This window comes from Vicia villosa, linkage group LG5, assembly GCF_029867415.1.
Source record: "Vicia villosa cultivar HV-30 ecotype Madison, WI linkage group LG5, Vvil1.0, whole genome shotgun sequence".
NCBI lineage: Eukaryota > Viridiplantae > Streptophyta > Magnoliopsida > Fabales > Fabaceae > Vicia > Vicia villosa.
This window is the reverse complement of record NC_081184.1, coordinates 1,002,124-1,074,212: the sequence shown is the minus strand read 5'-3', so window position 1 is coordinate 1,074,212 and position 72,089 is coordinate 1,002,124. Positions and strand designations below refer to the sequence as shown.

General features: G+C 35.0%; 3 protein-coding genes and 2 pseudogenes across 4 annotated transcripts; 4 read left to right on the top strand and 1 right to left on the bottom strand.

Moving 5' to 3' along the window:
• Nucleotides 1-22,284: 22,284 nt before the first annotated feature.
• On the top strand, nucleotides 22,285-32,616 carry LOC131601686 (SCF E3 ubiquitin ligase complex F-box protein grrA-like). The gene is made up of 5 exons (XM_058873554.1): nucleotides 22,285-22,584; nucleotides 30,495-31,952; nucleotides 32,071-32,088; nucleotides 32,194-32,316; nucleotides 32,497-32,616. The coding sequence occupies exons 1-5, from the start codon at nucleotides 22,285-22,287 to the stop codon at nucleotides 32,614-32,616; spliced, it is 2,019 nt and encodes a 672-aa protein (XP_058729537.1).
• Nucleotides 32,617-32,747: 131 nt separating this feature from the next.
• LOC131601681 (uncharacterized) lies at nucleotides 32,748-37,885 on the bottom strand. The gene is made up of 2 exons (XM_058873548.1): nucleotides 36,567-37,885; nucleotides 32,748-33,030 (listed from the first exon to the last, which is right to left on the bottom strand). The coding sequence occupies exons 1-2, from the start codon at nucleotides 37,874-37,876 to the stop codon at nucleotides 32,748-32,750; spliced, it is 1,593 nt and encodes a 530-aa protein (XP_058729531.1). The 5' UTR covers nucleotides 37,877-37,885.
• Nucleotides 37,886-39,599: 1,714 nt separating this feature from the next.
• LOC131601679 (probable plastid-lipid-associated protein 10, chloroplastic) lies at nucleotides 39,600-41,141 on the top strand (annotated as a pseudogene).
• Nucleotides 41,142-56,820: 15,679 nt separating this feature from the next.
• Nucleotides 56,821-57,893, top strand: LOC131606088 (beta-glucuronosyltransferase GlcAT14A-like). Of its 2 annotated transcripts, XM_058878369.1 has the most exons (3): nucleotides 56,821-56,957; nucleotides 57,117-57,232; nucleotides 57,363-57,893. In XM_058878369.1, the coding sequence occupies exons 2-3, from the start codon at nucleotides 57,127-57,129 to the stop codon at nucleotides 57,881-57,883; spliced, it is 627 nt and encodes a 208-aa protein (XP_058734352.1). In that variant the 5' UTR covers nucleotides 56,821-56,957; nucleotides 57,117-57,126; the 3' UTR covers nucleotides 57,884-57,893. The 2 variants fall into 2 exon arrangements, 1 of the variants encoding a protein (XP_058734352.1); XR_009284731.1 differs by lacking the exon at nucleotides 57,363-57,893 and having other exon boundaries at nucleotides 56,821-56,978; nucleotides 57,117-57,235.
• Nucleotides 57,894-70,608: 12,715 nt separating this feature from the next.
• LOC131601661 (uncharacterized) overlaps nucleotides 70,609-72,089 on the top strand; it is a 2,273-nt pseudogene continuing 792 nt past the window's right edge.

The following is a 72,089-nucleotide window of genomic DNA, read 5'->3' as shown; positions in this document are numbered from 1 at the left end:
TTACAACCACAGCATCATAGCAGGTAAATCATTCATTATATAGTGCACAACAATAGCACCCCTCACAATCGCGTACCAAGTACGACAAAGCAACTCATCCACGATAGAGTATTTACCTCATCATTCATCAAAATACATGATAACCATATTTACCATGAACAACATCCATTTGTATAACAAACAGGAGCAATCATATTATAACAACACCATCATTGCACATATTCAATTATGCAAACAACAACCCATTGCACCTCATCATTTATGCAAAACAAGAGTAAACCAGATTTGAAGAAAACGATACTTTTCAAAATAAAATCAAGTTATTGTTGTTATATTTAATTTATATGGTAGAACATTCAATTTAAGGAACAACGTCCAAAACGGCGTCTAAAACGGACTTACGGTTTGAAAGTTACACATTTTTACATTTTTCAAAGAAAATAATTATCGCTACAGCACGCGGCGCCACACACAGTTCGCGGCGCGTAACGAATAGAAAACACGCCTTCGCGGCGCAAACACAGGTTCGCGGCGCGGAACGAGAAAAGTTACGCCTTCGCGGCGCGCACCCACCTTCGCGGCGCGAACTGGCAAAAACTAGAGATCTCACATCGATTGACAGCATTACGGGATTCTTCCCAAAATCCCCAAAACCCAAATTCAGTTATATCATGAACCTCAAATACCACCATATCAGCCACATACATGTTATAACACAAATATAACACACAAAGAGGATCATTCAATCATCATAACAACCATATAATCATACAATTCATCACGTCAAACAATTCCCATCAAAATCATCCCAAAACCCCAACCTAACATATAACCAATTGACACAAACAATGCATCTAAATCAGTCCCATCATCTATAATACGATAAAAGATGTTAACCGGAAGAGTCCCCCCTTACCTTAGCCAAAGATCTTGATTAGCCCTCTTCCTCTTCTGTTCCTCTTTCACGTATCAGCTTTCCAATCTCTCATCTCCTCTGCTCTGTTTTTCACGTTCCTTTTTCCTTTTTCCCAATTTTTCTTTATTTCCTTTATTTTATGAAAACATAAAATAATTAGTAGCGGGCTTACTCACTTAGCACCCCCATACTACTAATCTCACCATTCCAGCCCAATGGCCCTTAATCCATAATTCTCCAATAATTCAACAAAATACCAAATAATTCTAAATAATAATTTAATTTCCGATTAAATTAAAATTAGAAAATATGGGGTGTTACAACTCTCCCCCACTAAAAGAGTTTTCGTCCTCGAAAACATACCTCAAGTAACCAGCTCGTATAAGAGTCCTTTACCTGAGTCTCCAGCTCTCAATTAATATTACCATCAGTCAATCCCCAAAAATCCATCTGACATAATCAACAGGAAACATGTTTCATACATTCAAATCCCAGTTCTTACGTCGCATTTGGCTATCCAAAAATATACCACTCGCTATATCTCCAAAAGGTTAACAACAACAGAACATTGAGGTACAACCTATACAATACGCTCAACAACCGAGTAATGCAATTACACAATGTATAGTATGATCACACTTGATCAACAATACAGTAATGGATCCCTTCTACCGAACATACCAACCTTAGACACGCTTTTCCATCTGAGCGATAAGGTAATACTTACACTTTTCACCAACCGCTTCCTTCAAGAAACCCAATACTCATATTCCTATACCATTGAATTCCAGTTATCCGACTCCTCTTAAGTCACACCAGTAATTATCCAACACGTTACATTCCGTTTTTCCGCACTACTCTGATTACTGATTACAATCATCTATACCAAATAGATTTCTGAGTTTCACCCGATTCCGACTCTCTTTACTCATTCGTCCAAGAATCATCCATTATCATTCATGGTACCATTTTACCACTCAGTAATACTTACTCGCACTCAAAACAAATTCCTGCGTTACTACATCTATTAAACATTCCGTCCATCGGAACGAGTACGCACAAGTAGTTATAATCACACTCATCAACCTCGATATACCATTGCTTACATACTAGTTCAAACCGAATCCCACTCTTCTTTAAGAATTAAATCCACTTCGTCCTTCATAGAGTGTAATTACTCATTATATTTGGAATTTACAATATCACCTTAATAACAACACAAAATTATTACAGCATCATATAGTATCAACTCTTCGTTTTAATTTCGCCGAATACATACTCGTTAACTACATACAACCGTAATAACATTTTCATCATCTCGACAATTATTCAAAAGAGTTATAATCCTTCGACACGACATCCTTACATCCACTGGATTCTAAATCCAACATATAGATCAATACATATTCTCTATGTAGGCTTCCGACATATTAATTCCTTGCTTCCCGCGAGTAGTACTCATAACACTACTCCACATCGCACTTTCGCTGCGCGACTCTGATTACCCGTTTTAAGTCATTTGCCCATCATGTTGCACTCTTCCATATTCACTTCTTCATAATTTCACACACATAGCGAGTGATTATTCTTCACGGCTTAGTATTCATCACATCTTATACCATTAAGGTAACAAAACAAGTTCATCTCATTTATATGATTTCCGTCTACTACCAACAAGAGATTAAGGGTGATCAAGTCCTCAATTTGTCAATAGATAGTCGTCATCCATATTTAAGCATAAACTGTCGTTACTACATAAAAGTGTCCTTTCCGAGTTTGCACCCAACTCATTAACATCGTCGTAGTTCAATAATCCACTACGGTGTCCTTCTTCTAGAATATTCTTCCGAAGCTCAAAAACATCAGGAACACAATCCAATCACTAACCTCATTATATTATTCTCGTCGATTCTGAATTCACCGCCTTTACCTTGGTAATTCAAAGTCAACTTATCGATCAACTCACATCATCTTGCTGACCTTCTCTAATCTCGTCAAGAATGCCATTAGTCATCTTTAGCATACCCAATCTAACACTATTAGGAGTGCCTTCACATACCAACTCAAGTCTCAAAATTGTCCAATCAAATCCAACTCATTCACCATTAGCACCGACATATTTAAAGACTTCCTACTCAAGCAGTAACTCAACATTCATAACTCGTGGTTTTGCTCCAAATTCTATGACATCTTTCATGCCCAAATATCATCCCACTCAACATCTCAACAAGGTCTTCCTTACATTCAATAAGTGTCAGAAATTCTCTAAAATTCTTCTTTTATACTTATCGTTACCTGGCCATCACAAATACGATTCCAATAGTTCTAAAGTTTATCCCATCTTTACTACTAATTCGCTTCTCACTAAAATCCATCGGTACTCAAATCATCTTTATTACCGAATATCTCATCGACTTATTCATCAACAACATGTCTTACTCAACTCCGTTCGAATGATCACGGTAGTAGGCATTCCTATTCAACAAATTTCACGCTTCCTTAACTGAATTCAGAATATCTTCTCATAGGATCACCTCTACTGTATTTATAACTCTCCCATAATGTAGAACATAATCCCTCCTCTTCATAGGTTCAAACGGCACGTTAATCCGACACTCGGAACTCAAGATATGAATTTTCCAATCGTTGTCCGAAAATCCAACACCGACATCATGCCCCGACACTCTCTATACGGTATTCTCAAATCTCTTCAAATGGCATATTCAATTCTTAAAATCACTTCTCAACAACCTTCTAATCGTTCCTTCAATCCGTTCAACACTGACACTGACATCCCGTGCAGTACCAATAACCAAGTCTAGTTATAAGAACAAGAGTAACCGTAACTTCGCCTCCTTCCAACGTCATCCTGTCACAATTAATTATGTTACAGCTGCTGCAACCATTTTTATAACAAAGTTCATCTCGTTAGCTTTCCGACGCTGAAAACGGAACTCAATTCGGATATCCAGAACTCCAGTTATGAATTTTCGAAGTTCCGCAGCTATTCAGCAATTTTCCTGCGTTTTGCTTACGAAAATCTCTCTCCAAAACTCATTCTCTTCAACTCTATCACATTCCAAACAGCCCCTTATCGTATCTCTTCACTTTCAAACATTCTTATGACTTGAGCAACACATCCTATCGCCGAAGTGCGATTTCTGAAACATTACAACATCAATCCTCTTTGCAACTTGCAGCTGACTCTCTTCCGAGGTGTAAGGCTACACAACTGACAACTTCGCAGCACACCAGCAGAGCTGATACATTGCAACTTTCTAATTTTCCTCTCCTACAAATAATCATCAATTGCATATAATCATCCTCCTTCAAGATGCTCCAACTTAATTACCAGCCAAGTCTTAATTCCCAGTCACCTTCGATTCGGAAAACAACAACTCCAACAATGCTTGCATTGTTGCCAACAACAGCCGACTGACTCAATCATCTTACAACTGAAACATAACTGAGAAGTGAAACTTCTCCCCCACTTGTTTCAAACCAACTTCCACAACAAACAACAAAGTACCGACAGTGATTCACTCACATGTCGCGTACCAAGGGATAATATGCCGACAGTATTCAACCGTCGTGCAACTCAACTGACTCGACAATTGGCCGGACGGACCGACCTGCTCTGATACCACTATTGTAACACCCTTCTAAACCCCACGGAAATTAATAAAATAACTCAGAGTAAAACATGAAAACAAGGGTGCCACAATTCCAATTATAACAAATTTATCATAAATTCATTGTCATGCTTTCACTAAGGAACAATTTGTCATAATACATAAACATCTCATGTTTACACAGCGGAAAATTCATCATACGGATAAGCATAACATCATCTATGCAATATCCCACATAATTTAATACAATAACAACACGATAGAGTATCATCATAAACTCTAATCTAACGTTTCCCCAGTGTTACAATATCAGAGCATGACACCGACACTATACTTAAACAAACTGGCCTATGAGCTATCCTCACCAGAGCCAAAAGCCGCTACTCGCCAATCTGAAATCATCAAAGTAAGGGTGAGTCTCATTCACAATTAACAAATGTTATCGAATCATAAACAATAACACATCATAGTCACATTATTCATCCAATTTCATTATATTCAGATCGTCAGGGAGTACTTATCAACACACAACAACAATAGAATACATTACAAAAAGACATCACCATAACAATTACACCATCATCAAATATTATAACATTGGACAATCTTCCATTCATGTTATAATTATACACAACAACCTAATGCAAATGCAACTATATGCATGTGGTACCAAACACGGGATAACCCATCTCACCGATCCACCACCATAAAGATTCGGCTACTTCTCTCACCAATTCCACACAATGGGAATTAGCTACCGCTGTCCCACCACCATAAGGGATACAGCTCACAACATGATTATGAAATGCATGTATCAACCATAACATGCTCATCATCAACATTAATCAACCAGATATCATAATCATCAACCACCACAATAATCAACAGCCACACACAGTTATGTTGTTTCTCAACCATAATAAAATACATATTTTACATCAACAATATATGTATAACAAACACCAATTACAACCACAGCATCATAGCAGGTAAATCATTCATTATATAGTGCACAACAATAGCACCCCTCACAATCGCGTACCAAGTACGACAAAGCAACTCATCCACGATAGAGTATTTACCTCATCATTCATCAAAATACATGATAACCATATTTACCATGAACAACATCCATTTGTATAACAAACAGGAGCAATCATATTATAACAACACCATCATTGCACATATTCAATTATGCAAACAACAACCCATTGCACCTCATCATTTATGCAAAACAAGAGTAAACCAGATTTGAAGAAAACGATACTTTTCAAAATAAAATCAAGTTATTGTTGTTATATTTAATTTATATGGTAGAACATTCAATTTAAGGAACAACGTCCAAAACGGCGTCTAAAACGGACTTACGGTTTGAAAGTTACACATTTTTACATTTTTCAAAGAAAATAATTATCGCTACAGCACGCGGCGCCACACACAGTTCGCGGCGCGTAACGAATAGAAAACACGCCTTCGCGGCGCAAACACAGGTTCGCGGCGCGGAACGAGAAAAGTTACGCCTTCGCGGCGCGCACCCACCTTCGCGGCGCGAACTGGCAAAAACTAGAGATCTCACATCGATTGACAGCATTACGGGATTCTTCCCAAAATCCCCAAAACCCAAATCAAGTTATATCATGAACCTCAAATACCACCATATCAGCCACATACATGTTATAACACAAATATAACACACAAAGAGGATCATTCAATCATCATAACAACCATATAATCATACAATTCATCACGTCAAACAATTCCCATCAAAATCATCCCAAAACCCCAACCTAACATATAACCAATTGACACAAACAATGCATCTAAATCAGTCCCATCATCTATAATACGATAAAAGATGTTAACCGGAAGAGTCCCCCCTTACCTTAGCCAAAGATCTTGATTAGCCCTCTTCCTCTTCTGTTCCTCTTTCACGTATCAGCTTTCCAATCTCTCATCTCCTCTGCTCTGTTTTTCACGTTCCTTTTTCCTTTTTCCCAATTTTTCTTTATTTCCTTTATTTTATGAAAACATAAAATAATTAGTAGCGGGCTTACTCACTTAGCACCCCCATACTACTAATCTCACCATTCCAGCCCAATGGCCCTTAATCCATAATTCTCCAATAATTCAACAAAATACCAAATAATTCTAAATAATAATTTAATTTCCGATTAAATTAAAATTAGAAAATATGGGGTGTTACATAGCACACGAAAACCTTCCAAAAGACCATATTTTGAAAGTTTAACAATCTTTGTGACTTTTAGGTACTATAGCACACGAAAATCTTCCAAAATACCAATGTATGCATGTTTAACGAACTTCGTGACTTTTATGTAGTATAGCACACGAAAATCTTCCAAAATACCAAATTTTGCAAGTTTAACAAACATCGTGACTTTTATGTAGCATAGCACACGAAAATCTCCCAAAATATTAAAATTTGCAAGTTTAACAAAATTCGTGACTTTTATGTAGTATAGCAAACGAAAATCTTCCAAAATATTAAAATTTGCTATTTTAACGAACTTTCTGACTTTTCTGTAGTATAGCACACGAAAATCTTCCAAAATATTAAAATTTGCAATTTTAACAAACTTCATGAGTTTTATGTAGTATAGCACACGAAAATCTTCCAGAAGAACAAATTTTACAAGTTTACAAACTTTGTGACTTTTATGTAGTATAACACACGAAAATCTTCCAAAATATTAAAATTTGCAAGTTTAACGAACTTCGTGACTTTTATGTAGTATAACACACAAAAATCTTCCAAAAGACCAAATTTTGTAAGTTTAGCGAACTTCGTGACTTTTATGTAGTATAGCACACGAAAATCTTCCAAAATATTAAAATTTGCAAGTTTAACGAACTTCGTGACTTTTATGTGGTATAATACACAAAAATCTTCCAAAAGACCAAATTTTGTAAGTTTAGCGAACTTCGTGACTTTTATGTAGTATAGCACACGAAAAACTTCCAAAATATTTAAATTTGCAAGTTTAACGAACTTCGTGACTTTTATGTAATATAGATCACGGAAATCTTCCAAAATATTACAATTTGCAAGTTTAACGAACTTTGTGACTTTTAGGTACTATAGCACACGAAAATCTTCCAAAATACTAGTGTATGCATGTTTAACGAACTTCGTGACTTTTATGTAGTATAGCAAACGAAAATCTTCCAAAATATTAAAATTTGCAAGTTTAACGAACTTTGTGACTTTTATGTAGTATACCACACGAAAATCTTCCAAAATATTAAAATTTGCAAGTTTAACGAACTTCATGACTTTTATGTAGTATAACACACAAAAATCTTCCAAAAGACCAAATTTTGTAAGTTTAGCGAACTTCGTGACTTTTATGTAGTATAGCACACGAAAATCTTCCAAAATATTAAAATTTGCAAGTTTAACGAACTTCGTGACTTTTATGTAGTATAACACAGGAAAATCTTCCAAAAGATCAAATTTTGTAAGTTTAGCGAACTTCGTGACTTTTATGTAAACTTCCAAAATATTTAAATTTGCAAGTTTAACGAACTTCGTGACTTTTATGTAGTATAGATCACGGAAATCTTCCAAAATATTACAATTTGCAAGTTTAACGAACTTCGTGACTTTTATGTAGTATAGCACACGAAAACCTTCCAAAAGACCAGATTTTGAAAGTTTAACAAACTTTGTGACTTTTAGGTACTATAGCACACGAAAATCTTCCAAAATACCAATGTATGCATGTTTAACGAACTTCGTGACTTTTATTTAGTATAGCACACGAAAATCTTCCAAAATACCAAATTTTGCAAGTTTAACAAACTTCGTGACTTTTATGTAGTATAGCACACGAAAATCTCCCAAAATATTAAAATTTGCAAGTTTAACAAAATTCGTGACTTTTATGTAGTGTAGCAAACGAAAATCTTCCAAAATATTAAAATTTGCTATTTTAACGAACTTTGTGACTTTTATGTAGTATAGCACACGAAAATCTTCCAAAATATTAAAATTTGCAAGTTTAACGAACTTCGTGACTTTTATGTAGTATAGCACACGAAAATCTTCCAGAAGAACAAATTTTACAAGTTTACAAACTTTGTGACTTTTATGTAGTATAACACACGAAAATCTTCCAAAATATTAAAATTTGCAAGTTTAACGAACTTCGTGACTTTTATGTAGTATAACACACAAAAATCTTCCAAAAGACCAAATTTTGTAAGTTTAGCGAACTTCGTGACTTTTATGTAGTATAGCACACGAAAATCTTCCAAAATATTAAAATTTGCAAGTTTAACGAACTTCGTGACTTTTATGTGGTATAATACACAAAAATCTTCCAAAAGACCAAATTTTGTAAGTTTAGCGAACTTCGTGACTTTTATGTAGTATAGCACACGAAAAACTTCCAAAATATTTAAATTTGCAAGTTTAACGAACTTCGTGACTTTTATGTAATATAGATCACGGAAATCTTCCAAAATATTACAATTTGCAAGTTTAACGAACTTTGTGACTTTTAGGTACTATAGCACACGAAAATCTTCCAAAATACTAGTGTATGCATGTTTAACGAACTTCGTGACTTTTATGTAGTATAGCAAACGAAAATCTTCCAAAATATTAAAATTTGCAAGTTTAACGAACTTTGTGACTTTTATGTAGTATACCACACGAAAATCTTCCAAAATATTAAAATTTGCAAGTTTAACGAACTTCATGACTTTTATGTAGTATAACACACAAAAATCTTCCAAAAGACCAAATTTTGTAAGTTTAGCGAACTTCGTGACTTTTATGTAGTATAGCACACGAAAATCTTCCAAAATATTAAAATTTGCAAGTTTAACGAACTTCGTGACTTTTATGTAGTATAACACAGGAAAATCTTCCAAAAGATCAAATTTTGTAAGTTTAGCGAACTTCGTGACTTTTATGTAAACTTCCAAAATATTTAAATTTGCAAGTTTAACGAACTTCGTGACTTTTATGTAGTATAGATCACGGAAATCTTCCAAAATATTACAATTTGCAAGTTTAACGAACTTCGTGACTTTTATGTAGTATAGCACACGAAAACCTTCCAAAAGACCAGATTTTGAAAGTTTAACAAACTTTGTGACTTTTAGGTACTATAGCACACGAAAATCTTCCAAAATACCAATGTATGCATGTTTAACGAACTTCGTGACTTTTATTTAGTATAGCACACGAAAATCTTCCAAAATACCAAATTTTGCAAGTTTAACAAACTTCGTGACTTTTATGTAGTATAGCACACGAAAATCTCCCAAAATATTAAAATTTGCAAGTTTAACAAAATTCGTGACTTTTATGTAGTGTAGCAAACGAAAATCTTCCAAAATATTAAAATTTGCTATTTTAACGAACTTTGTGACTTTTATGTAGTATAGCACACGAAAATCTTCCAAAATATTAAAATTTGCAAGTTTAACGAACTTCGTGACTTTTATGTAGTATAGCACACGAAAATCTTCCAAAATATTAAAATTTGCAAGTTTAACGAACTTCGTGACTTTTATGTAGCATAACACACAAAAATCTTCCAAAAGACCAAATTTTGAAAGTTTAGCGAACTTCGTGACTTTTATGTAGTATAGCACACGAAAAACTTCCAAAATATTTAAATTTGCAAGTTTAACGAACTTCGTGACTTTTATGTAATATAGATCACGGAAATCTTCCAAAATATTACAATTCGCAAGTTTAACGAACTTCGTGACTTTTATGTAGTATAGCACACGAAAACCTTCCAAAAGACCATATTTTGAAAGTTTAACAAACTTTGTGACTTTTAGGTACTATAGCACACGAAAATCTTCCAAAATACCAGTGTATGCATGTTTAACGAACTTCGTGACTTTTATGTAGTATAGCAAACGAAAATCTTCCAAAATATTAAAATTTGCAAGTTTAACGAACTTTGTGACTTTTATGTAGTATAGCACACGAAAATCTTCCAAAATATTAAAATTTGCAAGTTTAACGAACTTCGTGACTTTTATGTAGTATAGCAAACGAAAATCTTCCAAAATATTAAAATTTGCTATTTTAACGAACTTTGTGACTTTTATGTAGTATAGCACACGAAAATCTTCCAAAATATTAAAATTTGCAAGTTTAACGAACTTCGTGACTTTTATGTAGTATAGCACACGAAAATCTTCCAAAATATTAAAATTTGCAAGTTTAACGAACTTCGTGACTTTTATTTAGTATAACACACAAAAATCTTCCAAAAGGCCAAATTTTGTAAGTTTAGCGAACTTCTTGACTTTTATGTAGTATAGCACACGAAAAACTTCCAAAATATTTAAATTTGCAAGTTTAACGAACTTCGTGACTTTTATGTAATATAGATCACGGAAATCTTCCAAAATATTACAATTTGCAAGTTTAACGAACTTCGTGACATTTATGTAGTATAGCACACGAAAACCTTCCAAAAGACCATATTTTGAAAGTTTAACAATCTTTGTGACTTTTAGGTACTATAGCACACGAAAATCTTCCAAAATACCAATGTATGCATGTTTAACGAACTTCGTGACTTTTATGTAGTATAGCAAACGAAAATCTTCCAAAATATTAAAATTTGCAAGTTTAACGAACTTTGTGACTTTTATGTAGTATAGCACACGAAAATCTTCCAAAATATTAAAATTTGCAAGTTTAACGAACTTCGTGACTTTTATGTAGTATAACACACAAAAATCTTCCAAAAGACCAAATTTTGTAAGTTTAGCGAACTTCGTGACTTTTATGTAGTATAGCACACGAAAAACTTCCAAAATATTTAAATTTGCAAGTTTAACGAACTTCGTGACTTTTATGTAATATAGATCACGGAAATCTTCCAAAAATATTACAATTTGCAAGTTTAACGAACTTCGTGACTTTTATGTAGTATAGCACACGAAAACCTTCCAAAAGACCAGATTTTGAAAGTTTAACACACTTTGTGACTTTTAGGTACTATAGCACACGAAAATCTTTCAAAATACCAATGTATGCATGTTTAACGAACTTCGTGACTTTTATGTAGTATAGCACACGAAAATCTTCCAAAATACCAAATTTTGCAAGTTTAACAAACTTCGTGACTTTTATGAAGTATAGCACACGAAAATCTCCCAAAATATTAAAATTTGCAAGTTTAACAAAATTCGTGACTTTTATGTAGTATAGCAAACGAAAATCTTCCAAAATATTAAAATTTGCTATTTTAACGAACTTTGTGACTTTTATGTAGTATAGCACACGAAAATCTTCCAAAATATTAAAATTTGCAAGTCTAACGAACTTCGTGACTTTTATGTAGTATAGCACACAAAAATCTTCCAAAATATTAAAATTTGCAAGTTTAACGAACTTCGTGACTTTTATGTAGTATAACACACAAAAATCTTCCAAAAGACCAAATTTTGTAAGTTTAGCGAACTTCGTGACTTTTATGTAGTATAGCACACGAAAAACTTCCAAAATATTAAAATTTGAAAGTTTAACGAACTTCGTGACTTTTATGTAATATAGATCACGGAAATCTTCCAAAATATTACAATTTGCAAGTTTAACGAACTTCGTGACTTTTATGTAGTATAGCACACGAAAACCTTCCAAAAGACCATATTTTGAAAGTTTAACAAACTTTGTGACTTTTAGGTACTATAGCACACGAAAATCTTCCAAAATACCAGTGTATGCATGTTTAACGAATTTCGTGACTTTTATGTAGTATAGCAAACAAAAATCTTCCAAAATATTAAAATTTGCAAGTTTAACGAACTTTTTGACTTTTATGTAGTATAGCACACGAAAATCTTCCAAAATATTAAAATTTGCAAGTTTAACGAACTTCGTGACTTTTATGTAGTATAACACGCAAAAATCTTCCAAAAGACCAAATTTTGTAAGTTTAGCGAACTTCGTGACTTTTATGTAGTATAGCATACGAAGAACATCCAAAATACTTAAATTTGCAAGTTTAAAGAACTTCGTGACTTTTATGTAGTATAGATCACGGAAATCTTCCAAAATATTACAATTTGCAAGTTTAACGAACTTCGTGACTTTTATGTAGTATAGCACACGAAAACCTTCCAAAAGACCAGATTTTCAAAGTTTAACAAACTTTGTGACTTTTAGGTACTATAGCACTCGAAAATCTTCCAAAATACCAATGTATGCATGTTTAACGAACTTCGTGACTTTTATGTAGTATAGCACACGAAAATCTTCCAAAATACCAAATTTTCCAAGTTTAACGAACTTCGTGACTTTTATGTAGTATAGCACACGAAAATCTTCCAAAATACTAAAATTTGCAAATTTAAAGAACTTCGTGACTTTTATGTAGTGTAGCACACGAAAATAATAAAAAAATATTAAAATTTACAAGTTTAACAGACATCTTGGCTTCTATGTAGTATAGCCTACGAAAATCTTCCAAAATATTAAAATTTGCAAGTTTAACGAACTTCGTGACTTTTATGTAGGATAGCACACGAACATCTTCCAAAATACCAATGTATGCAAGTTTAACGAACTTCGTGACTTTTATTTAGTATAGCACACGAAAATCTTCCAAAATATTAAAATTTGCAAGTTTAACGAACTTCATGACTTTTATGTAGTATAACACACAAAAATCTTCCAAAAGACCAAATTTTGTAAGTTTAGCGAACTTCGTGACTTTTATGTAGTATAGCACACGAAGAACATCCAAAATACTTAAATTTGCAAGTTTAAAGAACTTCGTGACTTTTATGTAGTATAGATCACGGAAATCTTCCAAAATATTACAATTTGCAAGTTTAACGAACTTCGTGACTTTTATGTAGTATAGCACACGAAAACCTTCCAAAAGACCAGATTTTGAAAGTTTAACAAACTTTGTGACTTTTAGGTACTATAGCACTCGAAAATCTTCCAAAATACCAATGTATGCATGTTTAACGAACTTCGTGACTTTTATGTAGTATAGCACACGAAAATCTTCCAAAATACCAAATTTTGCAAGTTTACAAACTTCGTAACTTTTATGTAGTATAGCACACGAAAATCTTCAAAAAACTAAAATTTGCAAATTTAACGAACTTCGTGACTTTTATGTAATATAGATCACGGAAATCTTCCAAAATATTACAATTTGCAAGTTTAACGAACTTCGTGACTTTTATGTAGTATAGCACTCGAACATCTTCCAAAATACCAATGTATGCAAGTTTAACGAACTTCGTGACTTTTATTTAGTATAGCACACAAAAATCATCCAAAATCCCAAACTTTGTAAGTTTTACGAACTTCGTGACTTTTATGTAGTATAGCACACGAAAATCTTCCCAAATATTAAAATTTGCAAGTTTAACAAACTTTGTGACTTTTATGTAGAATAGCACACAAAAATCTTCCAAAAGACTAAATTTTCCAAATTTGACAAAATTCGTGACTTTTATGTAGTATAGCACACGAAAATATTCCAAAAGACAAAATTTTGTAAGTTTAACGAACTTCGTGACTTTTATGTAGTATAGCACACGAAAAACTTCCAAAATACTTAAATTTGCAAGTTTAAAGAACTTCGTGACTTTTATGTAGTATAGATCACGGAAATCTTCCAAAATATTACAATTTGCAAGTTTAACGAACTTCGTGACTTTTGTGTAGTATAGCACACGAAAACCTTCCAAAAGACCAGATTTTGAAAGTTTGACAAACTTTGTGACTTTTAGGTACTATAGCACACGAAAATCTTCCAAAATACCAATGTTTGCATGTTTAACGAACTTCGTGACTTTTATGTAGTATAGCACACGAAAATCTTCCAAAATACCAAAGTTTGCAAGTTTAACAAACATCGTGACTTTTATGTAGCATAGCACACGAAAATCTCCCAAAATATTAAAATTTGAAAGTTTAACAAAATTCGTGACTTTTATGTAGTATAGCAAACGAAAATCTTCCAAAATATTAAAATTTGCTATTTTAACGAACTTTCTGACTTTTATGTAGTATAGCACACGAAAATCTTCCAAAATATTAAAATTTGCAAGTTTAACGAACTTCGTGACTTTTATGTAGTATAGATCACGGAAATCTTCCAAAATATTACAATTTGCAAGTTTAACGAACTTCGTGACTTTTATGTAGTATAGTACACGAAAACCTTCAAAAAGACCAGATTTTGAAAGTTTAACAAACTTTGTGACTTTTAGGTACTATAGCACTCGAAAATCTTCCAAAATACCAATGTATGCATGTTTAACGAACTTCGTGACTTTTATGTAGTATAGCACACGAAAATCTTCCAAAATACCAAATTTTGCAAGTTTACAAACTTCGTAACTTTTATTTAGTATAGCACACGAAAATCTTCAAAATACTAAAATTTGCAAATTTAACGAACTTCGTGACTTTTATGTAGTGTAGCCTACAAAAATCTTCCAAAATATTAAAATTTGCAAGTTTAACGAACTTCGTGACTTTTATGTAGTATAGCACTCGAAAATCTTCCAAAATACCAATGTATGCATGTTTAACGAACTTCGTGACTTTTATGTAGTATAGCACACGAAAATCTTCCCAAATTTTAAAATTTGCAAGTTTAACAAACTTTGTGACTTTTATGTAGAATAGCACACAAAAATCTTCCAAAAGACTAAATTTTCCAAGTTTGACAAAATTCGTGACTTTTATGTAGTATAGCACACGAAAATATTCCAAAAGACAAAATTTTGTAACACTACTAGAAAATTCGCTTTTAGTGACCGAATTAGAGACCGAAAATGCTTAAAAATCGGTCACTAAATTGTTTAGCGACCGATTTAGTGACCATTATTTTTCGGTTGAAAAAGTGCTAGTCGCTAAGCATTTGCGACGAATTTAGTGACCGAAATTTAGAGACCGAATTTGTGACCAAATTCAGTGACCGATTTAGAGACCGATTTTAGTGTTTTTTTTTCATAAAATAAAATCAAAAGCTGTGATACCTAGGAATCGAACTTGTGACATCCGCATATTTTAAGAAGAACTTACCACTACACCACTTTACATCTATTGTTATATTTTATATTTAAACCTATATACATATAGTTTTTTACAAATATATTATATGTTAAAACAATAAAAAATATGAAAATTTTATTAAAAATTGAAAGAGAATTAAAATCTTTAAAAAAATGGAAAGGAAAGAATAATATAATAAAAAGGATTAAAAATAAAAAACAAAACAAAAAATATTAGTGACCGGAATTTCGGTCTCTAATTTATATATATAAATTAAATTGCATAAAAAAAATTTTTTGTGACCGATTTAGTGACCTCTTAAAATTTGCTCATGAATATCAAATTTTGGTGGCTAATTCGGTCACTACAGTGACTGAAATTTTGGTCACTAAATTTTGGTCTCTAAATTGGTGGCTAATGTATTTTAGTGACCGATTTAGTGACCTATTAAAATTGGCTCATGAATATCATATTTCGGTGGCTAATTCGGTCACTACAGTGACCAAATTTTTTTGGTCACTAAATCGGTCACTAAAAGCGAATTTTCTAGTAGTGTAAGTTTAACGAACTTCGTGACTTTTATGTAGTATAGCACATGAAAAACTTCCAAAATACTTAAATTTGCAAGTTTAAAGAACTTCGTGACTTTTATGTAGTATAGATCACGGAAATCTTCCAAAATATTACAATTTGCAAGTTTAACGAACTTCGTGACTTTTGTGTAGTATAGCACACGAAAACCTTCCAAAAGACCAGATTTTGAAAGTTTGACAAACTTTGTGACTTTTAGGTACTATAGCATACGAAAATCTTCCAAAATACCAATGTTTGCATGTTTAACGAACTTCGTGACTTTTATGTAGTATAGCACACGAAAATCTTCCAAAATACCAAATTTTGCAAGTTTAACAAAGTTCGTGACTTTTATGTAGTATAGCACACGAAAATCTCCCAAAATATTAAAATTTGCAAGTTTAACAAAATTCGTGACTTTTATGTAGTATAGCAAACGAAAATCTTCCAAAATATTAAAATTTGCAAGTTTAACGAACTTCGTGACTTTTATGTAGTATAGCACACGAAAATCTTCCAAAATATTAAAATTTGCAAGTTTAACGAACTTCGTGACTTTTATGTTGTATAGATCACGGAAATCTTCCAAAATATTACAATTTGCAAGTTTAACGAACTTCGTGACTTTTATGTAGTATAGCACACGAAAACCTTCAAAAAGACCAGATTTTGAAAGTTTAACAAACTTTGTGACTTTTAGGTACTATAGCACTCGAAAATCTTCCAAAATACCAATGTTCGCATGTATAACGAACTTAGTGACTTTTATGTAGTATAGCACACGAAAATCTTCCAAAATACCAAATTTTGCAAGTTTAACAAACTTCGTGACTTTTATGTAGTATAGCACATGAAAATCTTCCAAAATACTAAAATTTGCAAATTTAACGAACTTCGTGACTTTTATGTAGTGTAGCACACGAAAATAATAAAAAAATATTAAAATTTGCAAGTTTATTAGACTTCGTGACTTTTATGTAGTATAGCCTACGAAAATCTTCCAAAATATTAAAATTTGCAAGTTTAACGAACTTCGTGACTTTTATGTAGTATAGCACTCGGACATCTTCCAAAACACCAATGTATGCAAGTTTAACGAACTTCGTGACTTTTATTTAGTATAGCACACAAAAATCATCCAAAATACCAACTTTGTAAGTTTTACGAACTTCGTGACTTTTATGTATTATAGCACACGAAAATTTTCCCAAATATTAAAATTTGCAAGTTTAACAACTTTGTGACTTTTATGTAGAATAGCACACAAAAATTTTCCAAAAGACCAAATTTTCCAAGTTTGACGAAATTCGTGACTTTTATGTAGTATAGCACACGAAAATATTCCAAAAGACTAAATTTTGTAAGTTTAACGAACTTCGTGACTTTCATGTAGTATAGCACACGAAGAACTTCCAAAATACTTAAATTTACAAGTTTAAAGAACTTCGTGACTTTTATGTAGTATAGATCACGGAAATCTTCCAAAATATTACAATTCCCAAGTTTAACGAACTTCGTGACTTTTATGTAGTATAGCACACGAAAACCTTCCAAAAGACCAGATTTTGAAAGTTTTACAAACTTTGTGTCTTTTAGGTACTATAGCACACGAAAATCTTCCAAAATACCAATGTATGCATGTTTAACGAACTTCGTGACTTTTATTTGCTAAAGCTTTCTAAGTACTTAGTCTAGTTTCCCTTTAAATTTGTCTGAATATTATGTGTGCTTGGTTGTATTTTTATAGTTGTTTGGATATTATGTCACCTCTACTTGCTTCTGTTAACTATTATAATATGCAATGTTCTTGCCATATCTACTTTATACTGTCTCTTTCTTCTACTACTCCTCGTTGTATTTCTTTTTTGATGTTGTCAAAGGGGGAGATAGGTGCTGAGAGTACGGGGGAGCTCAGTATAAAGTTATAGGTGCTGAGAGTATGGGGGAGCCATCACTACTTGTTTGCCGGAGCTGTCACTGCTTGTTTGCCATCATCAAAAAGGGGGAGAATGTAAATACAAGGTCACACTCACAAAGAAGTTTTTGATCCATGGCAAACTCCACAAGCAAACAAGCAACAAGGCTCAAGCAAAAGTACTCAAGGAAAAGCTAGGTTGGCTATTCAAGGCAAATCAGGTCGACCTGCTCTGTATCTAGGTCGACTCAAAACAAAGAAAACAAGAAAGATTCAGAAATGCCACAAGTAGGTCGACCTAGCCACACTCCCAGGTCGACCTAAACTGAAGATTTTTACACATATCACTGTTAGGTCGACCTACTCACATCCACAGGTCGACCTAAACTGAAGAAATCTTCAAGAAGCTGAATTAACTGATTCTAGGTCGACCTAACCTACCAATGGGTCGACCCAACTGGTAACAAAATTAACTTGGCTCATTTTTCTTCTGTTAGGTCGACCTAAGCACTAAAGTAGGTCGACCTATTTGCTGAAAACTTCCCAAATTATGTGTTTACTCTGCTCCAACATACCAGCAACTATATATATCATTCCATGTTAATTATTCATCAACACCAACGACTGAAAGATACACAAAGGCTTCTCATCTTCGTTCTTTATCATCTCCAACACAATTACACACAATCATTCTTGCGTTGAGGGTTAGTGATCAAGTTCGATAACGTCCATGGAACGGAATTGAAGATTCTTAGTGGGTGAAGATTTGTGGGGTTTTAGGTGAATAAAATCCGCGGGTTTTGTCCTCCAAGATAGGTATTTCTTTGGGGGTTTTTATCAAGAGGTTTCATCAAGGATCAAGCTGAGTGTGAAGATTGAGGAACTAGGGTTCAAGCAATTCAAGGCACTGCAGAAAGGATCAAAGTGAAGCTCTTGGAACACCTTGATCTGGCTCAAGATTAAGGGGAAAGAAGATTCAAAGGATCAACATAATTGGTTTATCGTTTATCGCTTTGTTAATCTTATTTGTATAAACTTTTTTCATAGTAATGGAAAACTTCCCAATTCCCGCTTGGAATTGGGGGCAGATGTAGTCGTAGCGAGGACGATCGACGAACTGCCTGATCAAATATCGTGTTCTTATCGCCTTTATTTTTCTGTTTATGTTTTGTTCATACCTGGCTATAATTGCAATTTGATAAACGATTCAGGTGTTAAAATTGTGCATTAAGAGTTTGTTTAAACAACACAATTCACCACACATTAAATCACCATCAATTGAGATTATCACCAAGTGTTTGTCGTTTTGCTTCAATCGTTGTCAAAGCATTGCAAACAACGTTCATCATATAAGAAGTTAATCGATTCTCATTAGAGCGACGTATTGATTCTATAGAGTATTCTCTTATCGTTAATCTCAAATTGTTTTGTGGTTTTTATCACATACACAATCGTTTCACAAGCGGTCCGGAAATAGACGCGAGTCGATTCAGAACCGCTTTCGCTTAAAATTCAAATAATTCCGAAAAACTCTGAGAGATCTATTCACCCCCCCCCCTCTAGATCCTTAAGCCTAGCGTCTAACAAGTGGCATCAAGAGCTCTGGTTTATTCCGTGCTACGTGAAACACTTATTGGAAAGATGACTCATAACATGCTCCCCTCATGTTGCTGTTTCTCGGCATAATCGACATAATAAGTCTGTTGTGCAGATATTACTAACGTTTCCTCCAAACAATTGAGCAATCTCCAGAGATTTGGATATCAGAGCAATCACATGTATGAAGTTAATGGTATATCCCGATGTGTTATGTATGAATGGAGTAATTTTTAGAGAACCCAAACATACCCCTATCAATATTCCGATGGGTTTGTAATTTTCTTTGTTTTGGCCTTGTATCCTTATACTTGATTCTGGATGGTTTTATATATATAATTCTCTTGCTTTGAAAAAAAATAAAAAAAATATTCTGATGGGGACTTCAATATCTTTGATTGGTGTGTTAGACATGTAAAATATCAGTTTGAATATTGTTTAGAATAATTGTTATTTGTGTTACTTCTTTTCCTTCTTTTCCTTTTGGCTTGTCTTGGGTTGAAAAAACATGTAATGCTAAATGATAATAATATTTTGGAGCTTTTTGTTCTCTTATAAATTAAAGTTATATATGTTGTATTGATCTTGATCCTTGTTAATAGTTGATTGTCGAGGTTCAACTACGTGCTGTCTTGCATAAAAATTGAATGCATGTGAACACAATCATGAATTTATTTTACTGAAATGACAACACTTATTTATCAAATTTTCCTTTGAGTCCTAAGTAATCTAACAATGGGATTCATATTTCATAATTTCATAGAATCGTCTATTCTCTCAACTAGTTTCTTTACATAGATCCCAAGCTTCTTGGTGCATCCCATTTACAGGAAATAGTACAGATATGGAGGGTATGTTGATTCAATATTTGTATTATGTAAAGCACAATAATATCTAGGCCAATTTTTTTTAAATAAGTAATGATTTCATTAAACTCCAACAGGAAGAATTACAAGCAGAATTACTAGTCAAGGATCTCTAGGCATAGTTAAAACAAAGTTTGCACACTTTCAGAATTACTAGTCAAACCACAACTACATATCAAATTGATGAAGGACTCAATAAAAGACCAGCCAAAGTAATATCTGTCATAAGAACGAGAAGAAAAAAAATATAACCAGCCAGAAAAAAGTTTGAAAAATCAGATGAAACCCCAAAAGCATTACATACCAAAGAAAAACGATTTAGCTTCCAGATAAATTTCTCAAAGAAGTTAGTAACAAAAACGCCTTACATTCATAACAACTAGCAAACAAGGCATCCTTGACGCTTGAAAACTTTCTTCTCTGTGTCACTCAAAACACAACCAGGCGGTACTGTTATTTTTTGCAACGATGGCCTTAAGAATACCATTGAGGCAACTACGCTAGGATGTACATTACGACACAATGCTACATTGATCTCTCTTAATTGTGTGCAGTTTTCTAACACATGCTTCACTCCCTTGTCTGTAACCCGTAGACAATTGTTGATTGAGAGTTGTAAAAGCCCACGACAAGCCTGTGAGATTACATAGAGTTCTTCGTCATAGACTTCTGTATGGGATAAGTCCAACACCTCCAATTTGGAAAATTCAAAGTCCATTCCATATAGCTTCAAATTCACTATTGAAAACTGGAGTGCAGTGTTACTTAAGTCAAGTATTTGTAGTAAAGGGAAATAATTTGCGACGAGGAACAAGTCGTGGTAATAGTCCAAACCAAAGTTGGAACAAGTGAGAGAGGTCAAAGTTTTAATATTTTGGGAGAAAACTCTCAAGCCATATGCGGGGAAGTTGGGTCGGTTGGAGAAACTTATCCAGGTTTCGTTGGAGATATTGAGCGATGTAAGTTTCAATGGATAACAAGAGATTTGGGGGAGAAGTTTGTTGAGGTCGCAATAGGCGGACGAGAAGTCAAGGGAAGTGAGCTTGGTAAATCTTTGAAGGAGGCTAGGGAGGAAATGGAGGGTTGGTTGATGGACATTGAGAGAGATGTGAAAAAGATTTGTCATGGAGAGGAAGCGTTTGGATACGAGTGAGAGTGACTTCAAAGTGTGACGTTTTTCGTCACTGTTGAAAAATTTGAAGATCAGTTCCCAACAATCATCGGGTAAGTCCAAAACAGGAGGAAGCAATTGTCGTGAAACTTTGACACAATTTTTCTTCATGTTCACATTGAAACTTTAGGGCAAAACCTTTTATATATTAAGTTTTTTTTGTTTCAAATCGTTTCAAATAGCCACACGCAACTCACTATTTTTTCTTTTTTAATGCGATCCTAGACACAATTTACTTAAATTAATTTTTCTATTCAATACAACAGTGATTTATATGTTTAGAGTTTTTTTTATTGTTTTCTATTTAAAAAATTTATTCTTTGAAATGACTAAAATATAAAATATATGTTTAAATTATTACTCTTTTAAATTTAAATTAATAATTTAATCAATTTTTATATAATCTGCTCCGCAACATTGTCAATTAAAGAACTTGCCAATTATTCTGTTATGTTTTGTCTCAGTTCCCTAAAACCCTAAAATAATTAAAACTTTAAATTTCACAAATAAATAGAAACTCTCATTCGGCGGCACCGAAGTTTCCAACATTAAGAGGAAAAGAAACTCTCTCAAATCAAAATCAACAATGGCTGCTTCTTCTTCACCATCCATACAAACTAGAGGCAAAAAAGAGGATGTTTATTTACCAGATGAATGTTGGGAATATATCTTGGAATTCCTTATCAACCACGACACCAAAGACACTCACCGTCGCTACTTTCATCTAAAGTCTCTTTCCCTCGTCTCCAAACAGTTACTTTCCATCACAAACTGTCTTCGATCATCTCTCACTATCTATAATCCAACATGCCAATTCTTCCGTAGATTCTACAACATCACCTCCCTCGACCTATCCTACTACGATGGTGATCTGGATGATCTTCTTGTGAATACAAGATTACACTCAAAGATGTTTTTGATTCATGGCAAACTCAAATAAGCATTCAAACAACAAGACGGAAGCAGAAAACTTAAAGAAAAGCAAGCATTGATCACTCATAGGTCAACCCATTATGTTTATATGTTTAAAGGTTGACTCAACACAAGCAAAACAAGAAGAATGCAGAAAAGCAGCAGTTAGGTCGACCTACCATCAACCCAGGTCGACCTAAAATGGAGAAAAATTCATATACTCCTGCTAGGTCGACCCACACATCATTTAGGTCGACCTAAATTGATGAATTTTACATACCAGCCTGTTAGGTCGACCTACACATCAACTAGGTCGACCTAATCTGTGAAAATATTCCCAGAATGCATCAGAAGAGGATTTTGGTCGACCTACTCCTTCAACAGGTCGACCTAACTGGGAGCAAAATTCTGCAAGCTCTGTTAGGTCGACCTAAGCACTACAAGTGGTCGACCTAACTGATCAAGAAAGTTCAAAAATCAGTTTTTCTTGGTTCTAACTGTTATGCAATCATATATATTGTGCAAGGGTAATTATTCAAGCAACACCAACGACTGAAAGATACACAAACGCTTCTCATCTTCGTTCTTCATCATCTCCAACACAATTACACATAATCATTCTTGCGTTGCGGGTTAGTGATGAGTTCGATAACGTCCATGGAACGGAATTGAAGATTCCTAGTGGGTGAAGGTTTGTGGCGTTTGTTGGTGAATAAAATCTGCGGGTTTTGTCCTCCACGACGGGTGGTTCTTGGGGGTTTTTATCAAGAGGCGTTCATTGAGGATTCGGCTGAGTGTAACGATTGAGGAACGGGGAGTTCAAGGAATCAAGACACTGCAGAAGGGAATCAAAGTGAAGCTCTTGGATAACCTTGATCTTGCTCAAGATTAAGGGGGAAGAAGATTCAAAGGATCGACAAAATTGGTTTATCGTTTATCGCTTTGTTATCTTCTTTGTATATACTACTTTCAACATTAATGAAAGATTACCCAATTTCAATTTGGAATTGGGGGCAGACGTAGTCGTAGCGAGGACGATCGACGAATTGCCTAAACAAATATCGTGTTCTTGTCGCTTTTACTTTTTCATTTACATTCTGTTCATATTTGGTTATAATAGCAAATTGATCAACGATTCGAGTGTTAAGATTGTGAATTAAGTTCGTTCATAAACATCACAATCCATCACACATTGAATTACCTTCAATTTGATCATTATCACCAAGTGTTTGTATATTTGTTTCTATCACTCTTACTGCATTGCAAACATTGTCCATCATACAAAAAGTTGATCTGATTTTCATAAGAGAAACATCTTGATTCTGCGACATATACTCTTATCATTTACTTCAAGTCTTTGACTGGTTTTTCAAACACATATATAATCGTTTCGATAGTGGTTCGGAATAGACGCGAGTCGATTCAGAATTCACTTCCGCTTAAAAGTCGTTTAAATCCGTAAAACTGTGAACGATCTATTCACCCCCCCCCCTCTAGATCCTAAGGCCAGCGTCTAACAAGTGGCATCAAGAGCTCTGGTTTATTCCGTGCTACGTGAAACACTTATTGGAAAGATGGCTTCCGGACCTAAAGGGGCTCATAATAGAGCTCCAGTTTTCAACGGCGAAAACTACGGCTATTGGAAGGATTGTATGTGTGTCCATATCAATGCAATTGATAGGAACATCTGGACAGCTATTGTCAATGGTCCATTTCAGATCACCATGACAAATGCAGCTGGTGCAGTTGTTCCAAAACCAGAAGATACTTGGAATGCTGAAGATGAAAAGAGATATGCATACGATTGGAAAGCGAGAAACATTCTAATCTCAGCTCTAGGAGTTGATGAATACTATCGCGTTTCCCATTGTAGATCAGCTAAAGCTATGTGGGACACATTGCAAGTTGCCCACGAGGGAACGGATGATGTCAAACTAGCTAGGATCAATACGTTAACTCAAGAGTTCGAACTTTTCCACATGGAAGATGGTGAAACCATCGAAAGCATGCAGAAAAGATTCGTTCACCTGAAAAATCGATTAAATTCTCTTGATAGACCTGTTTCCAATGCAGTTGCTACTAACAAAATCTTAAGGTGTTTGAACAGGGAATGGCAACCCAAAGTTACAGCAATTAAGGAAGCAAATGATCTCAACACTTTAGACATTACCACTCTCTTTGGTAAACTAGAGGAACATGAACAGCATCTTAAATGCCTTGACATGCATGAGAAGAGGACAAAGAAAGAAAAGAACATGGAGAAAGAGGTAGAGAAGAAGTCAATAGCTCTAAAAGCTTCGAGCTCCAAGACCTCAAAACGAGAGCCAAAGGATAGTGACACAAGTGATGACGAAGACTCCGATGATGAGGAAATGGGACTGTTTGTGCGAAGATACAACAAATATCTAAAGAAAAATGGAGCAAAACATTCCGACAAAGGATTGATCAACTATAGAAAGCAATCAAACATGTTCAAACAAGATGACGACAACAAAGGAAAGATCAAAGGTCTTTGCTTCAATTGTGGGAAAGCCGGTCACTACAAACCGGATTGTCCATACCTTAAGAAAGAAAAGGAGAAGAACCAAAGCAAAGGTCATAACAAATCTAAAAGAGCTTACATAGCATGGGAAAGTGATTCATCTAGTGAAAGCTCGTCAAGCGATGAAGAAGAATCAGCAAACCTATGTTTCATGGCTCATCAAAACAAGAAAAAGAAAGCTGAAAAGTGTCTTGACATTGCCGAAAGGTTGTGGTTCCTTGATAGCGGATGTTCAAGACACATGACTGGAGACCTATCTCTTTTCGTTGAGTTTCAAGCAAAGAAAAAGGGGTATGTCACCTATGGAGATAACAATCGGGGAGCCATACTTGATAAAGGAAGTGTAGGTAACCCTTCTACCACTACTATAACTGATGTGCTGCTAGTAGAAGGTCTTAAACATAATCTTTTAAGTATAAGTCAATTGTGCGACAAAGATTTTAAAGTAATGTTTACAAATTCTGGATGCACAATAGAACATACTAAGAAAAGAGACATTATGTTTAAGGGCTTAAGAGTAAACAACATCTACATGCTAAACTTGGATGAGGTATCTAAGTCTAGTACCAAATGTCTAGTTGCTCTAGGCGATGACTCATGGCTTTGGCATAGACGTCTCGCCCACATAAATTTTGACTTACTAAATAAAGTTGTCTCAAAAGATTTAGTAATCGGCTTACCCAAAATGAAGTTTTCAAAAGATCATCTATGTGATGCTTGTCAAAAGGGAAAGCAAACAAAAATCTCTTTTAAATCAAAGAACGTGGTTTCAACATCACGCCCTCTTGAACTACTTCACATGGATCTCTTTGGCCCTTCAAGGACTAAAAGCATAGGCGGAAACACCTATGGTTTTGTCATTGTCGATGATTACTCGAGATTTTGTTGGACAATCTTTTTACCTAGTAAGGATCAAACTTTTCCAGCTTTTACACAATTTGCAAGATTATGTCAAAACAAAATGAACAACAAAATAGTTGCAATTCGAAGTGATCACGGTGGAGAGTTTGAAAACATTCTTTTTGAAAAATACTGTGATAAACATGGAATTGAGCATAACTTTTCAGCTCCTAGAACACCTCAACAAAACGGAGTAGTTGAACGTAAAAATCGAGTTCTAGAGGAGCTGGCAAGAACAATGCTGAATGAGGGTAATCTACCAAAGTATTTCTGGGCTGACGCGATTAGTACAGCATGTTATGTTTTGAATAGGATAACAATACGTCCTATACTGAACAAAACTCCCTATGAATTACTAAAAGGTAGAAAACCAAATGTATCTCATCTCCATGTATTCGGTTGCAAGTGTTTTGTTTTGAACAATGGTAAGGATAATCTTGGCAAATTCGATGCTAAAGCTGATGAGGGCATATTCCTTGGCTACTCACAATCTAGCAAAGCATATCGAATATATAATAAGAGATTACTTATAGTAGAAGAGTCAGTACACGTTTCTTTTGATGAATCTTATGCAAAATATGTCGAGAAAGGTCTTTCATTTAATGGTGCAGGCCCATCCACTGAAGACATTGTCAAGGATAAGGAAGATGAGGATGAAAGTATTGTAAAGAAAGATGCTGAGAGAGAGAAAGATGAGTCTCACAATGAAAATGAAAAAGAAAGCATCTCAAACAATGAAGAACTTCCCAAGGCCTGGACAAACGTGAAAGACCATCCAATTGACAATATAATAGGAGACATCTCAAGGGGCGTTACAACACGCTCAAAGATAAGTAACTTCTGCCATCATTTTGCTTTTGTTTCACAAGTTGAGCCGAAAAACGCTAAGGATGCATTACTTGATGAGCATTGGCTAATGGCCATGCAAGAAGAATTAAACCAATTTAAACGGAATGATGTTTGGGACTTAGTCCCTCATCCGGGAGATCATCAAGTAATAGGCACTAGATGGGTTTTTCGTAACAAACTTGATGAAAACGGTGTTATTACTAGAAACAAAGCTAGATTAGTTGCCCAAGGTTACAATCAAGAGGAAGGTATTGATTATGAAGAGACATACGCTCCTGTAGCACGTCTCGAAGCTATTCGCCTCTTACTTGCTTATGCTTGTTCTAAAGACTTCAAACTATTCCAAATGGATGTTAAGAGTGCCTTTCTAAATGGCTATATAAATGAAGAAGTCTATGTTGCTCAGCCACCCGGCTTTGAGAATTACATGTATCCAACTCATGTTTATAAGCTGAAACGTGCTCTATACGGTCTTAAACAAGCCCCTCGGGCTTGGTACGAACGTTTGAGCAAATTTCTCCTTAGTCAAGGGTACTCTAGAGGTAAAGTTGATACTACTCTCTTTATTAAAAGAAAAGATAAGGATATTCTCTTAGTCCAAATTTATGTAGATGGTATTATATTTGGGTCCACTAATGCAAAACTTGTCAAAGACTTTTCTAAGCTTATGCAGAGTGAATTTGAGATGAGTCTCATGGGTGAGCTAAATTTCTTCCTTGGCCTACAAATCAAGCAACTCAGTCATGGAACGTTTGTGAATCAAACTAAATATTGTACGGAGCTGCTCAAAAGATTTGGAATGAGTGAAGCAAAGGAAATTGACACACCTATGGCAACAAATACAAATCTAGACAAAGATGAGAAAGGTAAAGAGGTTGACGTGAAATTATACCGAGGTATGATAGGTTCACTATTGTATCTTACTGCCTGAAGACCAGACATTATGTTTAGTGTGTGTATGTGTGCAAGATATCGATCTTGTCCAAAAGAATCTCACTTGAAAGCTGTCAAAAGAATTCTGCGATACTTACGTGGAACTACTACATATGGCCTATGGTATCCAAAAGGAAATGAGTGCCATTTGGTAGGATTCTCCAATTCAGATTTTGCTGGCTGCAAATCCGATAGAAAAAGCACTAGTGGAACGTGTCATCTATTCTCAAACTCATTAATAAGTTGGCATAGTAAGAAACAAGTATCGGTTGCATTATCCACTGCTGAGGCAGAATATGTAGCTGCTGGAAGCTGATGTGCACAAATATTATGGCTCAAGCAACAACTTCTTGACTTTGGTATTAAGCTTGATCACATACCTATCATGTGCGACAACACAAGCGCCATAAACTTGAGTAAAAATCCTGTCTTACACTCACGTACCAAACATATTGAAATAAGGCATCACTTTCTACGAGATCATGTAGAGAAAGGAGACGTTACTTTTGAACATGTAGAAAGCAAGAAGCAACTAGCTGACATCTTCACCAAACCTCTAGCAACGGAGCAATATTTCAACATTCGTAGGGAATTAGGGATACTCGATATCTCTAATTTGGGCTAATTACGTTTGTTTTCTCTTAATATTATTTCTTTACTTTATGTATATATCTATTTGTCTTGCTAACATTTTTCTTAGCGTAAAGGTAGTTCATCATCAAGCCAGGCGTCATATTGAAAAAGCGGTAACGTAATTGTTGTTCACTTCCAAAAATATTATTGATACTATAATATGCTATCAATTAACATGCTTATAGTGACTTCATGCATAAAAACTGCTCCTGCTCACATATGTGTCTCATTCTATCATTAACTACCTTTTACCTACTATACTGTACATGCTAGCATTATTATCTATGGTTCTCTTGTTACTCTCCTATTCTCTTGTTTTCTCTTTTTGATGTTGACAAAGGGGGAGATAGATGTTGGATGCACGGGGGAGCTTTATTGAGAGATTGCCTTGTTGAGAGATAGATGCTGGATGTACGGGGGAGCTCTGTTGAGTCTTTATCATATACTACCAAAACTTAGACGAATGGTTTGCCATCATCAAAAAGGGGGAGTATGTGAATACAAGATTACACTCAAAGATGTTTTTGATCCATGGCAAACTCAAATAAGCATTCAAACAACAAGACGGAAGCAGAAAACTTAAAGAAAAGCAAGCATTGATCACTCATAGGTCAACCCATTATGTTTATATGTTTAAAGGTTGACTCAACACAAGCAAAACAAGAAGAATGCAGAAAAGCAGCAGTTAGGTCGACCTACCATCAACCCAGGTCGACCTAAAATGGAGAAAAATTCATATACTCCTGCTAGGTCGACCCACACATCATTTAGGTCGACCTAAATTGATGAATTTTACATACCAGCCTGTTAGGTCGACCTACACATCAACTAGGTCGACCTAATCTGTGAAAATATTCCCAGAATGCATCAGAAGAGGATTCTGGTCGACCTACTCCTTCAACAGGTCGACCTAACTGGGAGCAAAATTCTGCAAGCTCTGTTAGGTCGACCTAAGCACTACAAGTGGTCGACCTAACTGATCAAGAAAGTTCAAAAATCAGTTTTTCTTGGTTCTAACTGTTATGCAATCATATATATTGTGCAAGGGTAATTATTCAAGCAACACCAACGACTGAAAGATACACAAACGCTTCTCATCTTCGTTCTTCATCATCTCCAACACAATTACACATAATCATTCTTGCATTGCGGGTTAGTGATGAGTTCGATAACGTCCATGGAACGGAATTGAAGATTCCTAGTGGGTGAAGGTTTGTGGCGTTTGTTGGTGAATAAAATCTGCGGGTTTTGTCCTCCACGACGGGTGGTTCTTGGGGGTTTTTATCAAGAGGCGTTCATTGAGGATTCGGCTGAGTGTAACGATTGAGGAACGGGGAGTTCAAGGAATCAAGACACTGCAGAAGGGAATCAAAGTGAAGCTCTTGGATAACCTTGATCTTGCTCAAGATTAAGGGGGAAGAAGATTCAAAGGATCGACAAAATTGGTTTATCGTTTATCGCTTTGTTATCTTCTTTGTATATACTACTTTCAACATTAATGAAAGATTACCCAATTTCAATTTGGAATTGGGGGCAGACGTAGTCGTAGCGAGGACGATCGACGAACTGCCTAAACAAATATCGTGTTCTTGTCGCTTTTACTTTTTCATTTACATTCTGTTCATATTTGGTTATAATAGCAAATTGATCAACGATTCGAGTGTTAAGATTGTGAATTAAGTTCGTTCATAAACATCACAATCCATCACACATTGAATTACCTTCAATTTGATCATTATCACCAAGTGTTTGTATATTTGTTTCTATCACTCTTACTGCATTGCAAACATTGTCCATCATACAAAAAGTTAATCTGATTTTCATAAGAGAAACATCTTGATTCTGCGACATATACTCTTATCATTTACTTCAAGTCTTTGACTGGTTTTTCAAACACATATATAATCGTTTCGATAGTGGTTCGGAATAGACGCGAGTCGATTCAGAATTCACTTCCGCTGAAAAGTCGTTTAAATCCGTAAAACTGTGAACGATCTATTCACCCCCCCTCTAGATCCTAAGGCCAGCGTCTAACACTTCTCGTCGAAATCTCTCGTTTTCCATTGAAAATCACATCACTCAATATCTCAAACCAACTCATTATTCGAGTAAAGGGATTGCGAGCTTTCTCCAAAAACATTACAACTTTGACATCTCTCGTATGTTCCAACATTGATACTCTCTATTATACCCACATGTTATTCATTGCCGAATGCTTCCCTCTCCTCGAAGAACTTGACCTCAGTAAACCTACACAGTTTAAATTTGACAAAACCGCTTTCTTCCCTGCACAGGCTCTTTCTTTGGCACTGCCCAAACTCCGCAGAGTTAACTTGTCTCGTAATTCCTATATCTCCAACGAATTACTTTTCCACCTGTTCAAGAACTGTAAGCTTCTCGAAGAGGTTAGCATCATCGGTTGTTGGCGCATACACCTGTCTGACATTGCAGCTGATCTCCACGAGAGGCCAACGTTGAGCTCATTATCTTTTTCAGCAAGCAGTTTCTACGGCCTCACTTCATCTTTCATTGACTCTTTGGTGAGTTTGAAAGGTTTGACTTCACTTGATTTGTTTGTTTTGAGAATATCCGATGAGTTTCTCTCCTCTATTGCAATGGAGGGTCTTCCTTTGACAAGGCTTGGTCTCCGAAATTGTTCAGGCTGTAGTTATGCTGGAATATTTTCTTTGCTATCCAAGTCTCCATGTATACTACATTTGATTCTTCAAAGTGCTTCTTTTCTGAATAATCAACATGTTGCCGAGTTGTCTTTATTTCTGAGTGATTTGATCTCTATAAACCTTAGTCATTCTGAAAGACTCACAGAATCAGCCTTGTTTGCACTTGTTAGGAATTGTCCTTCACTTATTGAGATCAATATGGAATATACATCTATTGGAAAAGAGAGCGTTAGGAATTCTAATTCTTCGATGGATTGTATTGTAAACTCTCAATTAAAGTCTCTCTATTTGGCTCATTGTGAGGAGTTAAGAGATGAAACCATCATAAGGTTTTCTTCCATTTTCTCCAATTTGCAGCTGCTTGATTTGAATTCTTGCCAACTAATATCTGATGAAAACGGCCATGTTTTTAGGAGATATTGTAACATTAGACATTTGAATTTAGCCAATTGTTCAAGAGTGAAGCTACTTGTTGGAATGAACTTTGAACTTCCTAACTTGGAGGTGTTGAATTTGTCATGTACAACCGTTGACGATAAAACACTCTATGCAATCACAAAGGGTTGTCGTGGGCTTTTGCAATTCGACCTTGAAAATTGTGGGAATGTCACACAGAAAGGAGTGAAAGATGTGCTTGAAAACTGCACACAACTAAGAGAGATCAATTTGCGGAAATGTTATAATGTGCATGGTGATGTTTGCTCAATGTTATTGTCAAGCCTGTCTTTAAGAAAGATAATTGCTCCACCTCATTTTCATTTCACTAGAGGAACTATGAAACTCTTTTCACATCATGGATGCCGTGTTTGCTAGCATTCTAAAAGTACTATTGAAGTTTGAACTCTTAAATGTAAGTTTTTTTTTTCAACTTTAATTCTATGATAGTTAAATTTTAACTTACAACTGAGTATTTACTCATTAGTCTGCATATGATAATTCTGTAAACATTTGAGTGTTACATGCAATTTTTATTTGTATTATTTTTCATGGCTTTGTTTTAAATTATTATAATACTTTGATAAGATTTGTGTCATATTTATTGCAGCCCTTCTTGGTATATGAGTTTCGCATACTTCCTGTAGCACGATATTCTCTACTGTTACTTATCTGGGTTTTCTATGCGTCCTATCATCTTTATATTTTGAACAAAACTTGCAATCCTTTAGTGGTCAGTTTAATCAAATTATATACTGCTTAATAATAGTGCATTACTTTCGTCTATTAATCCACAAGTGTGTTCTTCTATATGACAATTGAAAACAACAAATGCAGTGACTGCTTTTTTGCTATGTATGCCTCATCCTGTTTAATGACACTAACTAATACACAACACATCATTGTGCTGCAGGAGAAGCCAACATCAACTACAACTAGAATACCAAAGAAAGTGCTTCTTGTTTTGAACAAAAGTTTTGTTTTTCTCCTAGTTATTCAGTATTGCTACTTTGTAGAGCAACTTAAGTTTTGAGTGTTTAATTTTTTATTTATTTATGTTTTCAAGCTTACATCTTTAAATAAAGAAAAATGTTTTGTTTTTTTTTTATCATAGATTACATTAACATTCTCTATGCCTACAAGAAAAATGATATATAATAGAAGTTAAGAATTATCTGACAGCTTCAATGTTTTCTTTGCTTTCGATATTAAAGATTGGAAAACGATTACTAATTTGGATTTTGAGATTGTATTGACAGAACTTAAGTTATCAACTTCGGATAAAGTTTGAGTGACTTTAAAGCCATAACCATAGCAATTTGCACCAAAGTTTCGTGGAAAGTCACTGAATCCATTTCCGTTAACTTGAATTGCAAACATGTCAGAAACATCATCAACAAGCAATGTATTTGAAATTCGAACTACATCCTCATTAATTATATAATTCCTATGATATAGAAGTCAATGCATGTATAGAATAAAGAAGAGAAAGGAAAAGGTACACCAAGAAACAACCCATAGACAAAATCATTTTTTAGTTCCACGGTGAATCAGAATTAAACAAGTTCAAAACCCTAGTATAACTAAGTGTTTGGTCGATGAGTTTCAGAGATAGTATTTCTTTGCAAGGTGGAGAGTCTTTTGCCTTTTAATAGAAGACGGAACCGTTCTTAACCTCCCACTCAGGGTGCTACTGCAATTAGCAGATAATAACCTTAGAGTGGGAGGACATAACATTATTGTGCAGCGGGACTTAGGCACATCAAGTAAAATCACAATAAGATCAATATATATTGGAAACGTGAAACATATAAGATAACATCATGCATTGATAAGAGAAACTTTGATCTGATTGTCTTTGCCAAAAGATCCATGAAATAAACATATGTTTCATGTGGCACTGTCTGCCGAGCACTCAATTTTACTTGAGATCATGTCACCGTCCAACTCAGTATGAAATTCAGCTATTCTATTCTGCACAAGTTCAGCAGACCTGAGGAGACTATGGAAGACGATTTCTGCAACATATGAAAAGCCCCCATAGATTATGAGCGATCAACATGAAAGTAGATGAGTTGAGTATAGCATTACACTCTATTATAGACTGAAGCACGGACACCCCGAGCAAGACACTAACACTGATTACACTCTATTATAGACTGAAGCATGGACACCCCGAGCAAGACACTAACACTGTCTGACACGACAATAAATACTGATAATAATTTGAAAAAATGAATAAGTTAAATGTATGTGTCTGACACGGGCCCGAACATGCCCTTTTTCAGAGGTGTCGGGCCCGAACGTGCCTTTTAACACGGTTCAACTTAAGAGTGGCATAGATGGAAACCCTCTTTACTACCAATGCAAGGTATGAGAACAAAATCTGGAGTCTTGTTAAGCTCTTTGTTTATGAGTATATGTATACGTTTTATAATTCACTTCGAATTTCAATCTTATTGGTTTAGAATTGCCTTATAAAAATAATTTGATTATTGGTTTGAATGGAAAATCGTTTGAAACTGAAGAAAGTAAACATGTTGTTATTTATCTGCATATTATTGCTTTCAAACTGAAAGTTTTAATTATTATTATCTTACCTAGTTTATTTATTATAGACAGTAAACATATATAAGTGTTGGTCCGTAAATGTCATTCTTTTTTATATGCTTTTGAATCCAATAAAGAAGCCCTTTTTATGATCTTAATTAGCCACACGAGTTTTGCAACACAGTCCATGTTTCATAACAAGCACATCACAGAAGTATTAGAATGCACATACACTTTTTTCTTCGGATTAAACACATTTCAATTAAAGAATAAAACAAAATCATTTGTTCACCGTTATTTCAATTAATCTATCATGGGATGCAGATTGTGAAATCAGATATCAATAATATTCCTAAACAATATCCAAAATAGAAAAAACTCAAAGTATTGATCTAAATTTGGAATATGAAATCAACAAGCTAAAGGTTGGTTCAAGTTTTTATTCAAAAACTTTGGAATATGCTTAGGTTGAAGAGAATCCTGACATGTCGTACTTACTACTGATCAATAATCCTCTTATCAATATATGGCAAGAGTATTGGCTGTGAAACCTTCCTTACAACAGATCGCTAGTGGCCAGCCCCTGTGCAAGACAGACCAAGGACAGCAGATGGAACCTCGGTCGGCTATCTGCAATTTTTCAGCTGCAAGATATCTATGCAAATGTGTGCATGCAAACTCTGCATCAAAATGAAACCGATCAACATTACTGAACAGGAGTTAATTTGTCAAGACAACTACTTGGTGAAGTCAGCACATACAACCTCTATCTCAATGTTTTCCAGAAAGCAGGGTTATCAGCAACGTCGGGAGAGACTAAAAATCTATGGAGCCTGCATATACCATCTAAAATAAAAACATTCTTATGGAGACTTTGCCGAACACACTGCTTACTTATATGTGCTCAACTTTTTAAAATAAGACAAGCCAAAAAACCACCCTGAGCTAGCCTTAAACTTAATATTAGGAGGTCAAAGGAGAATAATTGGATGCTTCTATTTGTTTGTTGTCTAATGCCTGAGTGCTAGATCTCCCTAGGCTTTTTATTTCCTATCTGCAATGTATAATAAAACATAACTCCAAGTTTCTTTCATTAATGTAGTTTGAATCCCTCCACTCATATGTCAATGGATTCACCAATTTCAATTCCCTTCCTTCAAATCAAATTACGCATTCACTGAAACATTTATAATAATTCATTGGTATACATGATATGCATTAGTGTTAGTACTTGGGGAAAACATTCATTGCTCTAATAACTAGTACTAAATTAACTAGAAGTAATGTTGCTGGTCCTGCCTAGAACAACCAGTGCAGAAAAAAGTAGAGTATCTTCCCTGCTGCATTCACATTTGATGAAACATCACTTTATTCAACATAGCTTAAACACTGTAAAACAATGATACAACATGTACTACTTACATTTTTTATTTTTTTGGTAGATTGGACCTTACGAGGGCAAAAAACTTAAGAAGATAAATAATGATGTTTTCTAGAGATTTTTATTGATTTTATATATTCAGAAAAACAACTGCAAATATAATTCAAGGCAACGCGATAAAAACAATAAAATAGAAAACCGAATATAAGATCTAATTTTTTATACTATTTCACAGCATAGACGATCAGGAGGGGGTTGGAAGTTGGAACCACTTAATACTAGAATTATCCCCGAATTGGATACTCGTGGTGAAAACCAAAAAAAGATTCCTAATTAATATGTATGAATAGATATCAAAAATTCTTGCTTTATGCATCTTAACTAAAATACACCATTGCAGAATTTTCTTATAGATCAGGCAAGACTATTAACATCATCATTAAGTTCTTATCTCATACAACAATGAAATGATCAAAACATCATACATAACAAGTAGAAACCACCTGGTACAATAATGGTCAAGAAACTGAAAAAAACTAAACAACTTTCTTTATTTAAAGATGTAAGTTTGAAAACATAAATAAATAAATAAACTAATCATTCAAAACTTAAGTTGCTCTACAAAGTAGCAATACTGAATAAATAGGAGAAAAACAAAACTTGTCTTCAAAACATGAAGCACTCTCCTTGGTATTCTATCTGCAGATTTTCAATTTCAACCAACAGATCCCTGTACTTGTAGTTGATGTTAGCATCTCCTGCAGCACAATGATGTGTTGTGTATTAGTTAGTGCCATTCATTGTTTTCAATTATGATTCATCACATAGAAGAACACACTTGTGGATTATTAATTAAGCAATATTACCCAACAGAAAACAAAAAACATCTAGAAACACTTTCAACCACCCTAACTGATAATGTGATTAAACAACAGATCACTAAATGGTTGACTAATGAGTAAATGATTATCATATGCAGACTAATGAGTAAATACTCAGTTGTAAGTTAAAATTCAACTATCATAGAATTAAAGTTGAAAAAAAAAACTTACATTTTTGCAGAATGCTTGCAAACACGGCATCCATGATGCGAAAAGAGTTTCATAGTTCCTTTAGTGAAACGAATACGAGATGGAGCAATTATCTTTCTTAAAGACAGACTTGACAATAACACTGAGCAAACATCACGATCCACATTAGAACAATTCCGCAAATTGATCTCTCTTAGTTGTGTGCAGTTTTCAAGCACATGTTTCACTCCATTCTGTGTGACATTACCACAATTTTCAAGGTTGAATTGCAAAAGCCCACGACAACCCTTTGTGATTGTATAGAGTGTTTTATCGTCAACGCTTGTACATGACAAATTCAACACCTCCAAGTTAGGAAGTTCAAAGTTCATTCCAACAAGTAGCTTCACTCTTGAACATTTGGCTAAATTCAAATGTCTAATGTTACAAAATCTCCTAAAAACTTGACCAATATCTTCATCAGGTTGGAAAGAATTCAAATCAAGCAGCTGCAAATTGGAGAAAATGGAAGAAAACCTTATGATGGTTTCATCTCTTAACTCCTTACAATTAGCCAAATAGAGAGACTTTAATTGAGAGTATACAATACGATCCATCGATGAATTAGAATTCCTTACGCTCTCTTTTCCAATAGATGTCCCTCCCATATTGATCTCAATAAGTGAAGGACAGTTCCTAACAAGTGCAAACAAGGCTGATTCTGTGAGTCGTTTACAACGACTAAGGTTTATAGAGATCAAATCACCCAGAAATAAAGACAACTCGGCAACATGTTGATTATTCAGAAAAGGAGCACTTCGAAGAATCAAATGTTGTATACATGGAGACTTGGATAGCAAAGAAAACATTCCAGTATAACTACAGCCTGAACAATTTCGGAGACCAAGCCTTGTCAAAGGAAGACCCTCCATTGCAATAGAGGAGAGCAACTCATCGGATATTCTCAAATTGAACAAATCAAGTGAAGTCAAACCCTTCAAAATCACCAAAGAGTCAATGAAAGATGAAGTGAGGGGGTAGAACTTGCTTGCTGAAAAAGATAAAGAGCTCAACGTTGGCCTCTCGTGGAGATCAGCTGCAATGTCAGACAGGGTTATGCGCCAACAATTAATGATGTTAACCTCTTTGAGATGCTTACAGTTCTTGCACATGTGGAAAAGTAATTCGTTGGAGATATAGGAATTACGAGACAAGTTAACTTTGCGGAGTTTGGGCAGTGCCAACGAAAGAGCCTCTGCAGGGAAGAAGGCGGTTTTGTTAAATTTAAACTGTTTAGGTTTACTGAAGTCAAGTTCTTCGAGGAGAGGGAAGCATTCGGCAATGAATAACATGTGGGTATAATAGAGAGTATCAATGTTGGAACATACGAGAGATGTCAAAGTTGTAATGTTTTTGGAGAAAGCTCGCAATCCCTTTACTGGAATCCTGAGTTGGTTTGAGATATTGAGTGATGTGATTTTCAATGGAAAACGAGAGATTTGGACGAGAAGATCATCGAGATCACCACCAACGTAGTAGGATAGGTCAAGGGAGGCGATGTTGGAGAATCTATGGAAGAACTGGCATGTTGGATTATAGACAGTGCACGTGAGAGATGATCGAAGATGATTTGTGACGGAGAGGAACTGTTTGGATACGAGGGAAAGAGGCTTCAGTTGAAAGTAGGACGGTGAGTGTACTCGGTATCGTAGTTGATAAGGAATTTGAAGATATATTCCCAACATTCATCTAGTAAGTAAACATTACTTGAAAACGTAGCTACGTCTTTGCTTTTAGTTTGTATGGATGACAAAGAAGAAGAAGCAGCCGCCATGGGCATTATTGATTTTGATTTGAGAGAGTTTCTTTTCCTCTTCATGTTGGAAACGTTGGTGCCGCCAATATTTGAGAAAAGCAACCTGGTTATGGAATAGAATGAAGTATTTTAACTAGGGTAAGAAATATGGGCGTACATGTAAAATGAGAAGTTTTAATGTTTTAGGGTTTGTTTAGGAATGAAGTATTTTAACTAGGGTAAGAAATATGGGCCTACAGCTTAACTTAAACCGACTCAAATATGTTTAAGTATTTTTATAAGTTTATTTAAGTAAAAAATTAGTTCACGAGCTGTCAAAATACATTTTAAACCTATCCAATATATTTGACCATATCACTATGTCAAGTTCTTTTTTTCTTTTGAAAAGAATAATAATTATCTTGAATCTCAACAGTACGTTTATGATTATGAGAGTTAATCGTAATCATTAATCTATAAACAACCAAAGAAAAAAGAAATCTAAAAAGAAAAAAAAATCTTATATTTAAGAGTTAAAACTTTGCAAACAAGACATCCTTAGTTTTCTATCTATGTCACTAAAACAAAAATGAGATGGGGCATTTATCTTTATTTAATGATAGCTTTGATAAAACGATTGTGATAATATCATCACCACTCAACTTATCACAATATGTTAAATCAAACTCTTTCAGTTGTGTGCACTTTTCAATGTTAGTCTGTCACAGAGAACCAAAGCAATGCCTGCATCGAGATCAAGGGAGTGGAAACTGATTTCAAGGGAATTAAGGTTGTAGAACTTATGAAAGAGATATGATAGTAAAGAATGTGATGGATGAGAGATGTTGATAGATAATGTGAGTCAGATGGTGATGGAGAGGAAGTGTTTAGAGACTCGGGATAGAGAGTTAAAGTCGTCGTCGAGGAATGAAAAGACATGCTCCCAGCAATCATCAGGTAAGTAAAAATCAGGTTCTGCAGCAATAGGGTGTGTTGTTGTTTGTTGTTGCTGTGAAGATTCAATACAAGTTATTTTCTTATTTTTCATATTCAATACTTGTTCCATATTGAGACTACTACGTTCAAGAACAATGGAACATTGTTGTAGTTTCATCCTCCATGACTTGTCAAGATTTGGTTAAGACAATAAGTGCTTTTAGTCTAGCTTTGGATCAATTGACAAGAAGCAAACGTTTGATAGAAAGTGTTATACCAATCTATAAGGTTTACTTGAAGAACTACATTTTGTCAATTGAAAGTGATGATTTTAACACACTCTTCAAGACACGCAAAGAGGACTCTTAACAACTCCTAATCAACGTTCTTCTATAGAACAAGCACTAGTTACTACTCTACTCTTTTCAATTTCTCACTTTCTTTCATTCATTTTTTGTTTCTCCGACCACCAATGTGTTTGATACTTACTGTTAGGTGAATGTAGAAGGAACCAACATGGGTGAACCTATTGATTTGAACAAACTCCACAAAACCTGGCGCCTCCACTATACTTCTGCTCCCGATGTTCTCATTCTATTCCATGCTGCTGCTGCTGCTGCACTTTCTTTCTTTCAAGTATTCTATTACTAAACTTTAACTATGCTTATTTCACTTCTTTTATCCCACACTCATCAACACTTGTGCATATTTTCTCTTATTGCTCTCATCACCATTTTACTGCTTCCGCCGCAATGAGATAGGTTGAACAAATATTTCAGAAATTCGAATGCCGTGATAACTCTACTAGTGGCATCATTCGCATCGTTGTCCGCTGGAGTATTCCAAATTTGTTAGAGGTAAGTAATACACTGTCAAACCTTAGATGGTTTACATGCTAATTTCACTGATATTTGTCTTGAAGGGTGTGTTAAAATACGCCGAAATGTCAAAATGCTCAAAACCTAGTTCATTTGTTTCTAGTAGTTGCACTTATTATTTCCTGCTAACATCTAGCCTAACCTTAGATGGTTGGAATAACAAATTTTGATGAGAAACTTAGCTTGAGCCTTGACCTCTATTGTTCTCACTCACCTCACCTTCAGCCCAACTCTTGTAGGAACAAGAAGGTGCCACATTGCTTGTATTTGCCAAATTTACTCTTGTGTCCGCCCGCAATGTCTACCTACAATTTCAAGAGGTAATCATCTTGCACAAACATGTTTTCTATACAATATATCTCAACAAATGATGGGGACCTTTAGTACACGATGCATAATTGGTATGAATATGACATTTCCTTCTTCAATTGGTATCTATGATGCTGTCATAACAAACATGTGATTTATACCTAGCAGATCACACTTCAAGATATAAATATTAGTGAACAGCTCCAGGCTCTAATATCTCCAGCAATAATACCACGATCTTTTATAAGTTTACATGTAAATATCAACCTTAATTTTGCCTTATAATTTGCATGCACTATCTTACTGGCACTGAATAATACTGAGATCCCAATGACACCGGAAACTTATGCCACAAAAACGTTTCAGCATCAAATCCAAAACCATGGTGATATAGTTTTATGTGAATGAGACCAGTGGCCAGTGCAGACCAGTGGCCATAACCGTTAACTTATATAGTGTGCTTCTCTCCTACAGATCTTGCAATATTTCGGTACTTTTAAAGTGTATATATGACGCCCCATTTTGTTGAAATGGTTAAAGTGTCTATTGGCAAATTACACGCATAATGCTCTTTTGGATTGCAGGGAATCGGTAGGAGGACTATATTACCTAAGCTATTTGGATGATAATATGCTTTTGGGCCGTGCTGTTGGTAGAGGTGGTGTATTTGTGTTTACAAGAGCCCAATCACATTATTGAGGAGCTTTGATCACTACCAAAAATTCGCTCATTAGCCACGGTTAATTTGCCACGGTTATATAAATGTGGCTAAATTTGTTAGTTTGCCACGGGTAAACCGTGGATAAATTATTATTATAAAACATTTTACGAGCAACCACAATTTAATAGCCACACCTAATTTAACCGTGGATAAAAAAAATAAAAAATTTAAGGAAATCAAGTTTGACACGGTGTAACAGTGGCTAAGAAAAGCGGGATTATTTCATTCACGCACGATTCTTTTCCCTCTTTATTTTTCATTTTACTTTTTTTTTTTTCAGATAACCCCCAATCTTCCCGTTCCTTCCATTCAGTTCTCTTCTCTGTCATAAAACTTCTTCTCTTCTCTGCCGTAAAATTCCTTCAAGAAACATGAAATCGTTTCATTCAGTTCAGATTCACTAATCCCTAATTTTCCTCTTTCGTTGTCGGTAAGTTTTATTGTTGTTTCAGTTCAGAAACATGAAATTGATAAACCCTAATCCTCAATTAATTTGTTTCTGAGTTGTTTACAAATTCAAGGTTTATTTCAGTTTTATGCATTGTTTACAATCCCTAATCTTTCTCTTATTTCAGTTTCGTTTCCTATTTTGATTTTGTCCCTAATTGTTCTTCACTTTCAGTGAAGTTTCCGATTCGACAACACTACTAATCGCTTTCCTCTCTCAATCTTATTGTTAGGTGTTGTTTCTGATTCTGTGGCACTACTAATCGTTCTGAGCTACATTTGAAACGTTGAAAGATTCGACAACACTACTAATCGTTCTGAGCTACATTTGCTGAATTCAACGGTATTTTTCAGAACTTAAATAACTTATCTTTATGCTTCTGTTCGTATATTTTAGATCTATTTCCATGCCTTTATGATAGTGTTGATATGCACTTCGTTGATTTAAGTAGCATTTCCATTTAATGGAATGACTCATGTTGAAGCTTTTTACCGCTCTGTTGCAAGGTGTTTTAAGCTTTGGCTTATTCTGGAATGTTTTATGTAATTCTCATTTTTGTTATTTGTATTGGTTGTTTTATGTTAGTTCTTTCTATAGCTGCTTAGGAGTTGCTTAACTTTCTGATAGTTTCTGTCTGGTGTAATGGTGTTTTGTTCGAATGATGAATAAATAAAAAACTATATGGTTTTAATAAAATTCAGATGATCAATTTAGGGACAATATTTCTCAGCCTTAACCTCAGCATTCTAAAAAACAAATAAACAAGTCTTAATACAAAAACATTATAAAGATGATTTGATAATACTAATTAATTACTATAGAATTGTATATAGAATTGTAATGTGTTGTAGTAAGATCTATATAATGGTGCAACTCAAGAAAATGGTAGTAGCAATCTGGCCCGAAGGACCTTTCTCTATCTTTTACTGTGAAATGCAAAGAATTGGTCAGTGGAGAAGTAAGTAGTGATAGTAGTAATCATGAGAGGAGAGAGTATATGTAAATATGTTTACATGATATAACAAGTATATGATCATGCACTTTTGCTTTGTGACATGCCTTATACCTTCTCTAATTAATTCCATTTGCTGATTAAAAAAAACTTAAGGGCATATATATGAATAATTTAAGCCATGTACATGTTATCTTGTTTTTATTTATGAAATTATTATAGTTAAAAGGTTTTTCTAAATCATTATCCAACTATAGAGAATATTGTAGTATGAAATTGTTGTCTCATAATGTAAAAATCACTATCAAACCAAAAACGCATCATACTATCTTAAAGTTGGAGGCCATTTTTGTTATATCCAGCAAGGCTTATACATAACCAAATTTAATGTGATATATGGCTTTATCACCATGATTCATTAGCTAAATATTTTAGGGCCTGCTTAGTTTTCCAATGTGTACTTGTTTCTTTCTTTTTCACATTTCACTATAGATATTAATCCTTTCATTTGACTTCTTATTTCTTTACACTGCAGAGGCAGTGTTCAGCAGTGAAGTGAACAAGTTGAAGGCAAATCAATTTAAGTCATTTGAGTAAGTGCCATTTTGTTTTGATTAAGCTTCTTTGTCTTAGGGCCTGTTTAGTTTTTTAAAATTATTTTTAATACTTTGAGTTCATGTTTATTTTAATTAGTACATACAAGTATACAACAATATGCCAGAGTCTTTATTGAATTCACTTATTAATAAATCTATTATATATATATATATATATATATATATATATATATATATATATATATATATATATATATATATATATATATATATATATATATATATATATATGAATCAAAGTTTGATCGTTGTGGCTTATGAGGCTGATTTTAAATGTATAAGCTTAATTCTTTTTAAAATTTATAGCAGATTTATCCAATTATGATAAATAAGAGTTGGATTGACAAGCCAATAAAATCAAAAGAGTTTAAAGATGGGGTGGTCCAATTTTTGGACTTTGCCTTTTCTAATGCAGCAGTCAATGGAAAAATATTGTGTCCTTGTATTACATGCGGATTTAATCTTTCGGGTAATAGAGTTGAAGTATTTGCTCATCTCCTTCTAAGGGGATTTCCTAGCAAGTACACCTTTTGGAATATGCATGGGGAGAAACATATCCAACGCAATGTTGAATCAGAAGGCCATGTAGAAACACCGCCAACTAGACAACGTCCAATGCAAGATATGTTAAATGATGTCTTTGGTGTCTTAATTGATCAAGGAGTTCAAGATCATGGGCCATCAAATCCTTCTAATATCGAGGACCCCACAAGTACGGAGGATATAAGTAACGAGGAGTTGAAAAAGATTAAAGATTTGATGGAAGATGGAAATCAAGAACTCTATCCTGGATGCACAAAACATAGCAAACTATCATTCATTGTTCGTCTCTACCATATAAAAATTTTATGTGGTGCCACAGATAAAACATTTTCGATGCTTATTGAACTTCTAAATGATGTTTTTCCCTTTGCTAAACTACCAACTTCTTTCTATGAAGCAAAAAAGACGATCAAGAGGATAGGTTTGAGTTACAATAAGATTCATGCTTGTCCAAATCACTGCATGTTGTATTGGGGGTCAGAAGAGGATGAGAAGAGAGATGAATGTAAGGTATGTAATACATCTAGATGGAAAGTAGAATAAAAGGATGGTTCTTCAAATGGTGTAAGTGATGGTACGAAAAGGAAACAAAAACCAGCAAAAATATTGCGATACTTCCCACTTATACCAAGGTTGCAAAGGTTGTACATGTCTTCTAAAACTGCAGAGTTATTGAAATGGCATGCTATGGTGGCAAATCCTGATGGGTTGTTAAGGCATCCTAGAGATACTAAAGCATGGAAAGAGTTCAATTCATTTTATCCAGAATTTGCGTTTGATCCTCGTAATGTCCGACTCGCATTAGCTACTGATGGTTTCAATCCATTTGGAACTTTAAGTTCTTCAAACATCATTTGGCCTGTAATGTTGTATCTTTATAACTATCCTCCATGGTATTTATTGTATGAAGCCAACTTCTCTTATCATGTCAATGATAATTCCCGGACCTAAGATGCTTGGAAATAAAATTGATGTTTACTTGCAGCCTTTAGTTGCTGAGTTAAATCAATTGTGGATTGGTGTTGATGCTTATGATATCTCTACTAAAGAAATGTTTCAAATGAGAGCTGCATTATTTTGTACAATTAGTGACTTTCCAGGTCTTGATAACTTATCTGGGTGGAACACACACACGTCGTTTGCTTGTCCATCATGTAAGTTTGATACAAAATCTAAAAGGCTTAAGTTTGGTCAGAAAAATTGTTTCATGGGTCACCGCCAATATTTACCCCATGGCCATAAGTACAGGTACAATACAAAGTCCTTTGATGGATATGTGGAACATAGTCTTGCGCCTCGTCAAATGTCAGGTTCATCGACACTACGACAAATTGAGGATTATCTAAAAAAGGCTCGTGATGAAGGTACGAGTAAGAAAGGCCCACAACAATGGAAGAAAAAAAGTATCTTTTGGAACTTGCCTTACTGGGAGCATAATCTTATCCGCCATTGCCTTGATATGATGCACATAGAAAAGAATGTTTGTGACAATGTATTGTTCACAGTGCTTGATGACAAAAATAGAACAAAAGATAATCTTTCTGCTCGTAAAGACTTGCAAATTATGGGAATTAGACCAAGTCTTCATCCATATCCAGATCCCAATTCCTCTAAATTTCCTCATTCATGCTTTAAAATGAAAGCTAAGGAAAAAGACATGTTCCTAAAAATTCTTAAAGATGTGGTTTTTCCTGATAGTTATGCATCAAATATTTCTAGATGTGTTGATACTAAGAAACGCAAAATATCTGGTCTAAAGAGTCATGACTCACACATTCTGATTGAACATCTTCTACCAATTGCTTTTAGAAAAACTCTTCCAAAAGAAGTTGCTTCAGTGTTGATTGAGTTATGTAACTACTTTAGAGAAATTTCATCAAAGGTTCTAGATGTCAAGAATATAGAGAAACTACAACAAAGAATTTCTCTAACCCTTTGCCATATGGAGATGATATTTCCTCCTTCTTTTTTCACTATTATGGTTCATTTAGTCATTCATTTGGGAGAGTAAGCAATGATTGCAGGTCCAGTGCATTATAGATGGATGTACCCTGTTGAAAGGTATATTATATTTTTATTAAATGTTGATATTAAAATTTAATGATTAAGCTTTTCTTGGGCTCACCTTATTTTATTTTAGGACCCTTGGCCATTTAAAATCATATGTTCGTAATAAGGCTACACCAGAAGGTTGTATAGCTGAAGGATACATTATGGAAGAATGCCTCACATTTTGTTCAAGATATTTTGAAGATGGCGATATTGAAACGAGGTTCAACCGACCAAGACGCAATGATGATGATAATGGGATCAATACTAGTAGTGAGTCTACTATCTTGTCAAATTTATTTCCAGCATTAGGTAAGCCTATTGGAGCCATCAAGATTGTTTCACTCTCGCACTTGGATAAGATACAAGCTCATCGTTACGTGTTAACTAATTGTGAATTAGTAGACAAATTTCGTGAGTAAGTTCTATGTTTTTACATGTCTTAATTTTATATAAACCTGTTCAACATCTTTCTTAATAAATACAAACTTGATTATATAGGAAATGCATAATTGAGGTCTCTAGGATGCACCGCGGCAAGAGAAATTCGTTGAAAATTGTGGAAGAATACGTTCACAAACATTTTCATGAGTGGTTTCAAGAATATGTAAGAATATATAATGAGCTTTGCTTATATGTTTCTCAAATATTATAACATATACAAGTGGCATAATGCTTCTCAAAATATAATAGGTTGCAAGAAAGGTTGATCCAGATATTTCCGATGAAATTAGTTGGCTTGCAAACGGACCAAATGATATTGCAAGGAGATTTAATGGGTATAACATTCGTGGATTTAAATTTCGTACCCAAAGGAAGGAGCAAGGTTTTAGAACTCAAAACAGTGGTGTTGTTATGTCAGCTTTTACCAAGAGTTTTTCAACTACAGGGGAGCCTATTGAAAAATCAAGTGATGACATGTACTATGGGAAATTGGTTGACATCATAGAACTTGATTACTATGGTAATCTAAGGGTTGTGCTCTTCAAATGTGTTTGGGTAGATACTAGACCTAACAAAGAAATCAAGATAGATCAATTTGGAATACATAGTGTGAATTTTTCTCGCTTGATACACACTGGCATGAATGAAATAGATGAACTATTCATCCTTGCTACTGATGCTAGAATGGTGTATTATGTTGATGATCCATTTGAAGAAGGTTGGTCTTGTGTATGTCATATGAAGCCTAGAGACATATATGATATGGGAGACGTTAATTCAACGGACTCTGAAGAGATGATAATGGAAGATATACCTTTTTGTGAGCAAAATGTGGAGAACATAGAAGAACTACCATTAGTTCAAGAAGATGACAATGAACAAGAACCAAACTTCAACGAGGAAGAACAAGTACCCGATGAACAAAATCTTGATGAAGATCATGATGGTTGCAGTGATGAAAATGATAATATGGTGTTAGAGTAGTTCAATTATGAACATTTATTTCTTTTGTCATAAGCCATTAGGCATAGTTTTTTTGTGATTTTCTACTTATTTTTTGTTTATGAACTTTGTACTATTTTTTCTTATGTAATGACTTGTTCATCATATGATTTATTTAGAATATATCGATCAATAGTTCAACTGCTTGACAGCAATATAACAGTAACACTCCTTGAGCCGTCGTTATGGAATCCGCCATATGGAGCGGAAGAAATAATTTGGAGACCTATCATAGCCTACCAGGGATTCTCCTCAATGTAATCTATGTGATATTATTTGATCTTGTTACTTTTTAGGGGAAGGGGAGGGTGTATTGTAAATTTGTTTTGTATCTACTGATTTCATTTTCATTCTTGTATATTGATGTTGATATAGTTTATTTTCAATGTAACTTTTGATATCAAATGTCGAGACGATGATAGTTCAATTGTACATGCCTTCTTTTCACTATGCCAAAAAAGACCTATGAAAGCGCTTTTTTTGGCTTTAAAAGCGCTGCCGTAGGTGGCGCTGCTATAGGTTTTAGAAGCGCTTTTGTTTAGACAAAAGTGCTGTCGTAGGTAGGCCTAAGGCAGCGCTTTTTCTTAAAAAGCGCTTTCATATATAGGCCTATGGCAACGTTTTCCCTTGAAAAACGCTTCCGTAGGAGGGTCTTTAGCAGCAAAAAGCACTTTCGTAGGTAACCTTTAGCAGCGTTTTTTTTTCAACTTTTTGTTTTCTTTTATCATCTTAGGCAGCGCTTTTTCGTAGGTAGGCCTTTAAAAGCGTTTTTAAAAGCGCTGTCGTTGCTAAACGCAATATTTTAAAGTGCAACCTGTAATTTAAGCCTCCCAGTTCGACCTGTAATTTATTTGGAAATAACAACATGTAATTCAAGCCTTACATATATATATATATATATATATATATATATATATATACACCATTATTTCAACAAAAACTCGTATGTAGAACATTATATACCATTATAATCCAAAATAAAATATATACACCATTATAGTTCAATTCACATATGTTTGCAACAGATACATATAACTAAATCATCTCTAACATAATTAAATCAGAATAAGCCCGAAATTCTCAAAATCCAACGAGCGGACGGTCCTGGTCCTGCAAAGTATGAACAGAGCAAGACGGTCAATTAAACTAACTTTGCTCAAACACAATTAAAGGCTCAAACACAAAGTCATTATCAAAACCCGTCACACAATAATGTATTCATACCTATACGATTTTTTGCTGAATATAAAATTGACACAATTCCTCTTTGATTTCTTCCAACTTAAGTCTCGTGTAAGAAGCAGAATAGAATTCATCAAAGTACTACATAACAAAAACATAATATGCATGATTTAGTTAAATGTAATAAATTATAAGAAATTATACTAAGTTATAAATCCATACCGTGATTGGAATCTCTAATTGATTCATTTGAAGGATTTCTTTCAAAAACCTCAAAACATAGTATCCTCAATCTGTACTGTTTCGCTGTTGCGGACACTACATAGAAAAAACAAATAAGATTTTATAGTTATCTTGTTTTATAAGTAGCATAACTATTATAAGCAAAATTGTGAAAATTAATGTACCTGCACTTTGATCCAAGTAATGTTGTTTGATTTAGTCCGTGATACCTGTGCGTCTCTTTGACTTCGGAATACTTGTATTGATCTAACAAAATAAAAGCATATATTTAGATCAATCTCACAAATAATTAAATATATAAATATACACGAATATTTAGAACGATCTCACTTACATATCAATCATTTTCTTCATATCTGAATAATTGGTCCACTCACCATCTACCGAATTCAGATAATAGACCACTTCTTTTATAGGATCGATAGCAAGCAACAACCAGTGTGCTCTATAAATTAAAACAAAAGTTTATATGAAAATTTTGCTACACAAAAGAAACAAAGATTAGATGAACCAAGAATGAAAAACTAACCCTATTGGTCAAGTATCATACGCCCAAAGATACAAGCTTTCTGTATTGCCAGTGGCCATGAATCTCTCGACTAAGCGTTGTCTAACTGAATCCGGTTCTCTATCAAGTGTCGCTCCGCTGACATTGGAGGAAGACACAAAATGAAATATGTTTGACAATTCAGTCCCGCGCATCATTTTGTCATACAACAACCTTAAATAAAAACATAATAAACATTAGACTATTTTCATTGAAATGTGTAAATAAATTGTTCAACTAATTAAATAATATATTCATCAGATTACCGGATGTATGAGTGAATATTACTAACGCCTAATTGTTCATGCTTAAAAATCTCTTCCATGTCCTCTAGTGCAACTCTTTCAGGGAATTCAAAACCAAAGACAGCTTCATCCATATTAATTTCACGAATAGCACCTGTCGTCAAATCTGACATATCCACAAGTGTTACAATCGTATGCCGATACTGAGGCACAAAAGCACCTCTTTTTGCCACGGCCTTCGGAGGACCCTTTTCCTTTTCCTTGGGTGGTACGCTACGAATTTGCTGGCTCACTTGCTGTGACCCTTGAGCAGATACCTAAAAATCATATAACTTAGGTAAATTATAAAATCATGCAATTTTAGATTCAGATCATATAATTAACATTTTAAATGTACCTCTTTTAGTGATGCAACAGACTCGTTGAGATGCAAAATCCCTTTACCCTTAATTGCGGGTTTTAAAGGAGTCTAAAATTATCATGTAAAAAATAATTAACGTAACGGTTCAGAATTGACATTTGAAAACTAAATGATTTATAATGGTTTTCAACATACCTCATCATCAATGAAAATGAGTTCCGAGGGCCATGCAACAAATGACCCAATTGCATCTCGCAGCAATGTTGTCTCTGAGACCATGTCAGGTACCGGTAGCAATGCATCGTGATCTAATACAACATCAATCGATACTTTCAGGTGTCCATCCGGGAGCGGTCTATGGTGAAGTAAATCTCCCAAAGTGTTGTGCACTTTTCCCTTGCCAGCTAGGCGATAATTCGGTGACGATAAGTATAGTTGGCAAGATGAAATGCCCTAAACCAATAATAAATGTTACTGTTAATTCAATAATAGAAAGATGTGGAAAAAAAGCGAAACTTGAACAATATAGAGTCATTATCATTACAGAAATAGAACAATTGTAATAAAAAAGAATTAATAATTACCTCGGGAAAATTTTTTTTGACAGTTGATACTAGCTTTATCACTAGTTTCTTTCACCGATGAAGTATTGCACTTTTCCCTCATATATATATATATATATATATATATATATATATATATATATATATATATATATATCTTTATCTCTTTGCAATTCAGAGACTTCTGCTTGTAAATCCTGTAATTTTTGCATCACTTTTTCATTGGTAGGATTTCTTCTCCTAGAATGCTTATAGAAAGAGGTTGGAGTCACACCATGACCTTTACCCCTCACCCGACCGCGATACTCAGGAACATCTAGTGCTCTACTAAGTACGCTCCTATTATCCTGGTCCTCACCGGTGGATACTGATTGCGACATGGTCACCTATAATTCATTTACATTTCAAAAATTATTAGTGGAGACAAAAAAATCAATTATATATTAATAAACATTTGATTTAATTAAAGACACAATGTTATACTTACACATTTATCATAAACTTTTTGAACATCGGGATCAACAACTCCATTCTTGCCCACACGAGCTTCCTTCCACAACACATGTACTGCAAGTGAGGTTTCCTCACTTTTCGTCTCCTCTAACTATGCATTGACACAAATGATAAGATCGTCAATTACAACACATTTAGATAATTAATAAGAATGTAGCATTTCTATTTACTTACAATTTTTTCCTCTAAGCGTGCATATCCCAAACGCCCTTTTTTGCATCGAAACGCGAATTTTAATGCTTTCGCCCTATTTTTGGCACTCTTTTTCCGAAAATCTTCATCTCTTTGTTCTACAAACTTAACCCAATCTTCATCTTTAATGAAGATCTCATACTTTTTTGGACGTCCCGGGGCCTCTTCAAGAAAATTTCCTTCTTTATCCTTAAGATAGGTGTTTGTTAAAAAAGATTTCCACCCTCTATGTCTTTTTCCGGCCAAACTAAGTATGTAGCGTTTACGCTCATCTGGTATGTTAAAAGACCTCTGCGAAAAAACATACGCATAGAGTGTGTTAGTATAAATAATTTAAACACATTATTGCCAAGATAATAACAACCATATATGATACCTTAAGCTCAGCCCAAAGCATATCTTTTTTCTCGTCCAACGGTTTACTTTTCATATTCCATTTAGATACAGAGATTGGAATATGCATACGAACAAGTGTACCAATGTAGCTTGTCAACTTTGCAGCATTAGTACCAATTGCTTGGTTATCAGGATTCCATTCTAAATTATATATTAATCCTTTGTCTCTATGTCGAATGATTCCCTTCATAATGGTGATGCCTCGTAAAACTTCTCTTGTTGAAGTATCAGTTGGAGGATTTGTAACTAGAGCATCTCTGTCTTGTGAGTTTTCTTGATTAATAGCCATTTGACCTGTATCAAACAAACTAAATCACATTAATACACTATTACTATTTAAACATGTATACAAGTCAAATGGAAGTCAAAGTAACTATGTACAAGTAAATCGGAATCAAAATTGGTGAAATCGGAATAAGTGTCAAAAAAAGAAAATTGTCGGAATTGAACGAAATTTTCATGGCTATGGTAAAACGTCCTCACAGACTCAAAAATGAAGTCAATTTTCCGAAATTCAGACCCTAACCCGACTTTTGATTATGGACAGAAGCAAAATTGATAAAAAAACAGTCTCGAAATGCAAAGATAAGTGCATGAGCAGCTCCGAAATTGTCAAAATAGTATAGTTACATGTAAAGAAGTCGACAAACGGATACATGGTTCAAAAGTTATGTACAAAACGAAAATATGCACCAAAATCGGATATTTGTGTCATTTTCCGATTAGCTCGAGTTTTGATGTAATACTATGGTCCTAGCGTGGATTCAACGCTCAATTTCTGAATCAATTGCAAAATCAGTGTTGTGGATTGATAATACTGCTGGTGTTTGGAGGAACTTGTAAATTAGGTTTTCTCATGGCGATATCTTTCGCATTTCTGACATTCAAGAAGAATTGTACAAGTTTCGTCAAGGTACACTCGATGTCTCTAACTACTTTACTCAGATGAAAGTTTTGTGAGATGAACTTGAAAATTATCGCCCTATTCCTGTTTGTACATGTGGTATCTCTTGCTCTTATGATGCTATTGCTTCTGTTCAAAGATATATGGAACAAGATTATGTGTTACGTTTTCTAAAGAGACTGAATGACAAGTTCACACATTCCAAATCTTAGATTATGATGATGAATCCCCTTCCTAACGTTGATAAGGAATTTTCTCTTGTTATTCAACAAAAGAGAGAGAGAGAGATGAATAGTTCTGCTTCTATTATGGCTTCCCCTGCTAGCAATGTTGTTGAGGCTGCAACTATGAATGTTCAAGCTCAGGGTAACACCAATGGTAAAAGTGGCTATGGCAATTCCTTAAAAGGGAAATCCCCAGGTTATGGTGGTCCTAAAGGTCATGCTAGGGTATGCACTCATTGTAACAGGACCAATCATACCATTGAAACCTATTTTCTAAAACATGGATTTCCACCTGATTACAAGGGCAAAGGCAAGACTGCAGGTACTTACAATGCTTCTCAACCAGCTGCTATGGCCAACAATGCTTCTGAGAATCAATCCACAGGCTCTTCTTCTACACCCTCGTTTGGTCTTACTCAAGAGCAGTACAGTCACATCTTGGCATTGCTGCAACAGTCACAACTTAATTCCCAGGCTAACTCCATCTCCACATCTCCTTTTGCCTTGAATTCTCACTCAAGTACCAATGGTAAGAATCCTAACCTTTGGATCCTTAATACTGGGGCAACCAACCATATTTGCTTTGATTTATCTCTATTCATTGATCATAAGAATATAGTTCATATTCCTGTTAATTTGCCTAATGGTTCTCAAGTGATTGCATCTATAACTGGTACTGTTGTCATTTCTCCTTCCCTAACCTTACAACATGTTCTGTATATCCCTAGTTTTCATGTCAACCTGGTTTCTATTGCTAAACTTGTTGATAGCAATAACTGCTTTGTTCAATTCCATGCTAATGCGTGTCACATAATGCAGAATCATTCCAAGGCAATGATTGGTATAGCTAATGTGCAAAGGGGACTCTACACTCTTGAGACCACAAGCCATCATTCCTTTATTCCTTCTGTTAATAATACCTCTTGTAATACTTGGCATTTAAGACTTGGTCATGTACCTCATTTAGGCTTACAAGAAATTTCAAAATTGTTTCCTTTTATTACTTGTAATAATAAACTTGATCCTTGTGACTCATGTCACTTTGCAAAACAAAAGAAACTTTCCTTTCCAAATAGTATTTCTACCTCTTGTGCTCCTTTTAATATCTTGCATGCTGACTTATGGGGGCCATTCTCTACCATTTCCACTTTAGGGCATAGATATTTCTTAACCCTAGTTGATGATTACATTAGGTTTACTTGGGTCATTTTCCTCAAAACTAAAGATCAAACTAAAACTAGTTTTATTCAATTTGTAGCTCTTATTGAAAATTAATTCAAAACTTCTCTTAAGTGCCTTAGGTCTGATAATGGTACAGAATTTCTTGCCCTTACTGATTTTTTGTTGTCTAAAGGAATCAGCCACCAAATATCTTGTGTTGAGACACCTCAACAAAGTGGTGTAGTTGAGAGAAAACATCAACACATATTGAATGTTGCTAGAGCTCTTTACTTTCATTCCAATGTTCCTTTAGCCCTTTGAAATTTATGTGTGCAACATGTTATTCATCTCATAAATAGGTTACCTACTCCTCTTTTAAAATCCAAATCACCTTATGAAATGTTGTTTCAACAGCCTCCATCTCTTATCCGCCTAAAAGTCTTTGGTTGTCTTTGTTTTACATCTACTTTACAAGCTAACGGGACCAAATTTGAGTCTAGAGCTCACAAGGCTATCTTCCTAGGCTTTAAAGATGGTACTAAGGGATACATTGTTTACAATCTTCAGAGCCATGCTATTTCAGTGTCAAGAAATGTAATATTTTATGAACATGTGTTCCCTTTTAAGATTCTTTCTGTACCTTCCACATCTTTTTCAAATGTACCTCTTTCTCTCATTGATTTTCTCGATTTGCCTCCTTCTGCTCATACTGAGTACACAAGTACTACTAATCTGTCCCCTCCCTCTTCTATTGGCACATCACTTGACAGCAATAGTACTCCCCAGTCCCCACTTGATGTTTCTCACTCTCCTTTGCCTTTAAGTTCATCTACTGCCCTTACTGAACTTGTACTTTCCAGCACTTCTCCCAATAGTTCCTATAGTCCTTCTAGTGACACTTCTGCCCCTATAACCTCTAATCTTAATCAGGCTCCTCCTAGTCATTCTCATGACAACTCTTCTCCTATGGTCTCTCCTGATCTTTCTTTTCAGCCTATAGGTACTAGTACCTCTGTTTTTCCCTTAAGACAATCCTTCAGATCCTCTAATCCTTCAAGTTACTTGGCTAACTACCATTGTTACTTTGCTCATACTCCTAATCCTGGTCATTCTTCTAATACTGCTTATCCTCTTTCCTCTGTTTTATCATATAATAATTGTTCTCATGCACATAAACATTTCTGCTATTCTATTTCCTCAAACATTGAACCAAAAACATACACCCAGGCCATTAAGCATGACTGTTGGAAAAATGTCATGGATGTTGAGTTGCAGGCTCTTGTTAAGAATCATACTTGGACTGTAGTTGACTTGCCTCCTGAAAAGGTTCCCATAGGTTGTAGATGGGTGTACAAGATCAAATACAAGGCTAATGGCTCTATTGAAAGGTATAAGGCTAGGCTTGTTGCTAAAGGTTATACTCAACTTGAGGGGGTTGATTACTTTGACACTTTTTATCCAGTTGCTAAGATGACCACAGTTCGTGTCCTATTATCCATTGCTGCCATTAAGGGTTGGTTCTCAGAACAATTGGATGTGAACAGCGCTTTTCTGCATGGTGACTTGAATGAGGAGGTTTATATGTCCATCCCACCTGGCTTTTCTGTTTCTAGTTCTACTCAAGTATGCAAGTTGTAAAAGTCCTTGTATGGTCTCAAACAGGCGAGCAGACAGTGGTATTCCAAACTTTCTGTTTTTCTTCTATCTTTGGGTTACTCCCAATCTCAGGCAGATCATTCCTTGTATACAAAGGTAACTCAAAACACTTTCACTGCCTTACTTGTTTATGTTGATGACATAGTCTTGGCAGGAAAATCAGTTTGTCAAAAGTGTTCTTGATAAACAATTCAAGATTAAGGATCTTGGTCAGCTGCGCTTCTTTTTAGGTTTTGAAATTGCAAGGTCTTCCAAGGGCATTTTGTTGAATCAAAGGAAATATGCTCTTGAATTGTTGGAAGAAACATGCTTGCTTGCTTGCAAACCATCTTTTGTGCCCTTTGATCCCAATCTGAAAGGCATTTTGTTGAATCAAAGGAAATATGCTCTTGATTGTTGGAAGAACCAGGCTTGCTTGCTTGCAAACCATCTTCTGTGCCCTTTGATCCCAATCTGAAATTGTCCAATTTTGATGGTCAAGCCTTGCAGGATCCTTCCTCTTATCGCAAGTTGATTGGCAAGCTGACTTATCTCACTAACACTCGCCCTGATATTTCCTATGTTGTGCAACAGCTGATTCAGTATGTTTCTAATCCTTTGCTCCCTCACTATCAGGCCCATTAGAGTTCTAAGATACCTGAAGTTATTTCCTGCTAAGGGCATTCTTTTTTCTTCCACTAGTGAGCTTAAGCTCTATGGCTTTGCTGACTCGGACTGGGCACGATGTCCAGACACTCGTCGATCCACTATTGGCTTTTGTGTTCTTCTTGGCACTTCTCTTCTTTGTTGGAAATCAAAGAAACAAAATACAGTTTCTCGTTCTTCAACTGAAGCTGAATACCGGGCACTAGCATCCTTGACTTGCGAGCTTCAATGGCTCCAATACTTGTTCAAAGACCTTACCATCACTTTGCCTCAGCCTGCTTCTGTATATTATGATAGTAAATCGGCCATTTACTTAGCTCATAATCCTGCATTTCACGAAAGAAGCAAACACATAGAACTTTATTGACATGTGATACGTGAGAAGATTCAATCCAAACTCCTTCATCTCTTGCCCATTTCTACAGTGGATCAGCTTGTAGACATGTTTACCAAGCCATTACATTCTCCAGCATTGAATTCTATTTTGTCCAAGTTGGGTCTATGTAGCATCCATAGTCCAACTTGAGAGGGGATCTTAGCTTATTATATTAGCTTAGTTTAATTACACTATAAGGATTAACTCATCTAGATCCAATGGCTGATATTTAATATTGGTTTGTACATATATAGGAATATAAAAGCCACATGTATCTTATCTCTTTCAATCAATGCAACAGTAAATTTTTGCCCTTTACAGTTTTCTGTTACAATTCTGTTGTAAGATTGTTACATTCATCTTCTTCAATGGCGTGTATCACCATTGTTAATAGTACTATAAACTTATTTTGTTTCATGATAAATTTTGTTCATGTTCAAATGAGCTTTGTGTAGATATTCTTCATGCTTTCATAAACCTACCAACAAATCTCAACTTTGTTCATTATACTAACAAGACACTAAGGAACGAGTAAGTAATCTCGAAATTAAGGTTTGTTTTATTTCCTTAATTATAATGTCTTGTTACAAAGTTTTAATCAAGCAATCATAGTCATAACTATAGATGCAGAAAAAGATAGGAACAAGCATTGTGAAATATCTCAATCATAGTTATAAATTGTTGATGCAGGCAAAGAAACATGAATCAAATAGTGGTAGACCCAAGTTTACATTATGATAAGAGTAGTCCACTTTACTTTGTTGTTGAGGCCAGAGATACTCCTCATGCTTTTCAGATATTTCGAGGTTAGTTTATACTATCATAGACATCAGACACAATATTAATAATACTTTTAAACAATGAATAAATGAAACGTGACATGTGTGTAAATGTCGTGTTAGAGTTAGACACTAACGTGTGTTAGATATTGAATAGGTTCACCTTGGATGATTCTTACAAGATCTTTCATGGAGTATTGTATCTATGAATGGGACAATTTACCAAGAAAGTTACTAATGTTTTTCAGCAACGTGGCTTATACTATGGAATCATATTTCCACACAGTTCTATGTAACTCTCAAGAGTTCAAAAACACTATCGTCGACAATAATCTAGTTTACAGTCTTTTTGACGATGATCCATCGGAATCTCAATTACTTGACATGTCACATTATGATACAGTGATGGAAATTGGCGTGGCATTTGCACGTTCATTCGGTGAAGATGAACTTGTTCTAAAAAAAATTGATGACTTGGTTCTTAATAGAAGTTTTAATGGATTAGTTCAAGGAGAATGGTGTTCAAGTTCAAGTTTGGAGATAAACAAAACTACAAAGGTTTCTGAAATTGATGTTGTAAAAGCAGGATTGTTTGGAATCAAACTTAGAACTCATTTAGATGAAATTGTTAATAGTGGGAGATATAAAACTAGTGAGTGTCAATTTCAATTGGTGTGACAAAAAATGTGCAATTACACATTAATTTTATTAATTTTTGATTATTTTGTCCTTTGACATTCTTTATGTTTGGCTACTTATTAAAATGGAATAGAGTAACTAAAAAATCCCCTAAAATTACAATATTATTTTTTTCAAGTATTTTTCACCTTTATTTATGTAGCTCTATTTTGAGGAATCAAACAAATTCTCATAAAAACTCATTCATTTACATTTAAAGAGAACACATAATTTATAATATGATTTCAACACAAATAAAGTCATAAATAGAAACATGGGGATGAATACGTTTATGAGTTGTTTTGGTGGATCTAGAAGAGTAACTATATAGTTTATTGAATAGAAGGTGTAAATTTGTTGCTTTACAAATTTGAGTAAAATAAAGAGACGTGGGATAAATTATGAGAAATTTTAAAGTTAGTGGAAAAAAGGACAATATTTTTCAATAATTAAAAAAAAAATGAGAAATTTAATGTTTTCTAAATAAATAAATAATAATTATGACAAATTTCAAAGATAGTGGAAGAAAATTAAAATATGAGAAAGTAAAATGAACAAATAAGGTGATAACTTTACTGTACTGCAGGGACGAGTTATAGAATTATTGAACGTTTGGAGATTCGTGCTTTTATAAGGCGATAGTCTCTCTTTGTATAACCCCACCCAACTCCTTGAAAAGACATGTGTACATGATGTCGCGTGAGCATCCCTTCAATCAGAATCATCGGTACCACGCAACTTGTTGTAGTGGCAGCTACCAGCAACTGATGCACTTCGTTGAGAATTTCATGCACATTTTCAATGTCTCAGAATCCTAATATCGGTTTATCGTCCTTTGGTTCTTCTTCTTATCCCAAGGTATATCTCTTTGCAGATCTCTTGACTAAGTCTTTTAGGCAAGATAATCCTCCGAATATCGAAGAAATGTTCGGATTTAATGGCAAGACAAGATCGAAATTGAAGCATTGTATTCGATAGCAAGAACATAGGTTACCATTGTCGACAGTCAAAATTGTTAACAAATAATGGCGCGATGCAAAGGATCTGATAAATTCCTTATAGAAATTCACAAGAATCAAAACTCGATTCCACATACGGCGCCGGTTACCACCATATACACATAATACTTAGTTTAGGGACTAAAAAGTTAAAAACATCAAAATAGGGGGACTAAAAGTGCATTTAAGCCTATCGGTTGCCCTATCCTTAAACACCTTCGTCTTCCTCATTTGTTAAGTCAGCCAAGTTCAGCTCCATTTTGCATCCACGTTGCTCTGTTCTCTTAGTTTCAGCTCCTAACCAAGTTCGATTTGAATTTCATTGCAATGTCAGAAAAGTTTCCAATTCCACTTTCATCAAAGTTGAAAGAAGTAGGGACTAAAAAGTTAAAAACATCAAAATAGGGGGACTAAAAGTGCATTTAAGCCTATCGGTTGCCCTATCCTTAAACACCTTCGTCTTCCTCATTTGTTAAGTCAGCCAAGTTCAGCTCTGTTCTGCATCCACGTTGCTCTGTTCTCTTAGTTTCAGCTCCTAACCAAGTTTGATTTGCATTTCATTGCAATGTCAGAAAATTTTCCAGTTCCACTTTCATCAAAGTTGAAAGAAGATGAAAAGTTTTGCTTCTGGTACGTATTTCTACATCTTTGTATGTGGTCCCAATGTGTTTTATACTATTTGTGGTCCCAAATATTCGAAACCCTAATTTTATATGTTTGTATTGATTTGATTGTGGTCCCTACGACTGAAAACGAAAAGTTGTTTAATCTAAAACCCTAACCCTAAAATTTGTCTTATTCAGGCCAACTATTGCCCAAAAAGTTAGGCTAAGGATTCACCATCGTGGTAAACTTGTGCACAGTCCTGTTAAATGGTACCTAGATGGGGTTGTGACAGAATTGAATTGGGCATGGGATGTTGATTATATATCATACATAGAACTAGAGAAATTGACTCATGAGGTGGGATATACAAGTCTGAAGTGTATTTGGTATGTGAATCCTAGGTTTAGTTTTGCTAGGGGTCTGGATGCAAGCTTTTTGAAAGGTGACTATGGTGGACAATTGATGGCAGCAGTTGGGAGTGATGGGAATAACCAAATATTTTCCATTGCATATGCTGTTGTAGAAGTTGAGACTAAGGATTCTTGGGAATGGTTCATAAATCCTCTCCTTGAAGACTTGCAGTCAGTTAACAAGGTTTCATATGCCTTTATCTCAAATCAACAAAAGGTAATTATTGTATGCATATCTATTTAACTTATGTTAATTGTGGTCTTTTAACTGTGACTTTGATTTATGCATACATTTTCATGGACTTGTACCAGCTGTTCAAGAAATAAGTGAACATGTTGAGCAAATGTTGTGTCTAAAGCATCTATACAGAAATTGGAAGAAGAAATATTCAGGGTTGGTTTTGAAGGAGGTCTTTTGGAGTGCAGCAAGGGCTACTACCATCCCAGAATAGGAGAGAGCAATGATTAGGCTTAAAGCATTTGGAGTTAATAAGAGGCTTGGAAAGATATTAAGGAAATACCTGCAAAATTTTGGTCTAGATCACACTTCAAGACACATGTTAAGTGTGATCTTCAAGTTAATAATTGGTGCGAGGCATTTAACAGAGCTATTCTGGAACACAGGGACAAACCAATTATAAGCTTGTTAGAGGGAATTAAACATTACATCACCAAAAGGATTACAAGTCACAAGGAAATGATGCAAAAGTAAAGTGGAGTGATATGCCCTAATATCCAAGTTATTATTGAAAAGAACAAGAAGAATGCTCATGGCTGAACTCCTACTTGGCATGGTGATGATGACATGGCAATATTTGGAGTAACCAATGGGAGAGACACTTTCTGTATCAATCTCAAAGAGGGAACATGTTCATGCAGGAAATGGATGTTGAATGGGATTCCTTGCAGCCATGCAATCTCATGTATGTGGCAAATGAAGAAATCTCCAGAAGATTATGTTGATGATAATTACAAGTAAGAGTTTTAAATGTTTGATATAGTTGTTATTAGCAATATGTAACTGATATTAAGCAAGTGTTACGGTTGTTATTTGCATGACTGCTAAATATTTGGAGTGTTATGGCAACATAATATATCCAACTAATGGACCACAATTGTGGCCTGTTATGGATGGAGAAGTTGCAGTCAACACACCCTTGATGAGAAGGGCTATTGGGCGCCCAAAAAAGATGAGGAACAAGTCAAATGAAGAACCAAGAAACCCTAATGTGCTGCCACGGACTTTGTTAACAGTCTCATGCAGGAAATGTGGAGTTGTTGGGCATAACATAAAAAGTTGCAAGGGTAAAGAGCTGCAGATAGATCCATACCTGTTGGTGGGAACAAGAAGGCAAAGACTACAAAGGCTAAAGGAAAAGATACTGCAAAGGTTAAGGATGTTAAGAGTAAAGGAAAGGCTACTGCAAAGGTTAAGGATGTTAAGAGTAAAGGAAAGGCTACTGCAAAGGTTAAGGCTACTAGGAGTAAAGGAAATCCTCAATGAGACCGAAGCATGGACGATGCAGGAAGGCTCTAATACCATTTTAGAATGTGTGGGTTGGGTATAACTCATCCCTATAAAACCGGCTTGTAGGATGAGGATTGCCCTCACTTATAAAGACAAGTTCAGGTCATATATTATCCGAAATGGGACTCTTAACATTTTGCATTTTAGTTTAAGCAGAGAGGTTCTACTAGTAAGTTGTTCTACAAGTAGTCTGTCTACTTTCTACCCAAATCTCCAGCTCTTATCATATTCTCACTCTTTCCTGAGCAGGAACAAAACTTGGATTGGAATCATCTCTAATAACGCCCAATTTACAACTATTTAAGTATCTGTTTTCATTAAGTTGGTAACCAAATACTAGGATTGCGAGAACCAGTTATCAAGAATGTTACATATCTAAGATTGTGAGAACCAGTTATCAAGAATGTTACATATCTGGAACATTGGACCAGTGGCCTATAACTCCCAATTTAATCTCCTTTTAACCTTATTCCAACTAAAAGGATAAACAACCAATAACAAAATCGATAATGCATAAAATACTCAGAAGTGAATAGGAAAATTCAATCAAGCAAATTAAGAATTATCAACTTACGGCCCATCGAATCCGGTGCAAAATCAACCAAAGAACCAAATGGATATCCTGCTCGTCGGTGGTGCATTCGAGACATTACAGTGCAAAGATGAGCAAATCTGGCCTTGAATTATACAAGGAAAAAACATTTGAAAATCAATAAAGGTAATCCATGAATGAAATCAGAGTTAGGTTCAGTTGTACTGCTAAATATATACAATAATCACAACTTTACCTGCTCCATCAAATTGCGAACTGCTAAAGCAGGTCTAGGCAAACCATGGGCCGAGGTTGCACTCTGGACACCACCAGAAATCGGAGTTCGGAAAAGTCCAGCCCGTGTACCTCCACCCGACCCACTTCCTCCCGGAGTTGTAACTGTTGACCATGACATGCCCGTTTGTATTGGCTCATGTGCATCATCGTTATCATCATCATCTGTACTCGGAGAATGGCCTAAATTTTCCTTCAGAAGAATAAAAATCAACCTAATTAAGTCACTCAAATGTCAATGATAAACATATTACATGATCATCTATAAAAACAGGCCAAACAACAATCCCATTATAGTGAATCATTGAATTTTACAATAACAATGTAATTAAATATACATGTGTACTTAGTTTGTTGGCAGCAAAAATTGATATTGTAATTAATTTGAATGAAAAATGATTTATGCATACTTACATTCACATAAAGTGAGTTGAATAGTAAATTCGAGGCTTAGAATCATGGTTGTATACAAATGTTAGAACGTGCTTGGTTATATCTAGAGCTGTCAATTTAAGGGGCCAATTAATTTGGGCCCCAACCCCATTATTAAGAGGGCCTAAAAAAGTTTAACAATAGTAAGCCCTTAAATACATAGGGCTTAAAGTTAGAAGCCCCTAAATTTTAAAATGGGCCATAAGGCCCAAATAAAATTAAAAAAACATAATTAAAAAAATAAAATTAAAAAAAAAATCGAAAAAAATAAAAAATGTTTTTGTTTTTCAGTTTTAAAAACTAATAAATAGAAAAGTTGTAAAACTTGTTTCTAGTATCCAGTTTCAGTTTTTTGTTTGAAAAGAATATAAAAAATGAAAACATACTGAAAAGCACTCTATTTTCATTAACGTCATTTTAGTAATTTTTTATTTCTAATTTTAATTGATTAATAATTAAGGTGTACTAATTTTTTCTATAATACGGTAATAATTCTACACGTAATGTTTTATACTAAATGCAATACGGTAATATTTTTGTTTAACAAATGGAATAATTACAATTCAAAAAATTGTAAACAAAAAATTGTACTTTTATGACTATTTTCATTAATGTCATTTTAGTAATTTTTTATTTCTAATTTTAATTGATTAATAATTAAGGTGTACTAATTTTTTCTATAATACGGTAATAATTCTACATGTAATGTTTTATACTAAATTGAATACGGTAATACTTTTTGTTTAACAAATGGAATAATTACAATTCTTTGCTGAAAGTACAATGGAATCTTGGAACAAATAGAATCTTGTGCAAGTTTTTGTATAAAATAGGGCCCTCTCAATGGGGCCAAAAAAAAAAGCATTATATAAAGGGCCTAACATTTTAGGGCCTAAAATTAATTTCCAATAATAAGGGCTTAATATAATAGGGCTTTGATGGGGCTAAAAAAGTAGGGCTTTCAAATATAGGGCTTATTTGACAGCTCTAGTTATATTCACAGAAAAGTGAGTTAACAATACATTTGAGGCTAAAAATCAACTCTGAAATTCCAGCATCAAAAGGCTTGCTGAAAATCACTCAGATATATAAAAAAAATCAACTATATGCATCTACAATAATTTATTTCTCCTCCAACATTGAAATAAACATACACTAATGACAGCTTCAAATTAGAATTCCTTCTGGTTGGAGAGGAAAACATGATTTTACTTTATGTTTGGTTCCACGGCCAAACACCCGTCTGGTTAGGTTAAACAATGTTTAACTACTGAATAGTTATGTTTGGCTTCCTGTCTTAAATTTGATAGCAGCCCTAAACTCAATTCTACCCAGAGCTTAAATTTCTAGATACATTTACACTCAAAACCACTTTTGATCCAAACTATTCAACCATGAATTAATAAAAATCATTTTTTTTAATCATAACCGAAAGCAAATCACTTTATATTCAAACCACATTTTTTTAACAAAATCAACTAGTTCAAAATGAACATAAGCATGTGAAAATCAATTTTATGTGACTGAAATCAGAAAAAACAGAATCAAAGCATTCAGAAATGCACCTCAGAGATGCATATCTGGACGTTGTTTTAATCTAAAAGACGTCAAACCCTTCTCTTTCATCTCTTTTTAAAACAAAACTCTCAAAAGTTTCGGAACCTCTCAAGTCATAAACTCTCTCAACTTACATTTTTTCAAACTCATTCAACTCACTTCAAAGCTTCTGCCATCAACATTTAGTTGATCAAAGAGCTAAGTGAACATAAAACTAAACTCATTGTTATGGCCTTGTGTTGGCGATATTCATGTTGGGTTTTAGGTTCAAAAAGGAACTACTGACGAGTATTAGAGTTGGAGGTTTGATATAAGTATTACATTTGTTTGTCACATTCCTGCATCATGTATATTGTAGATAGGTAGGATTTCGGTCCAGTGACGAGTAGAACTTCGGTCCAGTGACGAGTTTTAGGTTCAAAGAGGAACCGATGATGAGTTTCATGTTCAGAGACGAACCAATAACAAATGGGTTAGAGGAGATGTATACATTGCATTCATAATTTCATCTGTGAGTGATTACAGTTGTGGATGAATTGTGTGATTGATTATCTAGGCTAATTGTACTATTCTTCCTATTTTATGCATCGTTAATAGGTGTGAATGTATTCACACTTCTTGTTTGCTCTCTCGGTTGTCTTTACGCTTGTGGTGCAGATACTCAGGTAGAGGCGCTTTAGTTGTTGCTTATGTTGGAGGATAGTATAGTTGGCCTTCTTTGTTCTTTATCATTTTTTTAGTTGTTTAGTTTTCCCGTGTCACTCTGATATTGTAACACTGAGACGAGTTATCTTTTTGTATTGTGTTATGAGATTTGTTGAACTATTTATTTTATGATTTAAAATGTAGTTGATTTTAATTATGAGACAATTTAAGTTGTGTTGAGATTTATTTTTGCTACTATAAATATGATTTGAGAAAGATGTTAGTTGAGAAAATATGACCCATTTTTGAGTAAATTGTTTTGCATATTTTATGAAATGAATGCTTGGGGTTTAGGGTGTTACACAACACACCCTAACAGCGCACCAAAGGATCTAACTGACACATGACTACCAAACACCACAACCAAACTGACTAGGCCACCACCTGTGACCACATGGACCCAACCAACACAACTAAACTACGACGACATGTGCATTAAATTCAATTACGGCAACACAACCCAACTAAAATGGAAAAGACTTACAATAATTTCTTATGGATGACATTAATATCCAAGAGACCTCGTATTAAACACCTTAGGTGAATCAAGGTAGACCTTTACGTCAAAGGGCACCCTCAGGGGTGTGGAATCGGTGGCCATTGACCAATCGGGTGGCAATCTTTAATGTAAAAAACATTCATGCATGTAATCTGGTTTAAGTTAAATAATATTACTATTTATTTTTTATTAAAAAATAAGAAAGGACAAAAGCGCTAATGCCACTTCAGTTGGCGCCCCTTCTTAAAGAGATAGTGGAGGCGTCAATTAGATTGACGCTTCCATATGTTTGAACCAAGCAAAATAGCAAGAGTGTAGTGTAATACATAATATGTGTAGTTTGATTATTATTATTATTATTTTGAAAATTGATTACTTTAGTATTTAATTTGAAAAAATTATTACTTTTAAAAAATCGATAAATTTATCCAACTTTTTATTAGGTAATAAAATCATCAAAAAGATACTCCTAAATCTAATATATAAAAGTTGTTTTTGCTAGTAATATTATTTCTGGGAATTTTATTCCATCTATATGTTTGGTAAGTAAATTAATTTTTTAAAATATTTAAAAAATATATGCAATTTAAATTTTAAAATAAAAAATAAATGAATTAAAATATTAAAAAAATATATGCAATTTAAATTTTAAAATAAAAAATAAATGAATTAAAATATTTAAAAGTGGAAAGTTATAGGTGGTTAATTCTTATTCTCGTGAAAATAAAATATTCCTCGAAATAAAAAATTCTTAGACAAACATTGAAATAAAAAATATTTTAGCCTATATTCCTAAGAATAAATTTGCAATCCAAAAAACAAACTTTCCCCAATATTTTCGAATTTCTCTCGTCAATTATGGTACTGTATTTTATTTTTCCTATTTTAGTGCAACAATCAAAGAGTTTAATGGATATGCACCGACAGTGTAAAACAGTTTTACACTGTCATCCAATAGAAAACAAACAATTTACCATGTCATTAAAATTTTATAAAGATAAAAGTGTGATGAAATTGAATATATGGTTTTGATTGATTGACAATATAAAATTATTTTACACTTTCAGTGCATCACTCATTTTCTCACAAATGAAGAAACTATTTAGATGATCAATGCCCAATTGATTTGCTTATTTTTAATTGTGTATTTAGATTGTTGTGACTAAAATTATAATTATAATTTTAATTCAAATAATTTTATTTTTCGTAATAGTTAATAAATTAATATATACTGTAACCAATATTCTTCAATTCACATATAATCTTTGCAAATTAAATGCGTTAATCTCAATCATTTTGTTATATAAAAAAAATTGTTATATTTTTATAGGTGATATAACCACATCGAAAATAATGCACCCTCTAAAGTTTAGAAATTTATATATAATATTATTAATTTTTTATTTTGACCACGTTAAAATTCATTCGCCATGGTTAAAATAGTAGGCTATTTAAACTTTCCCCTAACATTTCCAAAACACTACATGGGGGTGTTTTCGGAGATGCACTTCCGAAAACACATTTTTTCAGATTTTGGGGGATTTCGGAAATGCACTTCCGAATTATGCAGAAACTGTATTTTTTTTTATGTCTTTCGAAACAGTCTCGTATTTTTAATTAAAGGAAAACGCCAAATAAAATAAGCGACATATAAACAGAAAATACTAATATGATAAATCAAATCCAAATAATATATACAAGCCGATCCAAATAGTAATAGTGTGCGAAAGATACAATCAGAAAACAAAAAAATAAACCCGACCACTACTGGGTATGCCTAACCGTCTCTCCCAGGGACCTCCTCTGCCGCCTGTATGGCGCCGCACGACCCGCATCAGTGACGATCATCTCCATCACGCGCGACTGCCTCTGGACCGCCCTAATGAACGACACCTCGAGCCAAAGCGTCCCGCCCAAGCATCTCTATCCGCAGGCAGATCGGCAGGAGATTAATGGCGTGGTCATCCTCGGCCTGCTGGTTCTCCAGGATCTCCTCGTGTGCTGGCCTAGGAGCGCCGGGAGCGTCGGGTTTCAGCAGAGGATGTGACACCCGATAAAACCATGTGACGTACTCCTCCACACTGTGCCAGTCCTGGGATACCCGAATGCGACGATACTCCTCCGGTACCACATGACGCTCTCAATCCTCAAATATGCCAGTGAGCTGCACTCGGGTCACTGTGTCGGGAGCAGCCTCAAAATGTGACCTGGGTATCATCGACACATACCCAAACTGTCGCATGCACCGCTCAGGGAGATACTGGACCATGGTGCTGGTCCCGCATGCCAACCAACCAGAATATAAAAATATGCCGTCAAAGGGGACAACATGAGTGTAGTCGTTGAATGGCCTCCAAGTGACGTCATCGTGCATCGTGCGGTCGAGGTACCCACGGTATGGCCCCACTGCATTGTTCTCCCTCTGGAGAACGTATCTGGCGGCCCTGGGCATGGCGTCCTCGTACTCAGGATCAATGTGGAAGTCGTGGATGCGGGAGAAGTAAGAGATGATCCAGCTCTGAAACACAAACACGATAATGTAACGTACCGTAAGTAAATACGAAACATAAATAAATACGAAACATAAGTAAATACGAAACACAAATACGAAACATAAATAAATACGAAACAATTAAAATGAAACGTACCGTAAGTAGTGTGCAGGATCCGGTCAACTGCCCCGTCCTCCAGTAGGAGGCCTCATTCAGCTTCTGGTATAGGTATGCCAGAGTAGCTGCCCCCAGTTCCACTGGTGAACGGTAGTCAAGTCCATGAAGTAGCGGAGGTAGGTCACGTCGACGTACCTTGCACTCTTGTCCACAAAGATTGCAGCGCCTACCACATGCATGTACCAGCATCAGAGAGCGCAGCCACGGTGATACTGTGTAAATAGGTTGTCACCCGCCGCCTCTGCATCGGCCGCTGCCACCAGGTGTTGCTCGAAATAAGCACTCAGTGTGGTGAACTGGATATGAGGCCCACATGTCGTGATGCACTCAAAGTCAGCAACTTCGGGCTCCATACCCAAATAGAGCGTCATCCACTCACTGGCTTCGATCCTCTGGATCCGGGAGTGGTGCAACAGCGCCCCCCTGATCGGCAGGTGGAGAAGACACTGCACATCATGCAAGGTGATCGTCATCTCCCCAACCGGTAAGTGAAAATAAGACGTCTCCCTGTGCCACCGCTCCACAAAGGCCCCCTGCATGCCGTGGCTGATGGTGGAATACCCCGTCATGCAGAGCCCACTAAGCCATGAAACTCTCACCGCGTCGTTAAACCACTCAGCAGTCGGTTTAAACAGACTGAAAACCTTCCGGGCGTGGTTCACAATTTTCAAAGGCTCTCTCTCCTGTTACAAAAAAAAAACAAATAAAAAAGTATGTTAAATAGACCATTAAGAAAATATTGAATAAACGTCTAAATTATAAATGGTTAAATAATATAGTCGGGCAAATTATAAAAAATACCTCTCCCTCCCAGATACGCCGAGCGACGTGCTCGTGGTAGGTAATCAGCACGGAAGTGTCACTGGGCCTTCCCGGGTAGCCCTCTTCCTGCTCCTCCTCCTCCCCGTGCGGAGGGTCAACATCTGGTACCTCCTCCGCCTCGTGGTATGTCACTGCTTCCTCCTCCTCCTCCTCTTGCTGGCGGGAAGAAGATACTCGAGCCATACGACTCCTCGATCCAGATGTAGAGATACCCTCGTCCATCTCCACGGGAACTCGCACACGTCGTCCCCGGCCCTGCCCCCGTCCCTGCATCGACGCCTGCTGCGCCGCCCGCTCGCGTCTAGCCGACGCAGTCTGGGTCTCTCTACCCTGTCTGATGCGTGCTTGGTTTCCTGACATGCTCCTGAAAACAATTGAAATCGATTAATATGCGAGACAACAGAAAAAAAACTAAAAAAAATTGTATTTCTGATACACTTCGGAAGTTCATTTCTGAAACTGAGAATGGAGGTGTTTTCGGAAATGAACTTCCGAAACACTCATGCGAAGAAGTTTTCTGCAACTTCCATGGCAGACCCCAAAATCATAAATCAAAACTACTTTTATTCATTCTAAACAACATAAATAGCAGTACCAAACTATCTTAATGTGATTTTTGCAATTTCTAAACACCCTAATAGAGATATGAATAATGGATCTAAAAATTGAAAAAAATTGATAAACTTACCACTAACAGAGTTTGAGATGATTTAGGTTGAGTTTGGAAGAAGATTTTGGCAATCTCTTGATACTTCACACTTGCTTTTGCAGAATTTTTGAAGAGAGTTTGAGTTTGGAAGAAGATTAGGGTAAAATGAATGGGGTAGGGGGCTGTTTTGCTAAATCTGCAAAACGTGCAGTATTTCGGAAATGAACTTCCGAAATGTTGTTTTCGGAAATGCATTTCCGAAATAAGACAAATTTTGAAAAAAAAAAGGCGCTTTCGGAGATGTATCTCCGAAAATACCTTTTCTTGCATTTCGGAAATGCATTTCCGAAATCAGAGATATATGTGATTTTTCACCAGAGGTGACCTAGAAGGTTGGGAGGTGGACAAAGAAATTTCCTTTTATTTTTCCTATTTTAGTGCAACAGATTTTTCCTATTTTAGTGCAACAATGAAATGAAGAGACTATTTTGAGGATCAAATAATAATGGTGGAATTGTTTTGCTATTCATGTCAATCTCATGTCAAAATTGATTTGCTTATTTTTAACCGTGCATTTAGATTGTTGTGACTAGAATTTTAATTTTAATTTAAATAACTTTATTTTTCGCAAATAGTTAATAGTTTGATATATACTGTAATCAATATTCTCGAATTCACATATAATCTTTGCAAATTAAATGTGTCAATCATTTTCTCCTATAAAAAAGAATGTTATATTTTTATAGGTGATAAAAGCAAACCACATTGAAAATAATGCACCCTCTAAAGTTTAGAAATTATATAATATTATTGATTGATATTTTATTTTGACCATTATAATATGCTAAAATAAGTTCTGAAATAATATCGTTTATATAAAAATGTTTAACCTTCCACTCGCACGTTAAAATTCATTTGCCAATTGCCATGCATACGTTAAAATAGTAGCCATTTAAAGTTTTCACTACTGCTGCATTTGCATAAACCCTAATCTCAGCATAAACCCATAGAATAGAAGCTTTCAATGGCAATGGATCCTAAACGCGTGAAATCGGAGCCGGTTCTCATCCTCACTTCGGTTCTCAATACACTCACCTCATCACTCGTCGAATTCGAAGCCTCTCCGTTTTCTCCATCTGCCTTAACGGCACTTCCTCTCTCCAAGCCATCACCGAGCTAAACCCTTCCCTCGTCATTCTCTCCGGCGGTCCTCACTCCGTCCATGCATCCGACTCGCCTTCCTTCCCCGACGGCTTCCTCGAATGGGCCCGGTGCAATTCCGTTTCCGTTCTCGGTATTTGTTACGGTCTTCAGCTTCTTGTTCACCGTCTCGGTGGTGAAGTCCGTGTCGCAAACAAACAGGAGTATGGGAGGATGGAAATTCATGTCAATAATGCTGCTTCTGCTCTCTATCCTTCTGACAAAGCTAGACGCGATCAAGTTGTCTGGATGAGCCATTGCGATGAAGTTGTCACTCTTCCTTCCGGTTTCAATGTCGTCGCACGAAGCAAACAAGGTGCTGTTGCTGCTATTGAGAATCCCTCTGCCAAATTATATGGCCTTTAGCATCATCGGTTTGAGGGAATGGAAACTCTGAAGCATTTTCTGTTTGATGTTTGTGGAATTGCTGCGGAGTGGAAGATGGAGGATGTGTTGGAGGAAGAAATTAGAGTGATTAATAATACAGTTGGGCCTGATGAACATGTTATTTGTGCCTTATCGGGTGGTGTTGATTCCACTGTTGCTGCTATACCATTGTTCATAAAGCCATTGAGGATAGGCTTCACTGTGTTTTTGTTGACAATGGCTTGCTCAGGTTACTTACTTACCAAGTTACCACTAGTCTGGTTTATTTAGTGTGTTTTTGGTTCTTGTTTTGATTATTATTATTATTATTATTATTATTATTATTATTATTATTATTATTATTATTATTATTATTATTATTATTATTATTATTATTATTATTATTATTGTTGTTATTGTTGTTGTTGTGTACAGGCATAAAGAGCGGGAACGGGTGATGGAAACCTTTGAAAAGGATCTTCATTTACCGGTTGTGTGTGTTGATGCTGCAGATCAATTTCTTACAAAGCTAAAAGGTGTGACAGATCCTGAAATGAAGAGGAAAATAATTGGTAAAGAGTTTATCAGCATTTTTGATGATTTTGCTAAGGAGCTAGAGGAGAAACTGGGAACCAGACCTTCTTACTTGGTTCAAGGGACCTTGTACCCTGACGTGATTGAATCATGCCCACCACCTGGAAGTGGGAGAACCCTTTCGCATACCATCAAGAGCCATCATAAGGTTGGTGGTCTTCCAGAGGACTTGCAGCTGAAACTTATTGAACCGCTTAAACTACTTTTTAAGGATGAGGTTTTTTGCTTCTCAACTATTGACTTCATTGCTTTTGCTTGGAATTGGATTCTCTGATTGTGTTTCTGTTTATCTTATGATTTGTTTTTGTTATTTTCATTCCGGTGTTCAAAGGTTCATCAATTAGG

Bases quoted from the DNA above. Each gene is read 5' to 3' on its own strand.
- LOC131601686 (XM_058873554.1), top strand. From the start codon at position 22,285: ATGGCTGCTTCTTCTTCACCATCCATACAAACTAGAGGCAAAAAAGAG. The intron at 22,585-30,494 runs GTGAATACAAGA...TCCTAAGGCCAG, and splicing joins GTGATCTGGATGATCTTCTT to CGTCTAACACTTCTCGTCGA. The intron at 32,317-32,496 runs GTCAGTTTAATC...ATTGTGCTGCAG, and splicing joins AAACTTGCAATCCTTTAGTG to GAGAAGCCAACATCAACTAC.
- LOC131601681 (XM_058873548.1), bottom strand. From the start codon at position 37,876: ATGTTATTCATTGCCGAATGCTTCCCTCTCCTCGAAGAACTTGACTTC. The intron at 33,031-36,566 runs GTAAGTTTTTTT...TCTATATCATAG, and splicing joins TGCAAGCATTCTGCAAAAAT to GAATTATATAATTAATGAGG.
- LOC131606088 (XM_058878369.1), top strand. From the start codon at position 57,127: ATGAATCAAATAGTGGTAGACCCAAGTTTACATTATGATAAGAGTAGT. The intron at 57,233-57,362 runs GTTAGTTTATAC...GATATTGAATAG, and splicing joins TGCTTTTCAGATATTTCGAG to GTTCACCTTGGATGATTCTT.